General features: G+C 38.0%; 2 protein-coding genes and 1 non-coding gene across 3 annotated transcripts; 2 read left to right on the top strand and 1 right to left on the bottom strand.

Annotated features, from left to right (window-relative positions):
- Positions 1-14,540: 14,540 nt before the first annotated feature.
- On the top strand, positions 14,541-15,700 carry LOC119513129 (olfactory receptor 5V1-like). Its single transcript, XM_037808042.1, has 2 exons — positions 14,541-14,664; positions 14,757-15,700. Exons 1-2 carry the CDS (start codon positions 14,541-14,543, stop codon positions 15,698-15,700), a joined length of 1,068 nt encoding a protein of 355 aa, XP_037663970.1.
- A 13,617-nt stretch (positions 15,701-29,317) lies between these two features.
- Positions 29,318-35,749, top strand: LOC119513123 (olfactory receptor 5V1-like). Its single transcript, XM_037808030.1, has 2 exons — positions 29,318-29,333; positions 34,788-35,749. Exons 1-2 carry the CDS (start codon positions 29,318-29,320, stop codon positions 35,747-35,749), a joined length of 978 nt encoding a protein of 325 aa, XP_037663958.1.
- An 8,231-nt stretch (positions 35,750-43,980) lies between these two features.
- Positions 43,981-44,087, bottom strand: LOC119528243. Its single transcript, XR_005215564.1, has one exon. It is a non-coding gene; the product is annotated as a U6 spliceosomal RNA (small nuclear RNA).
- Positions 44,088-72,089: the final 28,002 nt, after the last annotated feature.

The raw sequence follows: 72,089 nt of genomic DNA, 5'->3' as shown, positions 1-72,089 counted from the left end.
TCCACAACACTCCCTGTAAATTTGGGGGATGGCAAAAGTCCCATCTTAGGCTACTTCTCTTCTCACTTTATCTAGCTCCCTTGGTTGATTTCATGTACACCCATGGCTTCAAAATGACCTTCACAACAATGAATCCCAAACCCTTATCTGCAGTACTACCCTGTCTCCTGAAGACAAATCCTGTATTTTTAACTGCCTATTGGGCATTTCCACGAGGATGTCCCGCAAGCACATAAAATTCAACATTAATCCACTATCTCCTCTACTTAAACCTGCTACATCTCATTTATTTCCCATTTTAATTAGTGACCACATCATCCATCCACCCTGACTAGACAGATTCAATGCCTTCACCATGCTCTCACCTCCCATGGACTTCAAAGTGCTCCACATATGACCCTTCTCGGAGAACTATTGCTACAGTGATTTCCTCCAAGCCCCCAAAACCCTACATCTTCAGTTATAGACCATCTCATTGTGATCTCGTTCTGGCTCTCACACTATTCTCTTGGACAAATCATAGGTGTAGCATGTAGACTATAAGGACCTCTGGGGTTGGGTTTCACACTTATATGACCCCTTTGAAATTACATGTAAGAATGTCGGTATGTATATATGAGCATTCTCTGTATGTATAGATTTTTTATTAGTTTCTTAAAGTCTCCAGTTGTCTCAAACACAGGCTATTTCCTTCCTAATGTTCCCTGCTTCCAGCCTGCCTTCACCTAGAATAAAGCCATGGTTGATACTTTGTAGTCAGTCCTGCCCATTCTCACACAAAAGCCAGGCTTCAAGGCAGACATCTGGCACCCTGCTTGCCTAAGAAGGGGGTGAAAGGATATTGACTGAGATTCCTGTTGCATGACTACTCAGTTACTTTTATCCCCAAGCACCTTGTTTAGAGGGCATGTTTGACACTTTCTCCCACATCCCACTCCTGTGCCCCAGAGGTAACTGCTTCCCTGCTGCATCTCCTGGAGTAGTAATGAGGTCCTGCTTGAACTGAAAATCACCTGGCTCATCTTCTACAGCTTGGTAGCAACCGGACAGATTTGCTCCACCAGCTCCCTGCAAACTAGCAGGAACCTCCAGGGACAGGAGATGCTGCTGCAGGTGAGGGGGCTGCCAGCAGCACTCAGAACAGAGCAGCAAATCAGCTCCTAGAAGAGAAGTTCACTAGTGTCCCAGAGACCTCAGGGTCCTTTTTCCTTCAGCCATCAGGGCAACCCACGTCCCCATAAGCTTGCTTGCTCTTGAGTGTACAGAGCCAAAATTCCATTTTACTTTGGGTATCTGCAACCAATGCTTCCTTGGAGGCCAAGTTGCCATCCACTATGGGACAGTGTTATCATATGTGGTTCCCCTTCCAACAATAACACACACACACACACACACACACGCATCCATTGAAAGCTTGGCTTTTCCCTTGTGATCCAGAACACACGTGCCCACCAATTAGTTTTCCTTCTACAAATAAAGCATTTAAGGGGAGTAAGTAGATACGATTTGTAAAAGGTAATAAGGTGCTGAGCTATAAGTGCTGTAGAAAGGGAATAGAAAAATGGAACAAGAAATACTTAGTCCTAATACCCTAAAAAATATTTAAGTCTGTATCTGACCATTCCTGTGATGAAAATTTATGATTCATATTCAGTAAGATGCACAGATTTTAAGAGTAAAGGTCAATGGATATTTCAATACATATATTAACTATCAAAATCAAGATATAGAATATTTGCATCATCTCAGAAAATTCCTTCATAATCCATTCAGGTCAATGTCACTCACTCAGAAGTAACCATTATTTTCACTTGATTACCATAGATTTATTTTGCATATTTTTGAAATTAATTTCAGTGGAAACATGCAGTATAATATATTCTTTAATGTTTGAATTCTTTCATTTAACAAAATGTTTTTAGATTCATTAATGTGGTTATATGTATCAGTACTTTCCATTTTTAATAACTGTGTAGCTCCCCACAATTTTTAATCCATTTTCTGTTGATAAGCACATTATTTGAGCTATTATGAATAAATCTGTTTTGAACATTTTCATGCAAGTCTTTTGTGAACATGTGCATTTATTTTTCTTAAGTATATGCCTAGGAGTGGAATTGCTGGGTCATAAAATAAATATGTGTAACTTTACTAGAAACAGCCCTATCATTTCAAAAGTGATTGTGTAGACTTTGAGTTTAAGCTTAGAGATTTAAAGAGCTAGAAAGTGTGTTTCTCTCATCATTACAACAAAAAAAGTTGGACATAATGCAAGTTAATGACTTTTTATTAACCCTTCAGAGAATTGAAGTCTTAACACAAACATGTAAACATAAACCTAGGGAGACAGCACACAAGAGGACCCACACATTTTTTACTTGGGGCAAAACCCAGCAGATGCCAACATATGGTGATAAGAAGACTCAGCTAAGATTTTCAGATGAATGGCTAAAGCCTACTTGTGGGCTACCGTGAGAGTTGAAGCCTCAGGGGACATAGACATAACAGGGTTTGCACCGTCTTGATTTTCCTCCATGAGCCCCATCAGATGGTTACAGGGAAGACCAGGAAACATTATGAGAAAGCTTCTCTAATGGTGCTGCCTGAAGGAAAGAGGACAACGGCCACTGCTAAAACTCCTCCCAGACCCATTTTCTGTAATTATCCTAAATATTAAATGCTGTGATCTGCAAGGGTAAGAACAAAAGAAAAAAAAACTGTCTTGTTGGGGAACTGTGGAAACGCACTGCAGCTGGGCAAGAGAATGGGCAAAAAATTTGTTCTTCCCCTCAGGGAGAGGCACAAATACAAGCCAGTCCCAACACTACAGTTGCAGGAGGGGACAGGATCATTTGTGAAAGCCACTTGCCCAAGTCCCAGGTTCACAATATCTAAGGGTGAGGTTTAACCAGAATATCAGAGAACTCCCTTCCCCAGTACTCCACTAGCCCACTAACAATCATTGAGTAAAAGTAACAGTGTAAGACAGCTGGGATATCTTCAACAGACACATTATCTCTGGACAACAGTGCAAAGGGAAAACCCAGGGTCAAGCAGGGAACAGAAATTGGGTAAACTATCCCATACCCTAAACGCAAAGTATTACCAGAGAAAGCTGAAGTCTCTGGGTACACTGGGGTGACCACACCAACAAAAAAATGTCCAACTCAGCCCAACTCCTGATTAGATTAACACAAACACTGACACTATAAGTCTAACAAAAGGAAAGGCATGTTTATCCCCAAGCCAAAAGTAATTATACCTCAGTATCTATTGTTCTATAGAATATGTCCAGCTTTCAACAAAAAGTTATGTAGCATACTAAATGGTAAGGAAAATACAGTCTGTCAACATAAAAAAGGAATGAAGTTCTGATACATGCTACAACCTAGATGAAACTTGAAAGCATTATGTTGAATGAAATAAGACAGACTCAAAAGGACAAATATTGTATGATTCCACTAATATGAAATATCTAGAATAAGCAAATTTATAGAGTTAGAAAGTAATGTAGAGTTTACCAGGGGCCTATGGAAGGAGATAACGGGGAGGTATTGCTTAATAAGTACGTAGTTTCTGTTTGGGGTCAAGAAAAAGTGTAGGTGATATATGATGGTTAGGGTAACACAACATTGTGAATGTAAGTAATACTTCTGAAGTGTACACTTAAAAATGACTAAAGTGGGGAATTTTGTGCTATGTATGTATTAGCACAAGAAATAAAAAGGAAAAATCTGAAGAGGCAAAACAAACATCAGAATGAGAGTCAGAGATGACAGGGATGTTAGAACTGTCATACACTATCATACACTATCACTGTAACTGTGAGAACAAGTAGTCAGAAAATCAGTAAGGATATGGATGAACTTAACAACAATCAACTAACTTAATTTAATTAACATTTATAGACCGCACCACCCAACAAGACCAACACACACACTCTACTCAAGTGCACATAGAACCTTCACTAAGACAGACCACACTCTGAACTATAAAACAAACATTAACAATTTAAAATGATAAATAACATACAAAGAGTATTCTTTGACTGTAATGGACTAGAACAAAAATCGATGAAATTCAAAACAAGAAAACAATAGAGAAAAAAATGAAAGTAAAAGCTGGTTCTTTGAAAAAATAAATAAAATTGATAAACTTCTTAACAGACAGACCAAAATAAAAGGAAAGAAGGTATCAGGAATAAAATAGGGACATCAGTACCGAAGACACAGATTGTAAAAAGATAAATAGGGGAGGCGGGGCAAGATGGCAGACTGGTGAGCTGTATGTTTTAGTTACTCCTCCAGGAAAGTAGGTAAAAAGCCAGGAACTGCGTGGACTGGACACCACAGAGCAATCTGTCTTTGGGCATACTTCATACAACACTCATGAAAACGTGGAACTGCTGAGATCAGCGAAATCTGTAAGTTTTTGCGGCCAGGGGACCCGCGCCCCTCCCTGCCAGGCTCAGTCCCGGGGGAGGAGGGGCTGTCAGCTCCAGGAAGGAGAAGGGAGAATTGCAGTGGCTGCTCTTACCGGAAACTCATTCTACTGATTCAAACTCCAACCATAGATAGACTGAGGCCAGACACCAGAGACTCTGAGAGCAGCCAGCCCAGCAGAGAGGAGACAGGCATAGAAAAAAAACAACACGAAAAACTCCAAAATAAAAGCAGAGGATTTTTGGAGTTCTGGTGAACACAGAAAGGGGAAGGGCGGAGATCAGGCCTTGAGGCGCATATGCAAATCCCGAAGAAAAGCTGATCTCTCTGCCCTGGGCACTTTTCCTTAATGGCCCTGGTTGCTTTGTCTATTAGCATTTCAATAACCCATTAGATCTCTGAGGAGGGCCGTTTTTTTTTTTTTTTTTTTTTTTTAAATCCTTTTTGCTTTTTCTAAAACAATTACTCTAAGAAGCTCAATACAGAAAGCTTCAAAGAATTGAAATTTGGGCACGTCAAGTCAAGAGCAGAACTAAGAGAGCTCTGAGACAAAAGGCAATAATCCAGTGGCTGAGAAAATTCACTAAACAACACAACTTCCCAAGAAAAGGGTGGTGTCCGCTCACAGCCACCATCCTGGTGGACAGGAAACACTCCTGCCCATCGCCAGCCCCATAGCCCAGAGCTGCCCCAGACAACCCAGTGTGACGGAAGTGCTTCAAATAACAGGCACACACCACAAAACTGGGCGTGGACATTAGCCTTCCCTGCAACCTCAGCTGAATGTCCCAGAGCTGGGAAGGGGGAGCAGTGTGAATTAACAGAGCCCCATTCAGCCATCATTTGAGCAGACTGGGAGCCTCCCAACACAGCCCAGCAGCCCAGAACTGCCCTGGGGGGACGGCACTCACCTGCGACATAGCACAGTCATCCCTCAACAGAGGACCCGGGGTGCACAGCCTGGAAGAGGGGCCCACTTGCAAGTCTCAGGAGCCATACGCCAATACCAAAGACTTGTGGGTCAGTGGCAGAGACAAACTGTGGCAGGACTGAACTGAAGGATTAGACTATTGCAGTAGCTTTAAAACTCTAGGATCATCAGGGAGATTTGATTGTTAGGGCCACCCCCCCTCCCCGACTGCCCAGAAACACGCCCCACATACAGGGCAGGCAACACCAACTACACACGCAAGCTTGGGACACCAATTGGGCCCCACAAGACTCACTCCCCCACTCACCAAAAAGGCTAAGCAGGGGAGATCTGGCTTGTGGAGAACAGGTGGCTCGTGGACGCCACCTGCTGGTTAGTTAGAGAAAGTGTACTCCACGAAGCTGTAGATCTGATAAATTAGAGATAAGGACTTCAACTGGTCTACAAACCCTAAAAGAACCCTATCAAGGTCAGCAAATGCCACGAGGCCAAAAACAACAGAAAATTATAAAGCATATGAAAAAACCAGACGATATGGATAACCCAAGCCCAAGCACCCAAATCAAAAGACCAGAAGAGACACACCTAGAGCAGCTACTCAAAGAACTAAAGATGAACAATGAGACCCTAGTACGGGATATGAAGGAAATCAAGAAGACCCTAGAAGAGCATAAAGAAGACATTGCAAGACTAAATAAAAAAATGGATGATCTTATGGAAATTAAAGAAACTGTTGACCAAATTAAAAAGATTCTGGACACTCATAGTACAAGACTAGAGGAAGTTGAACAACGAATCAGTGACCTGGAAGATGACAGAATGGAAAATGAAAACATAAAAGAAAGAATGGGGAAAAAAATTGAAAAACTCGAAATGGACCTCAGGGATATGATAGATAATATGAAACGTCCGAATATAAGACTCATTGGTGTCCCAGAAGGGGAAGAAAAGGGTAAAGGTCTAGGAAGAGTATTCAAAGAAATTGTTGGGGAAAACTTCCCAAATCTTCTAAACAACATAAATACACAAATCATAAATGCTCAGCGAACTCCAAATAGAATAAATCCAAAAAAAACCCACTCCGAGACATATACTGATCACACTGTCAAACATAGAAGAGAAGGAGCAAGTTCTGAAAGCAGCAAGAGAAAAGCAATTCACCACATACAAAGGAAACAGCATAAGACTAAGTAGTGACTACTCAGCAGCCACCATGGAGGCGAGAAGGCAGTGGCACGATATATTTAAAATTCTGAGTGAGAGGAATTTCCAGCCAAGAATACTTTATCCAGCAAAGCTCTCCTTCAAATTTGAGGGAGAGCTTAAATTTTTCACAGACAAAGAAATGCTGAGAGAATTTGCTAACAAGAGACCTGCCCTACTGGAGATACTAAAGGGAGCCCTACAGACAGAGAAACAAAGACAGGACAGAGAGACTTGGAGAAAGGTTCAGTACTAAAGAGATTCGGTATGGGTACAATAAAGGATATTAATAGAGAGAGGGAAAAATATGGCAAACATAATCCAAAGGATAAGATGGCCGATTCAAGAAATGCCTTCACGGTTTTAACGTTGAATGTAAATGGATTAAACTCCCCAATTAAAAGATATAGATTCGCAGAATGGATCAAAAAAAATGAACCATCAATATGTTGCATACAAGAGACTCATCTTAGACACAGGGACACAAAGAAACTGAAAGTGAAAGGATGGAAAAAAATATTTCATGCAAGCTACAGCCAAAAGAAAGCAGGTGTAGCAATATTAATCTCAGATAAAATAGACTTCAAATGCAGGGATGTTTTGAGAGACAAAGAAGGCCACTACATACTAATAAAAGGGGCAATTCAGCAAGAAGAAATAACAATCGTAAATGTCTATGCACCCAATCAAGGTGCCACAAAATACATGAGAGAAACTTTGGCAAAACTAAAGGAAGCAATTGATGTTTCCACAATAATTGTGGGAGACTTCAACACATCACTCTCTCCTATAGATAGATCAACCAGACAGAAGACCAATAAGGAAATTGAAAACCTAAACAATCTGATAAATGAATTAGATTTAACAGACATCTACAGGACATTACATCCCAAATCAACAGGATACACATACTTTTCTAGTGCTCACGGAACTTTCTCCAGAATAGATCATATGCTGGGACATAAAACAAGCCTCAATAAATTTAAAAAGATTGAAATTATTCAAAGCACATTCTCTGACCACAATGGAATACAATTAGAAGTCAATAACCATCAGAGACTTAGAAAATTCACAAATACCTGGAGGTTAAACAACACACTCCTAAACAATCAGTGGGTTAAAGAAGAAATAGCAAGAGAAATTGCTAAATATATAGAGACGAATGAAAATGAGAACACAACATACCAAAACCTATGGGATGCAGCAAAAGCAGTGCTAAGGGGGAAATTTATAGCACTAAACGCATATATTAAAAAGGAAGAAAGAGCCAAAATCAAAGAACTAATGGATCAACTGAAGAAGCTAGAAAATGAACAGCAAACCAATCCTAAACCAAGTACAAGAAAAGAAATAACAAGGATTAAAGCAGAAATAAATGACATAGAGAACAAAAAAACAATAGAAAGGATAAATATCACCAAAAGTTGGTTCTTTGAGAAGATCAACAAGATTGACAAGCCCCTAGCTAGACTGACAAAATCAAAAAGAGAGAAGACCCATATAAACAAAATAATGAATGAAAAAGGTGACATAACTGCAGATCCTGAAGAAATTAAAAAAATTATAAGAGGATATTATGAACAACTGTATGGCAACAAACTGGATAATGTAGAAGAAATGGACAATTTCCTGGAAACATATGAACAACCTAGACTGACCAGAGAAGAAATAGAAGACCTCAACCAACCCATCACAAGCAAAGAGATCCAATCAGTCATCAAAAATCTTCCCACAAATAAATGCCCAGGGCCAGATGGCTTCACAGGGGAATTCTACCAAACTTTCCAGAAAGAACTGACACCAATCTTACTCAAACTCTTTCAAAACATTGAAAAAAATGGAACACTACCTAACTCATTTTATGAAGCTAACATCAATCTAATACCAAAACCAGGCAAAGATGCTACAAAAAAGGAAAACTACCGGCCAATCTCCCTAATGAATATAGATGCAAAAATCCTCAACAAAATACTTGCAAATCGAATCCAAAGACACATTAAAAAATCATACACCATGACCAAGTGGGGTTCATTCCAGGCATGCAAGGATGGTTCAACATAAGAAAAACAATCAATGTATTACAACACATTAAAAACTCGAAAGGGAAAAATCAATTGATCATCTCAATAGATGCTGAAAAAGCATTTGACAAAATCCAACATCCGTTTTTGATAAAAACACTTCAAAAGGTAGGAATTGAAGGAAACTTCCTCAACATGATAAAGAGCATATATGAAAAACCCACAGCCAGCATAGTACTCAATGGTGAGAGACTGAAAGCCTTCCCTCTAAGATCAGGAACAAGACAAGGATGCCCGCTGTCACCACTGTTATTCAACATTGTGCTGGAAGTGCTAGCCAGGGCAATCCGGCAAGACAAAGAAATAAAAGGCATCCAAATTGGAAAAGAAGAAGTAAAACTGTCATTGTTTGCAGATGATATGATCTTATATCTAGAAAACCCTGAGAAATCAACGATACACCTACTAGAGCTAATAAACAAATTTAGCAAAGTAGCGGGATACAAGATTAATGCACATAAGTCAGTAATGTTTCTATATGCTAGAAATGAACAAACTGAAGAGACACTCAAGAAAAAGATACCATTTTCAATAGCAACTAAAAAAATCAAGTACCTAGGAATAAACTTAACCAAAGATGTAAAAGACCTATACAAAGAAAACTACATAACTCTACTAAAAGAAATAGAAGGGGACCTTAAAAGATGGAAAAATATTCCATGTTCATGGATAGGAAGGCTAAATGTCATTAAGATGTCAATTCTACCCAAACTCATCTACAGATTCAATGCAATCCCAATCAAAATTCCAACAACCTACTTTGCAGACTTGGAAAAGCTAGTTATCAAATTTATTTGGAAAGGGAAGATGCCTCGAATTGCTAAAGACACTTTAAAAAAGAAAAACGAAGTGGGAGGACTTACACTCCCTGACTTTGAAGCTTATTATAAAGCCACAGTTGCCAAAACAGCATGGTACTGGCACAAAGATAGACATATAGATCAATGGAATCGAATTGAGAATTCAGAGATAGACCCTCAGATCTATGGCCGACTGATCTTTGATAAGGCCCCCAAAGTCACCGAACTGAGCCATAATGGTCTTTTCAACAAATGGGGCTGGGAGAGTTGGATATCCATATCCAAAAGAATGAAAGAGGACCCCTACCTCACCCCCTACACAAAAATTAACTCAAAATGGACCAAAGATCTCAATATAAAAGAAAGTACCATTAAACTCCTAGAAGATAATGTAGGAAAACATCTTCAAGACCTTGTATTAGGAGGCCACTTCCTAGACTTTACACCCAAAGCACAAGCAACAAAAGAGAAAATAGATAAATGGGAACTCCTCAAGCTTAGAAGTTTCTGCACCTCAAAGGAATTTCTCAAAAAGGTAAAGAGGCAGCCAACTCAATGGGAAAAAATTTTTGGAAACCATGTATCTGACAAAAGACTGATATCTTGCATATACAAAGAAATCCTACAACTCAATGACAATAGTACAGACAGCCCAATTATAAAATGGGCAAAAGATATGAAAGACAGTTCTCTGAAGAGGAAATACAAATGGCCAAGAAACACATGAAAAAATGTTCAGCTTCACTAGCTATTAGAGAGATGCAAATTAAGACCACAATGAGATACCATCTAACACCGGTTAGAATGGCTGCCATTAAACAAACAGGAAACTACAAATGCTGGAGGGGATGTGGAGAAATTGGAACTCTTATTCATTGTTGGTGGGACTGTATAATGGTTCAGCCACTCTGGAAGTCAGTCTGGCAGTTCCTTAGAAAACTAGAGATAGAGCTACCATTCGATCCAGCGATTGCACTTCTCGGGATATACCCGGAAGATCGGAAAGCAGTGACACGAACAGATATCTGCACGCCAATGTTCATAGCAGCATTATTCACAATTGCCAAGAGATGGAAACAACCCAAATGTCCATCAAGAGATGAGTGGATAAATAAAATGTGGTATATACACACGATGGAATACTACGCGGCAGTAAGAAGGAACGATCTGGTGAAACATATGACAACATGGATGAACCTTGAAGACAGAATGCTGAGCGAAATAAGCCAGGCACAAAAAGAGAAATATTATATGCTACCACTAATGTGAACTTTGAAAAATGTAAAACAAATGGTTTATAATGTAGAATGTAGGGGAACTAGCAGTAGAGAGCAATTAAGGAAGGGGGAACAATAATCCAAGAAGAACAGATAAGCTATTTAACGTTCTGGGGATGCCCAGAAATGACTATGGTCTGTTAATTTCTGATGGATGTAGTAGGAACAAGTTCACTGAAATGTTGCTATAGTATGTAACTTTCTTGGGGTAAAGTAAGAACATGTTGGAAGTTAAGCAGTTATCTTAGGTTAGTTGTCTTTTTCTTACTCCCTTGCTATGGTCTCTTTGAAATGTTCTTTTATTGTATGTTTGTTTTCTTTTTAACTTTTTTTTTCATACAGTTGATTTGAAAAAAGAAGGGAAAGTTAAAAAAAAAAAAAAAAATAAAAAACACAAAAAAGTAAAAAAAAAAAAAAAAAAAAAACGATGTAGTGCCCCCTTGAGGAGCCTGTGGAGAATGCAGGGGTATTCGCCTACCCCACCTCCATGGTTGCTAACATGACCACAGACATAGGGGACTGGTGGTTTGATGGGTTGAGCCCTCTACCATAAGTTTTACCCTTGGGAAGACGGTTGCTGCAAAGGAGAGGCTAGGCCTCCCTGTATTTGTGCCTAAGAGTCTCCTCCTGAATGCCTCTTTGTTGCTCAGATGTGGCCCTCTCTCTCTGGCTAAGCCAACTTGAAAGGTGAAATCACTGCCCTCCCCCCTACGTGGGATCAGACACCCAGGGAAGTGAATCTCCCTGGCAACGTGGAATATGACTCCCGGGGAGGAATGTAGACCCGGCATCGTGGGATGGAGAACATCTTCTTGACCAAAAGGGGGATGTGAAAGGAAATGAAATAAGCTTCAGTGGCAGAGAGATTCCAAAACGAGCCGAGAGATCACTCTGGTGGGCACTCTTACGCACACTTTAGACAACCTTTTTTAGGTTCTAAAGAATTGGGGTAGCTGGTGGTGGATACCTGAAACTATTAAACTACAACCCAGAACCCATGAATCTCGAAGACAGTTGTATAAAAATGTAGCTTATGAGGGGTGACAGTGGGATTGGGAATGCCATAAGGACCAAACTCCACTTTGTCTAGTTTATGGATCGATGTGTAGAAAAGTAGGGGAAGCAAACAAACATACAAAGGTACCTAGTGTTCTTTTTTACTTCAATTGCTCTTTTTCACTCTAATTATTATTCTTGTTATTTTTGTGTGTGTGCTAATGAAGGTGTCAGGGATTGATTTAGGTGATGAATGTACAACTATGTAATGGTACTGTAAACAATCGAAAGTACAATTTGTTTTGTATGACTGCGTGGTATGTGAATATATCTCAATAAAATGATGATTAAAAAAAAAATGTCAAAAAAAAAAAAAAAAAAAAGATAAATAGGGAATCCTATAAACAATTCTATACTCAAAAATTTGACACCACAGATGAAATATACACTTTCTTGAAAGAAGCAGGGTACCAAAACTCACTCAAGAAGAAATAGATAGCCTGAAAAATTCTGTGAATATTAGAGAAATTGAATTTTCAGTTTAAAACCTTCCAGAAAAGAAAAGTCCTAGCCCATATGGTTTCATAGTTGAATTCAACAAGACATGTAAGGAAGAAATATTCCAGTTCTATATAGTCTCTTCCAGGAAATAGAAAAGGAGAGAAACTTGCCAACTCATTTTATAAAACCAGAATTATCCTGATGCCTAATTAGACAAAGACATTACAAGAAAATAAAACTATAGACCAATATCATCCTTCATGAACATATATGCAAAAATTCTCAACAAACTACTAGCAAATTGTATCCAGCAATATATAAAGATGATAACATATCGTAACCAATTGAGAATGATCCCAGGAATGCAAGTCTGATTCTACATTCAAAAATCAACCAATACGTTTTTTTTTTTAAATATATGATCCTGTACACTGAGGAAAAACTTACATTCAGAATAAGTTATTATAAATAATCATTTTTCTTTAAAGCATGCATTATCTTTTAAATCACCAAGTGTTACAAAATTGTCAAATAAGAAGCAACTAGTGATTTTGGCTTTTAAATCATGTAAAAAAATAGAGTTTGCGAGTTTTTATTCATCATGGGGCCATTTCCTGCACAAGTTTTTTTTTTTTTCCATAGTGTAAAATATAATAGTGGTTTGTGATTTTACCCTGGGAAGAAAAGAAATGAGTTATTATAATCATCCAACACCTGATCCAAGGCTTTCTCAGTTTCAATTCTCCATTTCCATGTACACCTGTGTTTGTTCTTCTCTCACTCTGCCAGTTTCCCCTGTAATATCTTCCAAAGGATAACAAATATGCCAAGAAGGAGTGAGGGTCTTTCTAGTTTAGCATTCCTTAATTCACTTTAACTATGGAGACTGTAGGCATCTTGTACATGTTTTCAAGTAAAAGTACACCTTTAAAACTCCCACACTAAAAATTTCTCTTCCAACATGAGGTTTTAAGAGCCTATTTTATTCAAGATCAGTATTACTCCAAGTTTGTCCCAGTCACAAGAGTTGCTCCATAAAAAAGGATTCCTTGAGAAATGTTTCTTTGGAAAACGATGTCAGTTACGGCCCTCTTGTAAAGATTGACAATGCATTCTGGCAAATTAAAGGACTTGAAAAGTCCTTCATTAAAGGTAATGGTGTTGCTTTGTTTAAAAAAAGTCAGCCAATATAATTTACTGTATTGACAGATTAAATAAAAAATATATATGTTATCCTGAGAGATGCAGAAAAAACCATTCAACAAAATTCACCCCATTCATGATAAAAAGTACAGTAGGAATAGAAGGGGATTTTCTTACCATAATAAGGTGCATTGAGAACTTATAATGTACCATGCATACTACTGATATTATCTCATGTTACTTCGTCCAGCTGCTGTAAAATAGGCACTACTAATACCAGAATATAATGAGCAAACTGAGAAGGAGAGACATTCGATTGCTTATCCTGGGTCTTGTTAAGTACTGGAATAGAATTTGATCCACATCTGCCTGGCTCAATGATCAATTCTCTCTAGTATATCATCTCATTGCCAAGATTGAAAGAAAGACAGAAATTGCATTTTTCAAAAATGGCTCATTACTAGAAAGGATAGCTTAATAAAAAGTAGATGAATGTACCAATTCTTTTTTCAGGAGCATGTAATGTTCGACTGAGAAAAAATCATGGTTTAATAAAATTTACCTTGTTGAGGAAACATGCCTAGGTATATTTGATTGGTAAAACTTTCCCCTATCTTATAAACCCTGCGAAGAAAAATGTTCCTCTGAGAAAAATGAAATTAATATACTTAAAACTTTCTCTAAGAAATAATCAGAAATGGTCACATATATTTGTGTATGGAAGTGTTCCTTCTAGTGTATATAATAGTAAAAGGCCTGGAAACAATCAAAATTTCAGTCCAAGGAAGGTGAGAGATTAAATTCATTTTGTATGATGGAATGCAATGCATCCTTGGGAAATTGTGTTCTCAATATTTTAAAGGTAAAAATAAAGATTAAAATTAATGTGTTTTAAAAAGACTAGAATGGAATACGCTAAAAGCTAGCATTGATTCTGTGTGTTGTTTAATTTTTTTTCTTTCTGAATTTTCTTAATTTTTGCAATGAAAATTTATTACTCAGAGAAAATAGGATGGTTTTTAAAAGAATTTGATGCAGTGATATACAATATTAGGAGGGAGATGTTGCAAAGCCAGAAGTTAGAAATTAGAGCACTCTAACACAGGGGTTAGCAGTTTTTAGCAAGTTTTATCCAAGTCTCCATTTATTCCCACCCACCACTGGCCATGCAGATCCACGCAGGGGCTCCTGAGCCTGATCTCTCTAGGTCTACTGTGGGAGAATTCGTGGTCTCCCTGAAGGCAGCCCTGCACACCTCCCCTCCACTGCCCAGGATGCTCTATGTCCAATGTAATTTGACATGGCCCCGCAAGTTCACAAACCCATTTGAGGTATCCTCCATACAATCTCATTATGGTTACCTTTTTCTTATTGTTTTGTAGCTGTGACGGCCTTTGAAATGGACAATCAAACAGATGTCACTGAATTCATCTTCTTGGGATTTTCCAACCACCCCAAACTACAGGGGCTGTTTTTCCTGATCTTCCTGGTCATTTACCTGACAACCCTCCTGGGGAACATCCTCATAATAACGGCCACCAGGGTCAGCCCTGCCCTTCACACTCCAATGTATTATTTCCTCAGCAACCTGAGCTTCCTGGACATCTGCTACACATCCACCACCGTCCCAGTCGTGCTGGTAAACTTCTTCCGAGAGAGGAAGACCATCTCATACGAGGGCTGCCTCTCCCAGATCTTCTTCCTTGTGACCTGTGCTGGCACTGAATGTCTATTATTGGCTGCTATGGCTTATGACCGCTATGTAGCCATTTGCCACCCTCTTCAATATCCAGTCCTCATGAGTGTGAAGGTCTGTGTGTGTTTGGTGACTGGGTCCTGGCTGTGTGGGCTGGTCAATTCCACAACACACACAGTGCTGACAGTCACCCTCACCCTGTGTGGGCCCAACCAGATCAGCCACTTCCTCTGTGACATCCCACTGCTCCTGAAGCTCTCCTGCTCAGACACCTCTGTCAATGAGTCTGTGCTCCATGTGGCCAGTGCCACCATTGGCCTGAGTCCCTGCCTGTTTACTGCAATGTCCTACATACTCATCATCTCCACCATCCTTAGGATTTCCTCTGCTCAAGGCAGGAGCAAAGCCTTCTCTACCTGTGCCTCCCACCTCACTGTGGTGGTCGTCTTCTATGGAATGGCCAACTTCAACTATGACCGGCCCAGTGAAGGTTACTCACTGGACATGGACATTCTGGTCTCTGTGCTCTTCTGTGTTATGACCCCCATGTTGAACCCCATCATCTACAGTCTGAGAAACAAGGAGGTCAAGGGAGCCCTGAGCAAGTTGGTTGCTGACCAGAGGTTCTAGAGTGAAATCGGTGATTAGCTCAGTGTTTTTCATTCTGGGGTATTATTCTTACTCAGACAAAAATAGGATTATTCAGACTATAATTGTCATAGTGCTCTCACAGTATGGCTTCCCAAGACAGTCTTTCCACCAGGACAAACAGCTACACCTGTACTAAGCATCGCATCTTTTGTGTTCTCTCCAATCCACTGACATCGTAGAACAACTTTATCACCCCCAAAAGAAACACTGAACCCATTAGCAGTAATTCCTCATTCCTCCAAAACCAATAGTCATAGACTATCACTAACCTACTTTCTGTATCCATGAATTTCCTTATCAGGAAGTTGCATGTAAATGGAAATATACAATATGTGACCTTTTGTTTCTGGCTTCTTTCACTTAGCATAGGCTTTCAAGGTTTATCCATGTCATAGCATGTATCAGTACTTCATTATTTGTAAGCCTTAATAATTGCCTATTGTATGGCTATACCATATTTTATTTACCTTTCATCACTCAATAGATATTTGGGATTTTTCATTTTTTGGCTACATGAACAATGCTGCTATGAATATTCACATACAAGTTTTTGGTGGACATACGTTTTCATTTCTCTTGGATATATCTCCAGGGGAAGAATGGTGGGATTACATGGTAACTCTAAATTTACGCTTTTGAAGAACTGACACATTTTCCAAAGAAGCTCCCTCATTTTGTATTCTCACCAGCACCATATAAGGGTTCCAATTGCTCTAAATCCTCACTGACATTTTTTTTATCTGTCTTTTTTATTATGACCATCCTACAAGGTGAGAAGTAATAACTCAATGTAATTTTCTCTTTGCATTTTCCTGATGGATAATGATTCTTAAGTCTTTTTTGTTTGTTTGTTTGTGTTTTCTTTTTTCTCTCTCTCTCTAAAGTATTTAAATAAGCACCATTCTTGTGCTTCTTCACAAATACCCAAGGGCTAATGGGATTTTTGAGATTTTCAGATGTAACGCTTCACACTCTCTGTCCTAAGTTTCAGTACACTAAAATACTGCAAGTTATTCAAAGTGACAGCCTTCTCCCCACACTGAAGGCACCACAGTGTCCTACAAAGTTGCTTGCTCTGCTGTTTTCCCCTTTAGAGGTCCACAGCCTACACTGTGATCATCAGGTTACAAACAACAGCAGAACTAGGAACCAGTGGGTGTCAAGACCCAAGAGAGGCTGGGGGAAAGAAAGGAAACACCAGGTCCAGATGAGCAGCCCTAACTAGAACTGGCTTAGTGCTAAGAGAGCACGTGTGCCATCAGTTGTGTGGCTCCAGAAACAGCCTGCAGCGTGAGGGGTCCAGATCATAGGTCTGCATCCGTGAGCCCCACACCAAATGCAGCAAACTCCCATGATGAATGGAATCCAACCAAACAAGGTCCTAAGGGGAAGGGGGTGAAGCCAGTCTCACAGGCTTCAGCCAACCACAAATCCTAATAGAAATCCTGTCCTGAAAGTCACCCAGAAATGTCCCAACAGAGATAGGACACTGATCTCCTCCTTGTATGCTGGGAGCACGTATTTGCTGCAACTTTAATGAATACAAGAGAAAGTTAATTGCTCTTAATTCCTAGAGTACCCATTGAAACTGTTCTCTGTGAGTTGTGTTTGCACGCTGAGGAGTCCCAGAACACCTACTTAGAGAGAGATCATATGAATACTCCCAAAAGGTCAGTCCAGAGTAATGTATAAATAGTCAGACTAGAAAAATGAATTCCTGGAGAGACTGAAGAAGGATTTTTGACTCTTGCATTAGGCAATGATTAAGCTCTAAGCATCTCCTGGAATGACAGGTGCCCCTCATGATCCATGGCAGACAACAGCCTATAATACCAAAGAGTATACATTCCAGTGTGGGAAGCAGAAGTAAGCCCCACCACCAAAGCCAGGTATCCAAGGCTTTCAGCAACAGTCAGTGGTAAGTAGTTTGTTTATTTACCATCATAACGAAGAAAAACTCTGCCTAGCAAGACAATATGCCTAGCTCATAAGGGGAATATTATAATCTATTGTACATATTTTCATTACCTTTTCATGAAATTCATTTATGGTCATAGATTTAATACATTTTTGTGTATGTATTAAGTTTTATAATAGTACTCATGGAACCAGAGTAGAATGAATTTTAGGGATTATCTATGCCAAATCCAAAAGCGACCTGAATTCCTTAAATGAAATAAAGAGTGGAAAATTTGTTCATGGTAAATAATATATGGTGCAAAGGATTAGCTCTCAATTTCTGACATGCAAGACCGAAACCAATAATATTGGGTGAGAAAGAACAAGCTCACATATCCTATATGATCACATATGGGATTATATGTATGACAGTGTATGTCATTATAGTATGACAGTGGGGGCACCGAAAATATTAGTTAAAATAAATGCAATTAAATTTGAATAACATATATTTGGGAACTCTTATTCACTTAGCTAGGGGCTGTCATCTGTGGGTGCATTGCATTGATATACGCAAGCAATTTTGTATCGGTAATAAGTTCATGAAGCTTCCTGAAGGATTACTTCCCCCACAACCTCTTTTAAAGAAATTTTCTAGATTTAGGTTTTTCTAAATGTCATAATTCTTGCTCATTTGCCTAGGGAGATGATTTGTTGATTGGGAAAGAAAAAAGACAGAGTTCTGCTCTCTGGTTAGCAATTGAATATATGCTGCTCTAGCAGACAGGAGAACACGAAGACTACTGAAGACCAAGGGGGCATGGCAGCACATTTTTGTCCCCAGGGGTTGTTATTTTCCTCAGGTTGGGGAGATGTTTGTATGGGAACTGCTGACAAGAAATGTTCTCTCAAGTTCAGAGATGCCCCTTCTCAATCTCTTCATCTGTGGGCCTGACGATGATGTTGGATTTTTAGTTTTCCCTGTTCCACTGTCTTCAATCCAGATTACCAGTGAACATATTTTGTGCCCTGGCTTTGGCTATCCATTCAGCTTCAGTAGACAGAGACATCAGATTCCATCGGGAGTTTCAGGCTCCATGATGGCACAGCCATAGAACTGAGGGACCCTCTCTCTCAAGGAGAGGTCATCAGAGGTAGCTCTTCCCCACATGACGTGCACATTCACAAGAGGGGACTCAGATTTTGTCTGTGTCTCCATGCTGGACATGGCGTAGTCTGGAGAGGGGGTGCACTTTCCTCTGAGACCCCTACAGAGTCACCCTCTTCTCAAACCTCTGATTAAAATAACTGCTGAACGAAATGTTGATCTATGTAATGCTGCTATGAATACTCATGTACACGTGTCTGGCAGAGATATATTTTCAGTTCTCTTGAGTGTATCTCTAGGAGTGGACAGAGGCAGGGATAAAGACCGCATGATCTCACCCTGGGGCTGAAAAAGGGGAGGTATAATTGGTGGAAAAGTGAAAAAAATAAAATAAAATAAAATAAGGCTATCATTTGATTATGCTTACAAGCACAATTCTAAGAAATAGGTTTGACTGAAGTTACCATTAACTTTTCCTTTTGGTGCTGATTTGCCTGAAATTTTAGGAAATTCAAAATATGTAGATATTTTCTCTATTTGGTCCTCTTTTTTTGTTCATATCTTATTTCATGAAAAATTGTTTGCAAGACATTGAAGTAGAAAGATCATAGCTTCAAAGTCAGATGGATCTGCATTAAATTTCAAGCTCTGGTGTTAGTATATTAAAAGTTTAAGCATCAGTTTCCTCACTTACAACCTGAATAAAATGCCTTCTATGTTAGTTTCTTATAAATATATGAGATTAGTTTGTGGGTGTACAGGACAGAGTACAGGACCTCATACATCATAAGTACTATATAAACAGTAGCAATTACTCTATTTGATATTGTTTTTAATGAAATTCTTAGTTGGATAAGACTATGCACAGATGGAAAGGAAGCTGGGATCCTTTGTTAAGCTGGCTTATTTTATTTGGTCAATCCCATATGCATGTAAACAAAGGACCTGAGGGACACACATCAAACTGTCAACAGCGGTGAGGGGCAGAATGTGGTAGGCAGGTGAAGTTATTCCATTTTCATTTGATATATTTGTGTAAATTTTTTCAGTGAGCAGGTGTTATTTTTGAAATTAAAAACTCCATAAGCTTTTCATTTTAAAAAATCTAATAACTGAGCTCCCTGTACAATTCTTGCAATTTCCTGGTGACTCTGCATATCAAAATAAAAATTGAAAATCTGGAAATAAGATGAATAACAAATAATATATATATATACAAATATATGTAGATATGCATATGATGTAATATTGGAGCCAAGGAGGCTTTCACTCATGTGGAATGTTCACCATCCCAGAGGATATTCATAACTGCTAGAAGAGGGTTTCCTTCGGGTAGATAGACACTAAGCAGACATTGAACTATTGTTTCTGATCTAGTCATTTGAAGCATGGTGTTCTTCTGGTCTTAATAATACCATGCTTTCATGTGTGTAACAATTTCAGTAGAACAATGGAATATCAGGATTGAAAGGAATTGTAACAATCAACACAATTGATCTATACTTGGGACGTGAATCATTTCTTTTTGGAGATGTAGCAAGCTCCCCTTCGCCTATGCATATCCAGTGAAGGGAAATCATTATTCTTTCTGTAATATAAAATGTAGGCTTCTGTAGTCTCAAATCAGTTAGTAAAACAAGAAGTTGTAAGACAAAACAAAACAAAACAAACAAAAAACAATAAAGGAAAGTAGATAGCAGTCCAATTAAGCTCAAGGGTGAGGGGATTTCAATTCAACATGAATTTGACACACTGCCTAATGGAATTACCAAGAAGTACTTGGAATGAAGCAGGCAAGCACACTTGTGAGAAGGTATGACCATTCATTCATTAGTAGGGGAGGGAGAATTGCTCAGTGATCAAGACTGAGGCTCTGAATTCAGACCACCTGAATAATCTCATGAAGTTTCAGTTTTCTCATCTACAAAACAGAGTAAATATCTGTACTTATGCTCTCAAGTTATTCTGGGAATTAATGAAGTAGTCCATGAAGAATACCTGGCACGTAGGATGAGTTCAACAAGTATCACGTTGGAGGCATAACGCTGGTATTAGCAATATGTACAAGAGGATTGGAAAACACAGTGTCCACTTTGAGGAGGCCTTGACTGGCTGAACAGAGTTTGGTAGAAATGTTTCCAAAGCCCAGCAGGTCAGAACAGCAAGGTCATATTATCATCACCGCCATAGACTGTTTGAGATGGAAGAGACCTCAGAAGTCAACCAGTCTGAGCCTTTGATTTGGAGATAATGAAACAGAAGCCTAAATTATTCTCAAACAGAAGCAAATCTCTGTGTCTACCCTCTTCATCTTTTAAAGGAATGTGTGAATTGGGACAAATGTGAGAAGGATAAAACTGGATCTGATCGAGAAGAAAAGAGCAGGGCACCAACTGCCAGATCTTTCTCCCCTGTTTTCTGGATCTCAAATGCCCATTTCCACAATCTCTGTTTAAATCCTTGTGTGTCCACCCTAATGTCAAGTCTTGAAAGAAACCTTTTGATGCTACTACTGTCATAGATATTCTTTGTGGCATATATTTTTTTCCTCTGGAACAATCATGCTTAAAATACAGGATTCCCATATACCATCCTATCATTAACACCTTGCATTGGTGTGGAACATTTGTTACAATTGATAGAATGCTTTTATAATTGTACTATTAACTATGGTCCATGAATTAACTTAGGGTTCATTATGTAGAGCAACTCCATGGACTTTATTTTTTAATTTTTTATTTTTTACCATATATACACTCTAACATTTCCCCTTTTAATCACATTCAGATATGTATTTCAGTGCTGTTATGTTCACAGTGATATGTTACCATAACCACCACCCTGTTGCATGTATCAGTACTTCATTCCTTTTTATGGCTGAATAATATTCCATTGTATGTGTACATCACATTTCCATCATTCCAAATAAGAATGCTGTACATTTTAACCATTAAATTTCCATTCCCTTTCTGTACCCTGTTCCCTGGTAAACTATATTCTATATTCTGACTCTATGAGTTGCTTATTCTAATTGTTTGAAATAATTGAGATCATACCGTATTTGTCCTTTTGTGTCTGGCTTAATTCACTCAACTTGATGTCTTCAAGTTTCATCCATGTTGTTGCATGTATCAGGACTTCATTCCTTTTTATGGCTGAATAATATTCCATTGTATGTGTACATCACATTTTCTTTATCCACCCATCACTTGATGGATATTTGGGTTGCTTCCACCTTTTGGCAATTGTGAATAATGCTCCTGTGAACATCAGTGTGCAAATAATCTGTTCAAATCCCTGATTTCAAGTATTTTGGGTATATACTGAGTTGTGGGATTTCCAGGTCATATAGTAGTTCTATACTTAGTTTTCTGTGGACCACCAAACTGTCTTCTACTGTGGCTGCAACATTTTACATTCCCACCAGCAATGAATGAGTGTCCATATGTCTCTTCATCCTCTCCAACATTTGTTATTTTCCTTTTATTAATAGCAGCCATTCTAATAGACCTGAAATAGTATCTCATTGAGCTTTCGATTTGCATTTTCTTGATGGCTAATAATGTTGACCATTGTTTCATGCCCTTTCTGGCCATTTGTGTACTCTTTGGAGAGATGTAAATGGAACCTTATCAAAATGATGGCACTTCTTTATTCATCAAATAGTTATTGAATGCCCAGTATGCTAGGCCCTGGGCTAGTTTCAAGACGTAGAAGTGAAAGTCCCAGACCCTGAACTCAAGGAGCTCATGTTCAAGATGGAATGAGGAGGTTCTGAAGAAGTAATGAGTGTCCTCTTCCTACAGGTGTTGAAGCAGAGCTTATGCAACCAAAGATAAGTTGAAAGGAAATAATAATAATTTAAAAAGTAAACAAATGGTTACAAAACTTTCTACCTCATGCTGTAGTTTATCTTCCCTACTTGACTGTAAGCTCTTTGAAGTCACAGGTCTTACTCCCCTTCAATTTTTTCATAATGCCAAATTTACAGTCTTATTAGATCCTACGGAGGAACTAAACTGGTGTGAATTGAAAACCGGCCACTACGAAAAAAAGATTGTTAGAAGATGCTAAAAAGTAAAAGAGAATTTCATAGCTTGAAGAAATTTATAGTCAGAAAGCTCTTACATGGTAGAAGAGGTGGTAAATTGTCTTCCCTTTCCTCTTTATAAAAGGAGAAGCACAAATGAGATATAAAAGGTTGAAAGAATCTGAGGTGGGATGTAAAATTTTTCTTGGTAAATTTGTTAAGAAAGGACTTACACCCAACTCTCTAGGGATAAGTGCAACTTTGCTGTTAGGTGGAAATGGCCTAGATTCTCACCACTAAAGGACAGTCTCTAGATCTGCAGAATTGGCATCACCTGAGAGCTTGTTGGAAATCCATGTGAATCACATGTAAGTTAAAGTTTGGGAAGCACTGGCCTATAGGATGACTGAATATTCCATCTGGACCTAGGTGGCCATATTATAGGGAAGTTTACAAATAGAAATGTAGGGTGAGCTGGAAATAGTTCATATATTCCATAGCCATAAATTAACTTTGTCACCGACACCTCAAATCATTTAAACTTTCTTTGAGATAGATTCTTCTATGTACTGGTTAGTATGTGAATGTCTGTGTGTGTGTGTTTTAAGCAGATCAGCAATTTACTGGGCAACATGAAAATTAAATTTCAAAATTGTAATCATTGCTTTATGTTATTGAAATCACATGTGAATAGATGTTTCCCTTATGAGCTGTAAGGGGTTTCACAGTGATACCACTTACCCTGGTTTAGCTTATCCTCATTTTGTTTCTTTTGAGGAAACAAACCGCTTAAGGTTAGTCAACAAAACATTTCATTTGTCACCAAAGCAAGTAATTTCTTTCTCTTTTAAGTCCTCTAGGCCTATTTTCCACAGTTAATGTAGAAATTTTTAAAAGTGTATATGTTTAACTTCGGTACAAACTTTCTATTGAAATTTAAACACTTTGAGGTCCTCAAGGCCCTGAGATTGGGAATTTTAATGAAAGCTGTGCTTGCCTATTATCATATGCTTTGAATAATTAGAATGATAGATAAGAATGTGTGGGCTTTGAATGCATAAAGCACTTTACAAATATATCATTATCTGGCAGCAAATTACCATCATTAATGACGATTGTATTTTTTAATCTCTGTACCTCACTTTTTTCATCTGCAAATGGGGGTAATAGTTTTTCTAATAGGTTGTTGTATGCAGTAAATGAGTTAATACCTGTATGAGATATTAACCTAATACAGGTAGTGCTTAGCACATAATAGGCATTTGATAAGTGTTAGCCATTATTATCTACTCATTACTGAATTAGGAAAATCCAGCTTGAATTCAGGTATGTAAAAATGTAGCATCTTTTCAAAGTAACTCTGTGGGTTTTGTTTTGAGTTTTCACTGTGTGGTTTATACTGAACTCAATTTAATATCTAAACTAAAACATAAGCACTTTTAAACTAAATTCAACAAGTTTTTTTCAAGCTAGACATTCTCATGTATAGAAACAGCCCAAGAAAACTCACTCTTGAACTCTTTTTCCTATGAAATCTATTCCCACCTAATTGTAGAGAAAAATTATTATTATTATTATATGATGGAGGGTTTAAAACTGAGGTTCCCTATTCATATGCAATATCATGTAAATTCCAAGGGGGCAAGTGTCCATTGTGTTACAGAAACTGTAATGCATAAGTGTGCTTATTAAAAATGGATTTTGATGATGATGATAAAAATAATGAAGATAATTAAAAATAGTTGCCCTATGCTGACAGCATGAGGATGAAGGTTAAGTAATATGGATTGGACATCACTCTTCATCATACCTCCCATGCCCCTGGCCCACAAGAACTTAGACTGGCCAGTCCAACCAAGGAATACATTTTTATTACATTTCTGATTCCACTGCATATGCATATTATGTGCCCTCAATATGTTAGTCAAGTCATTAGAAGACATATTTCAAGATCCTTAAATAAGCAGTGTATGGGACTTCAAAAGTCATATTTTTTCAGTCCCTGAACATTTAAAATTCATTTTACAATTTGATTATCCACAGAATGTAAATCAGTTACTAGAGTAAACTCTTCACGGAATCACCTTCCTCAGTGGATGTCACTTCTTTCTATGAATACACCTACGTATCTACCTCTAAAAGAGGTATACCTTTTTGATATCATAATAAAAAAGGTATACCTTTTTGATATCATAAGAGAAAATATGTGTCACTGATTTTTAATAAATTGAAGTTCATCCATGCAATCAAGAGAGAAAACAAACACTAAAACACACACATTACATAGGGACTTGCCAAGATGACATGCAGATTTCCAGCTGAATTCCAATGTTAACTTACTGTAAATCAATGTAGATAAGACTTAGATGTAGCAATGTCTGCAGTTAATTTAGAAAGGGTGGTAAGTATCTTGGAATCCTTGCTATTTACATCTTCCACCACACTCCCTGTAAATTTGGGGGATGGCAAAGGTCCCATCTTAAGCTACTTCTCTTCTCATTTTATCTATCTCCTTTGTTGATGTCATGTACACCCATGGCTTCAAAATGACCTTCACAACAATGAATCCCAAAACCTTATGTGCAGTACTAGCCTGTCTCCTGAAGACAAATCCTATATTTTTAACTGCATATGGAGCATTTCCATGCGGATGTCCCGCAGGCACATAAAATTCAACATTAATCTAATCCACTATTTCCTCTACTCAAACCTGCTACATCTCATTTATTTCCTGTTTTAACTAGTGACCACATCATCCATCCACCCTGACTAGACAGATTCAATTCCTTCACCATGTCCTCATCTCCCACGGACTTCAGAGTGCCCAAATATGCCTCTCCTCGGAGAACTATTGCTTCAGCGATTTTCTCCAAGCTCCCAAAACCCTACATCTTCAGTTATAGACCATCTCATTGTGATCTTTTTCTGGCTCTCACACTATTCTCTTGGACAAATCATAGGTGTTTGACCTAAAGCATATGGACTATAAGGGCCTCTGGGGCTGGGTTTCACACTTACATGACCCCTTTGAAAATACATGTACAAAATAGGTGTACTTTACTCCTGCATAGGTGTATGAACCTTCTCTGTATGTATAGATTTTTTATCAGTTTCTTAAAGTCTCCAGTTGTCTCAAACCCAGGCTATGTCCCTCCCGATGTTTTCTGCTTCCAGTCTGCCTTCACCTAGAATAAAGTCTGTGGTTGATACTTTGCAGCCAGTCCTGCCCATTCGCACACAAAGCCTGGCTTCAAGGCAGACGTATGGCTCCCTGCTTGTCCAAGGAGGGGGTGGAGGGGGTGAGAGGATATTGACTGAGATTCCTGTTGCATGACTACTCAGTTATTTTTATCCCCAATCACTTTGTTCAGCCGGCACGCTTGACACTTTCTCCCACATCCCACTCCCGTGCCCCAAGGGTAAATGATTCCCTGCTGCATCTCCTGGAGTAGTAATGAGGTCCTGCTTGAACCTGGCTCCTCAAATTAATCTTCTAGAGCTTGGCAGCAACCAGACAGATTTGCTCCACCAGATTCTTGCAAACTAGCAGGAAGCTCCAGGGATAGGAGATGCTGCTGCAAGTGAGGGGGCTGCCAGCAGCATCGAGAGCAGAGCAGCAAATCAGCTTCTGGAAGAGAAGTTCACTAGTGTTCCAGAGACCTCAGGGTCTTTTCTCCTGCAGCCATTAGGGCAAACCCAGTCCCCATGAGCTTGCTTGCTCATCCCTGTATAGAGCGAAACGTTCCCTTTTACTTGGGATATGTGCAACCAATGCCTTGGAGGCCAACTTGCCATCCCTCTGCCTATGGGACAGTGCTTTCACACATAGTTCCCCTACCCACAATAACACACACACACACACACACACACACATACACACACATGAATTTATTGTAAGCTTGGCTTTTCCCCTGTGACCCAGTACACATGTGCCCACCAATTAGTTTTACTCCTACAAATAAAGCATTTAAGGAGAGTGAGTAGATATGATTTGTAAAAGGTAATAAGGTACTGAGCTGTAAGTGCTGTAGAAAAGAAATAGACACAAAAATGGAACAAGAAATACTTAGTCTTACTACCCTAAAAAATATTTAAGTCTCTCTCTGACCATTCCTGTGATGAAAATTTATGATTCGTGTTCAGTAAGATGAACAAATTTTGAGTGTAAATGTCAATGAATGTTTACATACATATATTAACTATCAAAATCAAGATATAGAATATTTTCATCATCCCAAAAAATTACTTCATGATCCTTTCAGGTCAATCTCACTCCCTTAGAAGTAACCACTATTTTCACTTGATTACCATAGATTCCTTTTGCCTGTTTTTGAAATTAATTTAAGTGGAAACATGCAGTATAATATATTCTTTAATGTTTGAATTCTTTCATTTAACAAAATGCTTTTAGATTCATTAATGTGGTTATATGTATCAGTAATTTCCATTTTTAATAACTGTGTAGTTATCCACTGTATGAATGTATCACAATTTTTATCCATTCCCTGTTGCTGGGCACATTATTTGAGCTATTATGAATAAATCTGTTTTGAACATTTTCATGCAAGTCTTTCGTGAACATGTGCATTTATTTTTCTTAAGTATATGCCTAGGAGTGGAATTGCTGGGTCATATAATAAATATGTTTAACTTTACTAGAAACAGCCCTATCATTTCAAAAGTGATTGTGTAGACTTTGAGTTTCAGCTTAGAGATTTAAAGAGCTGGAAAGTGTGTTTCTCTCATCATTACAACAAAAAAGTTGGACATAATGCAAGTTAATGACTTTTTATTAACCCATCAGAGAATTGAAGTCTTAACACAAACATGTAAACATAAACCTGGGGAGACAGCACACAAGAGGACCCACACATTTTTCACTTGGGGCAAAACCCAGCAGATGCCAACCTATGGTGATAAGAAGACTCAGCTAAAACTTTCAAATGAATGGCTAAAGCCTACTCGTGGGCTACCGTGAGAGTTGAAGCCTCAGGGGACATAGACATGACAGGGATTGCACTGTCTTGATTTTCCTCTGTGAACCCCATCAGACGGTTACAGGGAAGACCAGGACACATTATGAGAAAGCTTCTCTAATGGTGCTGCCTGAAGGAAAGAGGACAACGGCCACTGCTAAAACTCCTCCCAGACCCATTTTCTGTAATTATCCTACAGAATAAATGCTGTGATCTGCAGGGGTAAGAGCAAAAAAAAAAGGACAGAAAACCTGTCATGTTAGGGAACTGTGGAAACCCACTGCAGCTGGGCAAGAGAATGGGCAAAAATATGTTCTTCCCATCAGGAAGAGGAACAAATACAAGCCAGTCCCAACACTACAGTTGCAGGAGGGGACAGGATCATTTGTGAAAGCCACTCGCCGAAGTCCCAGGTTCACAATATCTAAGGCTGAGGTTTAACTAGAATATCAGAGAACTCCCTTCCCCAGTACCCCACTAGCCCACTAATAATCATTGAGTAAAAGTAACTGTGGCAGACAGCTGGGATATCTTCAACAAACACATTATCTCTGGAGAACAGTGCAAAGGGAAGACTCAAAGTCAAGCAGGGAACAGAAATGTGGGTACTAGCCCATACCCTAAAGACAAGGTATTACCAGAGAAAGTTGAAGCCTATGGTACATTGGGGTGACCACACCAACAAAAAATGTCCAACTCAGCCCAACTCCTGATTAGATTAACACAAACAGCAACACTATAAGTCTAGCAAAAGGAAAGGCATGTTTATCCCCAAGCCAAAAGTAATTATACCTCAGTATCTATTGTTCTATAGAATATGACCAATTTTCAACAAAAGTTATAAAGCATGCAAAATAGTAAGGAAAATACAGTCTGTCAACATAAAAAAAGGAATGAAGTTCTGATATATGCTACAACCTAGATGAAACTTGAAAGCATTATGTTGAATGAAATAAGACAGACTCAAAAGGACAAATATTAAATGATCCCACTAATATGAAATATCTAGAATAAGCAAATTTATAGAGTTAGAAAGTAAACTAGAGGTTACCAGGGGCCTATGGAAGGAGATGATGGGGAGATATTGCTTAATAGGTACAGAGTTTCTGTTTGGGGTCAAGAAAAAGTCGAGGTGATGGATGATGGTTGGGGTAACACACCATTGTGAATGTAAGTAATCCTTCTGAAGTATACACTTAAAAATGACTAAAGTGGGGAATTTTGTGCTATGTATATATTAGCACAAGAAATGAAAAGGAAAAGTCTGAAGAGACAAAACAAACATCAGAATGAGAGTCAGAGATGACAGGGATGTTAAAACTATCATACAGGGAATTGTCTTCTGTGTGGTTAACTGAGTATTTTTTGCTTCCATCTTATCTCCTTTATAGACTTATTATTTGTATCTTCCTGTAAATTTTGTTGTTGCCACCATAGGGATAACAAAATAAATTTTGCTTAATGAGACTGCTTTTATATAATATTATACCACTTTACATATAGTGAATTTATGTGGGAATTTAAAGGGAATTTAAAATAACTATGATTAATAAGTTACAGGCTTTAAAAGAAAAGTAGACAACATGCAAGATCAAACAGGTAATTTCAGGAGAGATGGAAACCTTAAGGAAGGATCAAATGGAAATGCTGGAAATAGAAAACACAGTAAAAAAGATGAAAAGAGTAGAAGTTAAGGTGGCAGCATAGAGAGATGTGGAATTTAGTTAGTCCCCTGGAGCAGCTAATGGACAATCAAGAACAACTAGTAAATAATCTGGAATAACTACTCCGGGACAACCATGACTGTCCACACATCATACACCAGCCTGGATTGGGTGGAATGTTGAGGTCGCAGCATAAAATCTTTATGTAAAAACTGCAGAACCGCAATGGGAGCCCTCTTCCCCTACGGCAGGCTGAGCTGCAAAACCTCACTGTAGGAGAAAGCAGCATTCTCAGAGCCAGCAATAGCTCAGCCCAGCTCAAACTGGGGTTTTAATTAACATATGTGGACTACTGAATACAAGCTACAAACATAGACAAACCCCTAACAAGCAGAAAAGACCCTGAGGTCACTCCCAGTGTAGAGGAAGTGGGGCTGATGGAAAAAAAATTAATTAAAAATAAAAGAAGGAAAAATACAGACACTTTTAGAGACTGACCTTAGAGAGCCAGAAAACACCTGTGCCCTGGGAAAGGGAGCCCAAAAGACTGAGTGCAGTATCTGACTGACAGGTAAAACTGGGGAGCCATGGACTGGCTCTGAAAAGGGGCTTTCTTTCCCTTTTTCTTTCTCTCAACCTGAGTGGCTAAGTGGAGAGAGCCACAGCCATTTTCAGTTCACAACACTCTGAACCACATAGGGGTGGAGTTGACAGAGTCAGAGAGAGACAAAGGAGCTATTCAAATGCAGAAGAGAACTCCCTAGGGGGTGTTTCTTCTCTGAGAAGAGGGAGGTGGGGTCCAGCTCAAGGCCCTCCCTCCACTCAGAATTCAGACCCCAAAACCTAAAACAACCTAAACTAAGAATTAAAGGAGCCACAGCTGTTTATACCAGTTGGGAGTGACAGGCTGACAAGTGTCACCTGCTGGGCAGGTTAGGGAAGGCACAGTGGCTAGAGACCTCACAGGAAAGTCCAATAATCTCCTAAGACACACCCTTAGGGAAACTTGATTCTAAATATATCTGTACTCTGAGACCTGAACCCAGTCTGATCAGGGAAAATTCGATTGGGTAATTAAGGAAACCAGATGTCTAGACAACAGAAAACTACTAATTACATTAGGGAAAATGAAGATACAGCCCAGTCAAAGGAACAAACTTACACCTCAATTAAGATACAATTGAGATATTGTTTCACATTAATGAAACAATCAATTAAAGATTTTCAAAGAAATATGCTAAATTAAATAAAAAACAAAATCAATGAATTCAGGAAATATATGTAAAAAGAGATGAAGGATATAAAGAAAACACTGGGTGAACATAAGGTAGAAATCAAAAGTTTGAAAAAACTACTGGCAGAATCTATGGAAATGAAAGACACAACACAAGAGATGAAAAACACAATGGAGACATACAACAGCAGAGTTCAAGGGGCAGAAGAAAACACTCAGGCACTGAAGAACAAAACACTTGAAATCCTACATACAGAAGAATAGATAGGAAAAAGAATGGAAAAATATGAGCAACGTCTCAGGGAATTACAGACAACATGAAACTCATGAATGTACATGTCATTTGTATCCCAGAAGGAGAAAGAAGGGAAAAGGGGCAGAAGCAATAGTAAAGGAAATAATCAATGAAAATTTCCCATCTCTTATGAAAAACATAAAATTAGAGATCCAAGAAGTTTAGCGTACCCCAAACAGAATAGATTTGAATAGACCTATGCCAAGACACTTAATAATCAGATTATCAAACTTCAAAGACAAAGAGAGTATCCTGAAAGTAGCAAGAGAAAAGTGATCCATCACATACAAAGGAAGCTTGATAAGCCTATGTGTGGATTTCTCAGTAGGAACAATGGAGACAAGAAGGAAGTGGTGTGATACATTTAAGATACTGAAAGAGAAAAACCACCAACCAAGAATCCTATATCCAGCAAAACTGTCCTTCAATTTTGAGGGAAAGTTTAAAATATTCTCTGACAAACAGACAATGAGAGTGTTTGTGAACAAGATACCTGCTCTACAGGAAATACTAAAGGGAGTGCTACAGACAGATAGGAAAAGACAGGAGTGAAAGGTATGGAACACAATTTTGGATGATGGTAGCACAACAAGGTTAGTACATTGAACAAAGATGACTGTGAATATGGTTGAAAGAGGAAGTTTAGGAGCATGTGGGACATCAGAAGGAAAGACAAAAGATAAAGACTGGGACTGTATAACTCAGTGAAACCTAGAGTGTTCAACAATTGTGATAAAATGTACAAATATGTTTTTACATGAGGAAGAACAAATTTATGTAAACCTTGCAAGGTATTAAAAACGGGGTGGTATTGGGGAAAAATACAATGAATGCAAACTAGAGACTATGGTTAACAGAAACATTTTATTATGCTTCCTTTAATGTAACACAGGCAATATACCAAAGCTAAATGCCTATAAGAGGGGGATATAAGGGAGGGGTATGGGACTCCTGGCATGTGATGTTGTCTGACTCTCTTATTGTACTTTAGTTTAATTCCATTTTTCATTTTGTTGATTTTTAGCTGTCAGTTTTTTTCATTCTTTTTATTTTTATTTTGTCTCTCTACTTTCTATGACTCTTCCTCCTTCTTTGAAGAAGATGGTGGTGGTAAATGCATAAATACATGATTATACATGGAACCATTGATTGTTTACTTGGGACAGAATGTATAGTCAGTGAACAAAACCGTCTTTAAAAAATGGGTTGAGGAAGAAACCTTGAGGGCACTATATTGAATGAAATAAGACAGACATATAAGGACAAATATTGCAGGGTCTCACTGATAGGAACTAGTTATAATATGCAAACTCATAGACATGAAATATAAGTTACCAGGTTATAGAACGAGGCTAAAGAATGGGGAGCGGTTGCTTATTATGAACAGAATATTTAACTAGGTTGAACTTAAGTGTTTGGAAATGGACAAACGTGACGACAGCAGGTTATTGTGAGAATAACTAATGGTGCTGAATGGTGTGTGAATGTGCTGGAAAGGGGAAGATTAGAGTCACATATGTCACCAGAAGGAAAGTTGATGGTTAAAAGATGGGAATGTATAAAACAGTGAATCTTGTGGTGGACAATGTCCATGATTAACTATACAAATGTTAGAAATCTCTTTCATGAACTAGAACAAATGTATGACACTATAACTAATAATAGAGGGGTATAGGGAAATACAAACCTATTGCAAACTATGTACTACAGTTAGTAGTATTTTAACATTCTTTCATCAACAGTAACAAATGTACTATACTAATACTATGAGTCAATAATGAAGGGGCTGTGGTTAGGGGTATGGAAGGATTTGAGTTTTCTTTTTTGTTTTTATTTCTTTTCTGTAATAATGGATGCACAGCTGTATGATGGTACTGTAGGCAATTGATAGTGCATTTTGGATGATTGTACAGTATGTGTGACTGGCTTGTGAAATTTTATTAATCATGGGGCCATTTCCTGCACACAGATTTTTTTTTTCTTTTGCCATAGTGTAAAATAATCATAGTGGTTTGTGATTTTACCCTGGGATGAAAAGAAATGAGTCATTATAATCATTGAACACCTGATCCAAGGCTTTCTCAGTTTTGATTCTCCATTTCCATCCACACCAACTTCTCCCACTCTGTCAGTTTCCCCCTGTAATATCTTCCAAAGGATAACAAATATGCCAAGAAGGAGTAGTCTTTCTAGTTTAGCATTTCTTAATTCACTTTAACTATGGAGACTGTAGGCATCTTGTACATGTTTTGAAGTAAAAGTCTAACTTTAAAACCCCCGCCCTAGTAAGTTTCTCTCCCATCATGAGGTTTTAAGAGCCTGTTTTATTCAGGATCAGTATTACCAAAAGTTTGTTCTTTGGAACCCCAGTCACAAGAGTTGCTCCATAAAAAGGGTTCCTTGGGAAATGCTTCTTTGGGAGATAATGTCAATTATAGCCCTCTTGTAAAGATTGACAATGCATTCTGGCATATTAAAGGACTTGAAAAGTCCTTCATTAAGGGAAATGGTGTTTGCTTTGTTTAAAAAAATCAATCAATATAATTTACTGTATTGACAAATTAATAAGAGAATACATATATTATCTTGATGCAGAAAAAACATTCAACAAAATTCAATATCCATTCATGATAAAAGTACAGTAGGGGTAGAAGGGGATTTTCATACCAAAATAAGGTGCATTGAGCACCTATAATATACCATGCATATTACTTATATTATCTTATGTTACTTTTTCCAGCTACTGTAAAATAGGCACTACTAATATCAGAATATAATGAGCAAATTGAGAGGCAGAGAGATCAGCTTGCTTACCCCTAGTCTAGTAAATGTTAGAATAGAATTTGAATCCACATCTACCTGGCTCAGTGATCCACTCTTTCTATGATATCATCTCACTGTCAAGATTGAAAGAAAAACAGAAATTGCATTTTTCAAAAATGGTTCATTATTAGATAGTATAGCTTAATCAAAAGTAGGTGGATGTACCAGTTATTTTTTTCAGGAACATGTAATGTTTGAGAAAAAAATCATGGTTTAATAAAATTTACCTTGATGAGAAAACATGCTTAGGTACGTGTGATTGGTAAAATTTTCTCCTACCTTATAAACCCTGAAAAGAAAAATGTTCCTCTGAGAAAAGTAAAATTAATATATTTCAAACTTTATCTGAAGAAATAATCAGCATGGTCACATATATATATGCATGGAAGTATTCATAACAGTAAAAGGAATGGAAACAATCTAAATTTCAGTCAAAGGAAGGGGAGAGCTTAAATTCATTTTGTATGATGGAATAAAATGCATCCTTCGGAAATTGCATTCTCAATATTTTAAAGGTAAAAGTAAAGATTAAAATTAACGTGTATTTTAAAAAGACTAGAATGGAATACACTAAAAGGTAGCATTGATTCTGTGGGTGGTTTAATTCTTTTATTTTCCTTTCTGAATTTTCTTAACTTTTTGCAATGAAAATTAATTACCCAGAAAAAATAAGGTTTTTAAAAGAATTTGATGCAGTGATATAATATATTAGTAGGCAGATGTTGAAAAGCCAGTTAAAAATGAGCTCACTCTAACACAGGGGTTAGCAGGTTTTAGCAAGTTTTATCCAAGTCTCCATTTATTCCCACCCACAACTGGCCATGCAAATCCATGCAGGAGCTCCTGAGCCTGAGCTCTCTAGGTCTGCTGAGTGAGAATTCGAGGTCTCCCTGAAGGCACCCCTGCACACCTCCCCTCCACTGCCCAGGCTGCTCTATGTCCAATGTAATTTGACATGGCCCCGCAAGTTCACAAACCCATTTGAGGTATCCTCCATACAATCTCATTGTGGTTGCTTTTTTCGCTTTGTTTTGTAGCTGTGACAGTCTTTGAAATGAACAATCAAACAGATGTCACTGAATTCATCTTCTTGGGATTTTCCAACCACCCCAAACTACAGGGGCTGTTTTTCCTGATCTTCCTGGTCATTTACCTGACAACCCTCCTGGGGAACATCCTCATAATAATGGCCGCCAGGGTCAGCCTTGCCCTTCACACTCCAATGTATTATTTCCTCAGCAACCTGAGCTTCCTGGACATCTGCTACACATCCACCACCGTCCCAGTCATGCTGGTAAACTTCTTCCGAGAGAGGAAGACCATCTCATACGAGGGCTGCCTCTCCCAGATCTTCTTCCTTGTTACCTGTGCTAGCACTGAATGTCTATTATTGGCTGCTATGGCTTATGACCGCTATGTAGCCATTTGCCACCCTCTTCAATATCCAGTCCTCATGAGTGTGAAGGTCTGTGTGTGTTTGGTGACTGGGTCCTGGCTGTGTGGGCTGGTCAATTCCATGACACACACAGTGCTGACAGTCACCCTCACCCTGTGTGGGCCCAACCAGATCAGCCACTTTCTCTGTGACATCCCACTGCTCCTGAAGCTCTCCTGCTCAGACACCTCTGTCAATGAGTCTGTGCTCCACGCGGCCAGTGCCACCATTGGCCTGAGTCCCTGCCTGTTTACCGCAGTGTCCTACATACTCATCATCTCCACCATCCTTAGGATTTCCTCTGCTCAGGGCAGGAGCAAAGCCTTCTCTACCTGTGCCTCCCACCTCACTGTGGTGGTCGTCTTCTATGGAATGGCCAACTTCAACTATGACCGGCCCAGTGAAGGTTACTCACTGGACATGGACATCCTGGTCTCTGTGCTCTTCTGTGTTATGACCCCCATGTTGAACCCCATCATCTACAGTCTGAGAAACAAGGAGGTCAAGGGAGCCCTGAGGAAGTTAGTTGAAGGGTATATGTTCACTGGCAATTTTAAAGCCTAAATCCATGGTCTTCCAAATTTCCAAGTTACATATAACAGATCATTTTAGGGACTCTATTTCCAAATCATCAATTCTTATATAGCAGTTACTAATACTGATGTTCCCCCAAATTCCTTTCTCCTCTTCCCTTTCTCAAATGTCCTTTTCCCACTTTGCAAAATAAAGGAGTACTTGGTATTTTTTGTTAGTTCTCAGCATCATCTCTATCCTTCTAAAGTCTTCCTGCATCACAGGGGCCAAAAGCCTGGAAACCTTATTTCCCAGACTCCCTGGCAAGCAGGGGTCCATTTTAGGTTTTGGCAGTAAGAATCATATAACAGAGATTAGGAAAAAAAATGAATACAGAAGTATTGTTTTCTTTTAGATATGGTAATGGTGGCAGCAGTAGCAGACTAGCTCTGCACTCACACTCCATTGGAGGCAGCAGCTGATATTTTCTATCTCCTGTAGCGGTTGGGCCTGCAAAGTAGGGCCTGCAAAGTAGGGTTGTAGAAACACGATGAGTGTGGCTCCATAGGGAGAGTAGAGGCTTCCCTATAGAGGGTAATATGTGCTCTTTTTTCTCCTTCTTCCAACCCCTCCAACCATTTTATAACTATCTGTGTTAAATTCCTCTAGGTTTAAATATCTGCAGTAGTTTCTGATATCCTCTGTGTGCACTAACTAATACAGTATTTTATATCAGGAGTGGTTTTGGGACACAGAATCTCAAAAATGGAAATCTGGTGTTGGATATCTGACCTGATGGAGTTTGAATGTGGTGGTGAAATCATAGCCAACAGAGAATGGGAATCGATAGCTTATGGCATGTAATAACAAAACGGATGCTTAAAATTATCAGCAGTCATTGTCTGGAATAAAATGTCTATTGAAAGCCAAACTTTGGAATAAAAAGTTACTGCTGCAATAAACCTTTATGGTGGGAACAAAGACTACAAATTCTTTTACTGACTATTCTCACTGACTGTACTGGAAAAGCTTATAGGAAGAAAAATTCCTCACTCAAGGCAAGGTCAGACAACAAGAAAAATCTTTTTTATCTTGAAACCAATAAAACTGAATATCAGAACAAGTATTTGGTTCTCTGGATTGTGGAATTATAACTTGTGGATAAACCATTTCTCCAGATCTCTTATATGCCAGTTAGGGCACTGATTGGAGAATGAGGGGGTCCCTGATAATTAGAATGGGGAAATGTTGGTGAATTCAGACAATGATGAGAACCTCAATCTCTTAAACCCCCCGTAACCTCCTTTGCCAACAGAAGCAGCCTCCATTCCCCTCCCTTCATTGAAGACCCTGAAATGACCCCACCTGTGGCAACTGTCTTACATGCAATGCTAATTCTCCTTAAGATTCTCACCCACCATCCCTCATTGACTCGAGGGTCTCAACTGTAGTCCAATTCCAGAATGTTCCAGGGGAACAGCACAAAGTGTAACTCAGAAGGTTATTATATTCATATCAAATTTTTTGTCAAGATTTTACTCTGTTTTTAATGACAGCAAAAGCCTTGAGAATATATATTGGAACAGATTCTTAGGGTGTTAGACAAGAGAGGACAGAGCATATTGGTGGATAATTTTGAATGTATTCATATGGGAACACTTAGCAGAAATTTTGGGTTCAATCTGTTACGTTAAGCAGCTGGGAATGGCCCTAAATGTTTATTTGGTTGGATAACTGAAACCTAGATTCAATAGTGGCCTACATCCAATAAAGAACAGATGATGAATATCCCTGATATACTGTAGAGGGTGGGATCCAAAACTTTGGAGAAATAAGAATTTTGGAATGGGTTGATCGCATATCACCTCTTACCCTACTCCCACAAAGTACTCCAGGAGGAACCAGGGCACATTTCCTTCACCAAAACCTCTTGCAAAAAGAATTGATAAAGGGAACACCAGCAACCTTGTAAAGCTTGCCATGGCTTCCTCTGCAGCCTGGGAATAACCCTAGGAGAGGAAATCATCGAAATGGACTCCCTGATTCCAATTAGGATGCTGCATGGTAGAAGTCTGCAGTGGTAGTTGTCATGTTGTTAACCAGTGATCAGAATATTTTAATCTGCAGAGATCTTTGACAGTGGCTAAATGACCAGTGTCTCTACATCTGAAATAACTAAAATATTGTCTGTTCTATATAATATGAAAAACTCTAAGTCTGGTGACTAGGGGCCTGATTTGAATCCTTACAATGGAGAGTCACTCTCACTCAATTCTCAGACCTTTGGAACCAAGAGATCCAGGCTCAAAATAGTCCTGAAAGCACAAAACACTCGCATGAGCAAGTGCCTTAGGCTTCTACTCTCCTTACTCTATGGCACTGGCACCTTCCTCCACCCAAATCAATGGCGTCATGGGAAGTTTTGCATGACCAATTTAACCAAAGAAGAAAAATTTCGAACCTCGTTTACAAATAGTTCCACAGGGCACTCTGGCACCCACCAGTGTGGACTGATGCAGCATTAGAGCCTCACTCAGGAGTAGCCATGAAGGACAATGGGGAAAGGCAGTCTACCCAGTGGGCAGAACTTTGATTAGTATATCTGGTTGTCTCTCCTGCCTGGAAGGACAGATGGGCAGAAATATGCATTGACACCAGTTCATGGGGAGTAGATAATGATTTAGCTTGATGTGAGAGATTTGGAAAGAATGAGATTTGAATATTGCTAATAATGTCTGGGTAAGAGATGGGTAACTAAATCTATCAGAATTGGGACAGATCCTGAAGACATTTATATGCTATGGGAATGCCCATAAAAGAGCAATTATACAGAAGGATCTCAATAATCATATGGAAAAGATGATATGCTCAATAGATGTCATTCATCCTCTTTCCCAACCCACCCAAGTGCTTGCTCAGTAGACTCCTGTATGAAGTAGTCATAATGACAAGGATAGATACAAGGCATGGAATCAACAACATTTGATTCCCATAAACCTATGAATTAAGGTGCTGAAAGTAAGAAAATCTTTGCCCTCTCTATGATGGAAGTGCTCTAATATAATCAATCTGCCACTGGTGGAAATAGTATATCAGGAACTCTGAGTTGGTTTCTACTGTTGCCAAGTTAGGCACTCAATAATGGTGTTAGATAAAGCTTGATGAAGGGAAGCCAATGTTGTTGAGCAGTACACCAATAATGGGGGAAGGAAGAACTAAGTATGGAATCCAGAGGGTCCTCTTCAGTGCCACTTAGGATTCCCATGACCAACAGTATAAGTTATTGCAGTAACCCGGTAAAGGACCACATAAAGGAAGGACCCTAATACTCAGACTCCTTAGGATTGAAGGTTTGTGTTACTTCTGTTGCTGAGGCAATAACAGAAAGCAAAGAGAATGCAGAATGGGTAGCAAAAGAAGGAAGCTGTGAATAGCAACTACGACCAATATGAGGACAACAGCAGCCATCCATACTTACTTCCTTTTTCCTTCTGCATGTGCATATTCTAACTAGGCTCCCCTCCCCCCATTCTTTTTTTTCTAATTCTTTATAAAGAGTACTGGTGGATGGTTAATTTATTGATTTAGCCATCAGTTGCAGGCTATGTAAATGAAATTGTGACTAAACTAGAAAAAAAAATATCACCCTGAGAAGTATATAAGGACTGGTGAGTCTTTGGGAGTCTGCACTTTGGAAGGAGAGTGAGGGTGTCTTTGTGTAAAGAACAGTTGCTTCATTGTAGGCAGAGGCATTGTATTATTGTTGTTGTTTAGAAGTTTAAACTGGGTTTTAAGGATGTATGTGGCTGCTGATTAACCAAAGGGGTAAACTATGCCAGATACTTTGTGTTGGTAGTCAGCATCATTCTCGCCATTCTATGCCGTCTCTAAATCACAGGGGCTAGAAATTTGAAAACTGCATTTTCCAATACTGTAATGCTATCTGGGTGCTATCTGGGTTACTTTCACCAAGTAGGAGACATAAATGACAGAAAGAAAGTAAAAATATTGTTCTACTCTCTTCTGGCCTCCATTGTTTATGACAAGAACTCAGTGTAAATTCAATTGTTATTCCCCTAACTATAATGTGTCATTATTTCCCAGATGCTTTCAAGATTTTCTCTTTATCTTTGGTTTTCAGCAGCTTGATGATTAAAGCCTAGAATGGCTTTAATTTTATTTATCTTGCTTGAGATTCCCTGAAATTCTGGAATATATATATTAAATTCTTGAAAATATATATATATATATGTTTTTCACCTAATTGGGGAAATTTAGGGTCATTATTTTTAAAAAAAAATGCCTCATATTCTCTCTTTCCTCATCTTCTAAAAACTCTGCTTACACATATCTTAGACCTTTTGATATTGTCCCGTAAATCCCTGGGGCTCTGGGTTTTTGTTTTGTTTTGTTTTTTCCATTATTTTTCCTATACATTCTTCAGATCATTTCAAGTTCACCAACTCTACTCTGTCATTTCTCTTCTTTTAAGCCCTTCCAGTCATTTCTTCAAAAATGTTGTATTTTTTAATTCTTGGATTTCTATTTGCTTCTTTTTAATATACTTTCTATTTTTCTGTGAAATTTTTTTCTCTTTTCATTCATGATGAGCATAGTTTCCTTTACCACCGAGCATAATTATTAAGATTTGCTAAAACACTTGTCTGCTAAGAACAACATCTGGTCATCTTGTAGTTAGTTTTTCTGGAACATTTTCCTGTTTCTTCATATATTGCATAACTTGGGATTATATCTTGGACACTGTGAATATTATGTTGTAGAGACTGTAGGTTTTGTTATAGACCTCTGAGGAATGTCGATTTTTTGCTGTTTTTGTTTTAGCAGAAAATTAACTTGATTGGGCTTAAACTGAAAACTCTATCCCTTGTCAGTAGCCTCAATCTCAGTTAAATTATTTTGTCCTTAGCCAAACTGCATGGAGTCTGGCCCACATGGAACAGAGTTTACACACAGAATTTAAAGATCACCCTTTCAGGTTCTTTTCTTTCCAGGATTCCTCCATCACTTTCCAGTGGCTGTGGTTTTATAATTCTCAAAAATTATAACATTAAAATAGGAACAGAACTGATGCTGAATCCTATTTCATTGTAACACTTAGTCATCCACAAAGACAACTATCTAAGAGATACAACTTCAGTGACATTTTACTTTTATGTTTTTTAGGTATCTATCTGAATAATTTATAGATTTATCTTTTTTCAATTGTTCACTAATAATAATTATAAAAATTACTCAATACAGAAGAAAATTTTTAAAACTTAAGAGACATGGAAAACTAAACTTTCAATTTATATGAATTTTTTGTTTCAGAGACATATTATAGGGTGATCATAAAAGACTTTCAAAGCATAAAATTATATCACACAGGATACAATTCTGAGAAGCAGCTGGAATGGAATTATAATTCCAAGGAGAAATAAGAACAATGTAAAATTCTGACTGTCAAAGACAACCTGCTCATGTAATTTTTTTTTTTACATGATTCTAGTCTCTGATCTAAATTCTAAGAGCACTTTTATTGAGGCACAATTTATATATAGTAAATACATGTATATTAAGTATACAACTCAATACATTTTGACAAATTGTTTAACAGGGTAACTATCGTGCAATCGAGAGAACACTCCCACTAACTTCACCACTCCTCCCCGTCAAGGCAACCACTATTCTTATTTCATCACCACAGGTTGATTTTGCCTGTTCCTGAATTTTATACATAAGGAATCATAAAATTCACACCCTTTTGTGTCTGGCATCTTTCACTTAAAATTATGTTTGAAAGATTTATCCATGTAGTTTTGTGTACCAGTAGTTCATCCTTTTTTATTCAATGAATATATTCTGGCTGTTTATTCATTCTTGAATTGATGAATATTTGTGTTTTTTCTATATTAGGGCTATTATGAATAAAGCAGACATAACCATTCTTACACAAATCTTCTGCAAACATATGCATTCATAAGACTTGGATATATTCCTATATCCAAGTTAAACTGCTAGATCATAAGTAAAGTAAATGTTAACTTTCTTAGAAACTGTCCAAGAGTTTTCTAAAATGGTTACGTGTTGTTAAATGCTACACTCCCACCAGCAATATAAGCGAATTACCAGTTGTCCAATATCCCTCAAACACTCACTTATCTTTTTAATTTTAGCTACTTTTGTGGTAATTCCTTGCAGTTTTAATTTGGATTTTTCTGATTACTAATACTTTTGATCACCATTTCCTGTGCTTGTAGGGCATTCAGATGTCTTCTTTTATGAAATTCCTATTCAAGTCTTTTGCCCCTTTTTAAGTGTGTTAATTGTCTTTTATGATTGGTTAATAGGAATTCTTTATATATTCTAATTGAGTTCAGATTGTCACATATATAGATTGCAAATGATGAGCAGATGTTTTATATGATTATTTATGAAATCCAATTTATCATTTCTTTCTAAGAAATCTTTGCATAAAGCAAGATTGTGAAAATATTCTTCTAATTTTTTTTATGGAAGCTTTATAGTTTTACTATTCATAATTATATTTGTGACCCCATTACAAATTAGATTTTGTGTATGTTGTAATGTAGAGGGCAAAGTCAATATTTTCTCACACAGATATCCAATTTGCCAGAACTATTTTCTGAAATGACATTTCTTTTCCCATTGATAACATCAGTGCCATTGTAAAAAAAATTAATTTACCATATGTCTGCAGGTCTATTTTGGGACTCTATTCTGTCCCATTAATCTATTTGGCCTCGGGTTGTGGCACTACTACTTAATTTAATAACTATAGCCTTATTGTAAGATCTCCAACCATACTATTTTTTTCCAAGATTGTCTTAGTTTTTCTAGCAACTCTCCACTGGATTCAAGAAGCTCAGCAAATCTCAAGAAGAATCAATCCAGAAATATTTTCAAATAACAAGCTTTTGACTTCATTGATTCTGCTTTTGACTTTAAATGTTACTTTTCTACTTCTTTCTTTGGTTTAATGTGATCTTCTTTTACCATCTTCTGCAAATGGAAGTTTAGTTCTTTGCTTTTAAAATTCCTTTTCTAAAATAGATATTTGAAACTATAAATTTCCTTCTAAAAATGTTTTAACTACAATGCCTTACTCCTGCAATTTTGATATGTTGTGTTTTCATTAACATTTGTGTATCATTCTGCCCAAAATATTTTAATTATCTATTGTGATGTCTTATTTGATCCATGAGGTTTTTTGAAGTATGCTGTTTAGTTTCCTCATATTTTGTTTCGTGATTTTCTGTTTATCTTTTTAATTTTCATTTCTAGTTTAACTCCACTGTGGTCAGAGACATACTTTGTATTATTTCAATCATTTTAAATTTGCCAAGACTTATTTTAGGGCCCAGTATGTGGTCTATTTCAGCAGAAATCAATGAAATAGAAAACATGCACAACAAAGAAAATGAATGGTACCTGAAGTTTTGCCTTTGAAATATTTTTAAATTCAGTTTTATTGAAATATGTTCACATACCATACAATCATCCATGGTGTACAATCAACTGTTCATGGTACCATCATATAGTTGTGCATTCACCACACCAATCTATTTTTGAACATTTTCCTTGTACCAGAAAGTATAAAAATAAAAATAAAAAATAAAAGTAAAAAAAAACACCCAAATCATCCCCCCCATCCCACACTATTTTTCATTTAGTTTTTGTCCCCATTTTTCTACTCATCCATCCATACACTGGATAAAGGGAGTGTGCTCCACAAGGTTTTCACAATCACACTGTCACCGCTTGTAAGCTACATAGTTACACAATCGTCTTCAAGAGTCAAGGCTACTGGGTTGCAGTTTGATAGTTTCAGGTATTTACTTCTAGCTATTCCAATACATTAAAACCTAAGAAGGGTTATCTGTATAGTGTGTACGAATGCCCACCCAAGTGACCTTGACTCCGTTTAAAATCTCTCAGCCACTGAAACCTTATCTTGCTTCATTTTGCATCCTCCTCTTGGTCAAGACGATGTTTTCATTCCCACAATGCTGGGTCCAGATTCATCCTCTGGAGTCATATCCTGCATTGCCAGGGGGGTTTACACCCCTGGGAGTCAGGACCCACATAGTGGGAAGGGCAGTGAGCTCATCCTCCGAGCTGGACTAGCTAGAGAGAGAAGGCCACATCTGAGCAACAAAGAGGTACTCAGGGAGACTCTTAGGCACAATTGCAAGCAGGTTTAGCCTCTCCTTTGCCGTAATGAGCTCCATAAGTGCTAGCCCCAAGATAGAGGGCTTGGCAAAAATATGGAACACTTCACGAATTTGCATACCATCCTTGCACAGGGGCCATGCTAAACTTTTCTGTATTGTTCCAATTTTAGTATATGTGCCACCGAAGCAAGCACCGTTGAAAATATTTTTGCACTCATTCTTCTTGGGGTTTGTTGAACTTCTTGGATCCAATGGAAAGTTTGAAGAGTTCTATGTGCACTCAAAATGAGTGTTTATTCTGTAATTGTTGAGTATAGTCTTATATATCAACTAGATGAGTTTAGTTAATTGCATTGTTCAAATCTCTAAAATTGTGGATTTCTCTATTTCTCCTTTCAGATCTGATTTTTGCTTCTTGTAGTTAGAAACTATGTTATTAGGTGTATAAATATATTTTTAGAGATAGTGCCAAATTTATTTTAAAAGAGTTAAATTTTTAGAGGACTTGTTAATTAATATAAAGTTTTTTAATTGTTTTTTTAAACTTTTATTCTAGTAACAAATATACAACTTAAAGTTTCCCCTTTTAACCACATTCAAATATATAATTCAGTGCTGTTATTTACATTCTCAATGTTGTGCCACCATCATTTTTAGTAGAACCTATATTATTTGAAGTGAATTTTTAAAGCTCTATTGAGATATTACTCACATACCATAAAATTAATATAGTACATTTGTGCCAGTTTGGATAGATTATGTCCCCCAAGAAAAAGCCATGATCTTTGATCCAGTCTTGTGGGATATTGGGATTAGGTTGTTTCCATGGAGATGTGACACACCCAACTGTGCATGATAACTTTGAGTAGACTATTTCCATAGAGGTGTGGCCCCACCCATTCAGCATGAGTATTGATTAGTTTACTGGAGCCCCATAAGAGCTCAGACAAAAGGAGCTGAGACAGACATTTTGGAGACAGCCATTGAAAGCAGAGTTTTGCTTATGCTTTGGAGATACTAGCCCAGAGTTTGCCCAAGAAGCTAAGCCCAGAGACAGTTTGGAGAATGCCATTTTGAAACTGCAACCTGGGAGCAAGCAAATGCCAGCCACATGCCTAATGAGCTAACAGAGGTTTTCCGTACACCAATGGCCTTTCTTCAGTGAACATATACTCATGCTTTTGCCTTGGTTTGGACACTTCTATGACTGCAGAACTGTAAATTTGTAACAAAATAAAACACCTTTATAAAAGCCAATCCATTTCTGGTATTTTGCATAATGGCAGCATTAGCAAACCGGAACAACATTTAAAGAGCACAATTCAATGATTTTTAGTAAATTTACAGAGCTGTGCAATCATCACAACAATTCAATTTTATCAATATTTCCATTGCTCCCCAAAATTCCTTATTCCCAATTGTACTCAATTCTCATTCCCACTGCCAGCCAGGCAATCATTAATGCACTGTCTGTGTCTATGGATTTGCCTATTTTGGATAGTTCATATAAATAGAACCATACAATATGTAGCTTTTTGTGTCTGGCTTCTTTCACATAGCATAATATTTTCAAGGTTCATCCAAGTTATAGCATATGTCATTACTTCATTAATTGTTCCATTACATGAATATACCATATTTTACTTATCCATTCATTAGTTAGTGGACATTTGGGTTGTTTCCACTTTGAAGCTAGTATGGATAGTGCTTCTATGAACATTCATAAACAAGTTTTCACATGGACACGTTTTCATTTCTTTGGGGAATATGCCTAGGAGTGGAAATTCTGGGTCACATTCTTTTGAAGATTTGCCGGGCTGTTTTCCAAAGAAGCTGTACCACTTTACATTCCCACCAACCGTGCATGAAGGTTCCAGTTTCTCCACATCTTTTCCAACATTTGCTATTATCTGTCTTTTTATTATAGCTACCCTAGTGGGTGTGAAGTGGTACCACATTGTGGTTTTGTTCTGCTTTTCTGAGATGGCTAAGGATGTTGTCTTAATCTCCCACCTGCTAAAACAAATACCATAAAATGGGTTGGCTTAACAATAGGAATTTATTGGTTCATGGTGTCAGGGGCTAGAAGGCTTGCTTTCTCCCAGGGGCATTATCTTCATGCTGGTCAGCAAACTTTGGGGTTCCCTGGTTTTTCTATCACATGGCAATGCTCATGGCAGTTTCTTCTTTCTCTTCCAAGTTTCATTGACCTATAGCTTCTGGCTGCTCACCATGGCTTCTACTTCTGTGTCCAATATCTTTTGCTTATAAGACGTCATAAGGCCCACCCTCATTCAGTTTGGGCACACCTTGAATAATAGCATATTCAAAAGTCTTATTTATAAATGGGTTCACACTCACAGAACCAGGGGTTGGGACCTGAACAAGGCTTCTGTGGGGAACATGATTCAATCCTCAACAGATATTGAGCATTTTTTCATGTGCTTACTATCATTTGTATATCTTTTTTGCAGAAATGTCTGCTCAGATTCTTTGCCCACTTTGAAAATATGATTATTCATCTTCTCATTTTTGAGTTGTATGAGTTCTGTATCTGGTCTAAATATAAGTCCCTTATCAGAAGTGTAATTTGCAAATATTTTCTTCCATTCTGTGTATTGTCTTTTCACTTTCTTGATGGGATCCTTTGAAGCACAAAAATTTTTAAATTTTATAAAGTCCCATTTATTTTTTCTTTTGTCATGTGCGCTATTGGTGCCACATTAAGAAACCATTGCCTAACTCAAGGATATGAAAATTGACTCCTGTGTTTTTTCTAAGATTCTTGTAGTTTTAACTCTTATAGCTAGGTCTATGGTCCATTTGGAGTTACTTTTTGTGTTTGGGGTGAGGAAGGGGTCCAACTTCATTCTTTTGTATGTGAATATTCTGTTGTCTCAACAACATTTGTAGAAAAGACTATTCTTTATCCATTGAATATCAAAAGTCAATTGACCAAAAAATGTATGGGTTTATTTCTGAAATCTTAATTCTATTCCATTTCATTATCTATATGTCTGTCCTTATGCAAGTACCACACTCTTCTTTATGGTAACTTTTTTGTAAGTTTGGAAATCAGAAAGTGTGAGTCTTTCAACTTTGTTCTTTGTCAAGATTGTCTTGGCTATTTTGTTTCCTTTGTCTTTCCATATGAAATTTAGTATCAGCCTGTCAATTTCTGGGGGGAAACAGTTACCTACGATTTTAGTAGGGCTTGCATTGACTCTCCAGAGTATTTGGGGGGATTATTACCATCTTAGAAATATTAAGTTTTCTAATCCATGAGCCTGGAATACCTTTCTGTTTATTTACATCTTTAATTTCTTTCAGCAATGTTTTGTAGTTTTCAGAGTACAAGTCTTGTACTTTTGTTAAATGTATTCCTAAGAGTTTTTTTCTTTTTAATGCTATCATGAATAGAATTGTTTACTTAATTTCATTTTGAATTATTTATTGCTAGGGTATAGAAGTTCAACTTATTTTTGTAATTTGATTTTGTACCTCGGGATCATTCAGGATATGTTTATAAGTTTTAATAGTTTTTTTAGTGAATTTCTTAGGTTTTTCTTTATACAAGATTATGGCATCAGCAACTAGAGATGGTTTTACTTTTTCCTTTCCAATTTGGATGCCTTTTTTTTTCTTGTTTAATTGCCCTCATCAGACCCTCTAGCATAATGTTGGCTCCATGTAGTTTTAGGTCAATGATGGAGTGTATCACTATTATCATATTTAGAATCCATTGAGTATATTTTAAAAGAATGTTTAAAATAATATTTCTATTTAAAAGTCAAATATTTAAAATACATGAGAAATTTTGTACTTTGCAATGACTGACACTTATGATGAAAATTTTTAGACATCAACTTAAAAATGTGTATGTAGGTAAATATGTGGGGTTTTTTCCAAACTATTTTTTTGGGTGGGGTGAACAGTGAACTTTGAAATTTACAGGTTTAGATGTGTGCTCCTTATTCTGTTGACTAATTCCTATTTCTAAAATAATGTGGAATTTACATAGAGGTATCATTTTTATAAATTTCCACTCTTTTTTTTTTTACCTGCTTCCCATCATGTAAATATCAGTTACATGCCTGGTTTGTTTTGTTTTGTTTTTTACCTCTCCTATTCTGCTATGTATCTTAATACTATCACACTTTTGCATAATAATTTATTTATGTGCCTCTCTCCTCATTAGTGTTTAAGACCCTTGAGGATATGAATCTTGCCAAGCTATCACTGTTATTCTAGTTTTCAACCATAGGGCCTAAGCACATATCAGTTGCTCAATAAATGTCTGTGAAATAAATTAATGAATTGCTATTATATTGAAATGTGAAATTTCACTTTCATTGTTACCCAAAACAAATTCTCCAATCCACCACCCAAAAGGATTAAACATCTATTTATTTTTAAGTCTAGCAAGGGTATTAGCAGTTGGAATAGTCATCACAGAAATAATTTCTGGAGTTCCTCTTCTCTCTCCATCATTGATAGAGATGCTTAGAATTCCTGTCTCCTCATTCTCCTGCTGGAATCCTTGCCTGTCTTTATGCATTTACAGGTAATTCCAAGTCTTTACCTCTTCTCCTTCCACTGGACATTTTCACCAGTCTGCCAGGGAGGCCTTCTGCCTGCCAAGTCTCAATATGGTAATGCCTGAGAGGATGTTCCCACTGCCACTAAAAGGGCTACAGAGGAGGGAAATGGGCTCCTGGCATCCAAGTGGGACTTAAGAAAGATGAGAAGAAATGAGGGGTTCTATATAATGCATGTAATGCATGGGCACTTGGATTCTGCAGCCAGTAATCAAATTTTGGGTTAGGATCGGCTGTTTTATGAATTAAGAAGCTTTTGTGGAGTGACCTGAGAACATAATTGTATTATTTCTATTGCAAAATGTATTCCAAAAATTATACAAGTATCTTATAAATGCTGTTTTGTCAATAAAGCCACATTTGAGCTTGGAACTGCCTATAACACATGATTTTTTGAACAACTCATGATTCAATTTGACATTTATTACGATGCATGGGAATATGTCAAATAACTGCCTTGGCACTTTTATTTGGCCAGATAGGTAAAAGGGATGGTTCTTCACAAAATGTACTGATAATTATATGATTTAATAAAGGAGACTTTTTTCATGTCCACACATTTTAAAACAAAAAGCTAGCTGGGCTACAAAAGTTGAATCTCACTACAATACTTCTATTTTTTTATGCCTGTCGCCTTTGCCCAAATTTCATACAATGTACATGTCTCCATTATGACATCTCTAAGGTCTTCTAATAAGTACCATTAGATCTCCCAATAAGTGCTCCTCAGTAATCAGAAATAAATTATTAATGGTGTCTTTGTGTTTGACATCTAAATCTGACATTGTCAGATGTTTTAGTCTAGTTTTAGTGTAGTGAAATAATTCAAGATTGCAAAATTATCCAAGTTCAAGTCTAACTGCCTTGTCTCTGTCCTGGAGGCATAACTTTGCCCTGAAGAACAGCTCATTCTCTCTTTTTCTTTTCTCATATTCCAGAGACAATTGATGTTAGTGCTGGGTCATGGGCAATAGGGGGCAGAATATCACAGGAACCATAAATGACAGGAAGTTCTGGGAAAGACAGAAGACCCAGAATTTGGGAAATTTCAACCAGGGCATGGGTTGGTACTGAGAAAGAGAGTGTATTGTTGCAATCTTAGTTCTAAATGCTAAAGCACATGTCCATCTATGTTGGTGAGTCAAAAGGAAAAGATAAGGCATGATATGTGGTACAAGACCAAATTCTATATCCAGAGACTCCAGCACTAATGGAGGAAAAAGTCCATGTGTGGAGTCTAAGGAGATGTGCTATGGTTAATGTCCAGAAACTTAGAGCAGAAAAACACACTGTCAGTTCAACAAATGCAAGAGAGAGGGCTGTTTGTGTGTATGGCCATTGGGAGAGCATGGAGGGCACTCAGATTGGTTATTAGAGACAGATAAGGAGCAGAATCCAGAAAAGCAGGATATAGCAACTTGAGATTTAGAACCACACAGCAGTATAATCAACATTATGTCTGTGAGCTTCTTGAGACTTGGAATTGTGTCTTCCCATCTTTATTACTCCAGTACCTAAAATGGGACTGACCTAAAGCAGGTGCTCAGTGCATGCTGTGGAATGAATGAATAAATGAATGTTCCTAATAGGATAGAGGTTTTTTGTCCCCAGGCCTCATTGAATGGGTAAGAGCTGTTAGGTGGACACTTCTCCAGAGAGAGGCAGGGCCCTGCAGATAACTAAGAATGGAGACCATAGCCCAGGGAGTGGACTGACTTTGGCCAGTGAAGAGTCCTCATTGTTCTAACCATGTTCTAACCAATGTCCAGCCATGTAGTTGTTAAGAAAAGTGCAATAAAGAAGCAAGTTTGCATAAATTAGGAAGAGTCAAGAAATGGTGACAAGTCAGGTGGCCAGACTAAAGCTATAGTAGTGTGCTTTAACAAGCAACTGTTCAAAGAGCTTCTGCTTTGAAATTTAAGGAGAGTGGTCTATATTCACCCTCTGCTTTCTTAGAGTACAAAAGAGAACTCCAGAGATGCTGAGATGGAAAGCTGGATCGCATTGGTTGTTAGTAGGACAAAAACTCAAGAAAAATTCCTATGTTACTTGCAAATGCAAGGCTTTCTCAGAGTATTCCTGATTTTAGAAATAACATATCAGAGGATGATTTGAAACCAGTGTCAGAAACACTCTGGCCCCACAGGCTGTCTATGGCTCCTCCAGAGTGATAGATTTGAATCACTCTGAAGAAACATGAAAATTTCAAACTCTTCATAATAACTTATTTATCCTGTATAAACACCTAAGTATGACAATTAAAACTCAAGGGAACATAAGAGCCATCTCAACAGATGAGGCAGACAGTCTCTGCTTGAGTATTTCCAGTGATGGGAAGCTCATTACTCTCTAAAAGCCGTAAAATGCTTGCTCAGATTAAATTAGTGAAAAGAAAAATTGAAAGGCAAAAAAAAACAAAAAACAAATTTAAAAGCCAAATATCTATACCAATATGTACTTGCTTCAATTACATGAGGATGAGGAGATTATTACAATTCAGTAAGAATTTAATGACCTCTGCGGTTAGACTAAGCACACAATGGATTCACTGGGAACACTTCTGGATTTACAAATAAACAAAAGAAGCTGTCAACAGGCACCGGAACATACATTAATATGGGAAGAAGTTTAACCCACTAAGGTTAGTCAACAAATATTTCATATTTGAGCAAAGAGAATTATTTATTTCTCACTCTTAGCCACTGGGCTTGCTGGATTTCCACCATTTACATTTAGTCTTAATGATTGTTTATTTTAAACTTCAATATCAGGTTTCTACTGAATCATAAATACTTTAAGATCCTTGAGGCTCTGAGGTTTGGAATTTTAAATGAAAGCTGTGTCTCCCTATTAAAGAATATGTGCTTTGAATATTTCAAAGTACTTTTAAAACATATCATTTTATAATTAGATAATATAAAGCATTGTTATCAATAGTTGTTATAACTACTCAATGCCTCTATGCATCAAATTCCTCACCTATAAAATGAGGATAATTTACTCATCTATTTATAAATATACTCTTCTATAATATGTGGATATTTTATGTGCTACCTCATAAGGTAGTGTCCCTTGTAAGGATTAAAGAGCTAATATGTGTAAAACAATTAGAACAAATCCTGTCACCTGGAAGTGCTCAATAAGTGTTAAACTATCATTAATACTATCTAATATGTGCATACTTAACTCAATTTGGAATTTCCTTTGACCTCAACTATGTGAAAATGTGTATTTTCAAATTAATAGCCTGAGTTTTACTTGTTTGTAGGTTTGTTGATTTATAATGAACTCAGCCTATTATAACACAGTCATGGCAAGTCATGGTGGAGAACACTTAACATAGTATTGACACCATGAACCCCGCAGTCTGAAGAGCTAGGTTTGTGTCCCAACTCTGACACTTATTAGCTAAGTGAACTTGGGCTCTTTATTTAACCTTTACGTGTCAGTTTTCTCATCCTTAAAATAAAGGTCATAGCATCTATCTCCTAATGTTATTGTGAAGATTAAATGAATTAATATATGTAAAACATTTGCAGCAGTAAGCTCTATATAAGAGGTTATTACAAGTATTGCTATGTTGACTCATTTTTCAGGTCTAACTTCAAGTAAGTAAAAGTCATCTTTCAAGGCTTTTAAAATAAGCAGTGTGACCAATTCCAAAATAACAATCTACTATGGCCTCTGAAAATTTAAGTCCTTTTTGTCAGTTTGGTTATTCAAGAACTAAACAAGTATCTCTCAAAGTAATTTCTGTAAATAGTGTCTTTCCATAAGGGACTTCTTTTCTCTCTAGAAAGACAGATCAAGTTGGGATATTTTGTTTTCTATATCATGAAATAAAGTAATATACCTCTTACTAAGGTTAGAGGAAACTGAGGTTCATCTACAGAGATGATACAGACTTCAAACTTGTAATGAGCACACACAGATTTCTAATCCATTTCAGATGTAGATTTATTGAAAAATCAATGCCAATAAGACTTGAGGATTTTAGTCCTGCAGCCACTCTAGATATTAAAGTGAGCATCTTGGAGCCCGTCTCAGGTCCTTCATACACAAATACTCCTCCATTTCCCTCTCAAATATGTGAGGACCCTATCCTCAGCCTATCTCTCTTCTTATTCTGCCTTACTCTCCCTTATGCATTTCATGCACAGCCATGGCTTCAACTTCCACCTTCATGCCAATGACTCCTAAACCATTACCCTCAGTGTTTCTCTTAAGCACTAGCTTAAGAGAAATTTAAGCTAGAAATTTCATGATTCTGAAATTTCCTCTTAAAATTATGTGTGAAATGCCATCCATATAGTTAAGTTCACTCTTTTTTTAGTCATTAGATTTCATCAGGCCACCAGAGCAGTTCACTATTTTCAGTTTCGGACTGTTCACTTCCTCATGAATGTCCCACAGCATCCCAAATTTCCAAAATAAATTCATTTTTTTCATTGCAAACTCTATTCTCTTTCAATAATTCCCTGCGTCAGTTAATAACATCCCCTTACTCCATGTCCAAATTGCCTCAACCAATCCACCCACCCTCCAGGTGCCCTAAAAAGGGCTGTCAATCTGTGAGCTATTGCTTCAGGGACACTCTCTGAGCTCTAAAGCCTCTATCTTCGTGTTACAGACCATTCCCTTCAAATCTGGTTCAATGCTTACCCACTCTCTAGGTCTAAATGAGAGATTTTGAACCTCAGGGTCCACAGGTCACTATGAACACTCAATGGGTTTCATGATTCTGAAATTTCCTCTTAAAATTATGTGTGAAATGCCATCCATATAGTTGAGTTCACTTTTTTTAGTCATTAGATTTCATCAGGCCATCAGAGCAGTTCACAACCCAATAAAGGTCGACAATCACAGGAAATTTCCCTCCAGATGTTATCAGCTTCCCAGTCTCTGCTCACCCAGGACATGGCCATTGGTCCCCTTGCAGATGTTCCACAGCTAGCCCCTACCCACTCCCACAACCAAGCCTGGTTTCTGTGAAAACACCTTGGATCCCTGCTGGTCCAGAAAGAATAAAAAGACATTCTCTAAGACTCTTGTTGTAGGAGAGCTTGGTTGCTGTGGCCCCAAAGACCTTGTCCAGAAAGGTAAGCCCAACACAGTTTTCATAGCCAAGCCTTGCACTCCAAAGGCAGTTGATACTCTGCCACCTCACCTGGTGTCCCAGAAACAAACCAACAAAGCCTGACAGCAGCCAACTGGCATTGTCCCACCAGTCTCTGCAACCTGGCAGGAATCTCCAGGGATAAAGATGCAGCTGCTGGTGAGTTGTCCTCAGAAATAATAAGAACCCAAGTACCCTCCTTCCTTCAGCAGTAATGCAGCCTTTGAAGCTGTTCAACAGTCTCCAGAGACCTTTAGGACCTTTATCCTACAGTCCCGCATGCAGTGAATCCCACTGAGTCTGGTTGTCTTTGACTTCTGGTATCTATCATTCAAGACCTGACCATAACCTAAAGGATATATGGCATTCATATAACCTTTGGTCTCATCCCCTTGCCTATGGAGAAGTGTTCTCAGACATGGAGGCTGAAGAATACCCCCACATAAACATATCACCACCACAAGCACAAACACACACTCATATATACATACACATGCTCATATAAAATACTGGGAGTATTTCCTATACCTGCTACAACATCGATAAACCTCAAAAACATGCTAAGTGAAAGAAGTATTATTTGAAATCCATCTATGGTTCATGAACCAGTGACCCATCAAACAGGTGCACTGCTCCAAAAAAAAATCATTGACTCCTGCTTTTGAAGGAGATTTATGCCTTTACACATACCCACAAATGGAGAGCCAACTGATGTTCACAAAGAAAAATAATGAAGAGCAAAATTCTTCCAGGAATTCTTGACCACAACGAAGTAATCAAGTGGGACCATTACCAGCTACCCTGAGCTCCAGCCTCTAGAGCCTTCTTTGTGGTATCACTCTTCATAAAATTAGATGTCTGGGATAGCTTTAACCTCACCTTCTTCCAGGGAGTGGAAGACAAACTTCCAGATATGCCTTGATCTGTGTGAGTTCACCACTACGTCCTCTGGACTCTATAATATCCCAACCGACTTCCTTACATGATGAACAGCATTTTGAGTGACCTCAGAGTCAGATCTACTTGTAAAACATGTTAATATAATCCCCTATGCTGATACCCTACAGGCTCTTGGGCAACACTCGCTGTGGTGAAGCATGGGAATGGAGAAAGGGCAAAATAATTGAAACCAGGGAGGAGGCTATTGCCAGTAGGTGAGAAATTGTATTATCATAGCTTATGATAATATTTTCAAATGCCAACTGGACATGATCCACTTGGCTATCTGGTAGGCATCTCAAACTGAATAGGTTCAAAGTCTAACTCTTGATTACCTCCCCAGACTTACTACTTCAACAGTCTTCCAAATATCAGTAAATGGAACCTCCAGGTCTCAAAAACAGCTTTATTGAGATATAATTAATATACCATAAATTCATCCATTTAAAGATTGCAATTAAATAAGCTTTAGTATAGTCACAGAGTTGTGAAACCATCACCACAATAAATTTTGCAACATTTCCATCCTCCCCAAGAGAAACTCTGTACCCATTGTAGTCACTTCCCTTTTCTGCCAAACTCCTACTGCCCCAGGACTAAGCAACTACTAATCTACTTTATGTCTCTATAGATTTGCCAATTCTGTATATTTCATATAAATGGAATTATATAACACACGGCCTTTTGTATCTGGCTTCTTTCACTTAGCATGTTTTTGAGGTTTATCGATGTTGTAGCAGGTATAGGTTACTTCGTTCCATTTTATTATCAAATAATATTCCACTGTATGGATATATCACATTTTATATATCCACTGATCAGCTGGAGGACATTTAAATTTTTTTCTACTTTTTGGCTATTAACAATAATGCTGCCATGAATATTCCTGCACATATTTCTGTGTGGACATATGTTTTCATTTCTCTAGGGTATATATCTAGGAGTAGAATTGATGAGTCATGTGATAACTCCATGTTTAACTCTTTGAAGAACTACCAGATTGCTTTCCAAAACTGCTGTACCACTTTACTTTCCCACCAGCAATGTACATGCTTGAAATCACTTGTTAATATCTGTCTTTTTATATAGCCATCCTGTTTGGTATAAAGTGGTATCTCCTGGTTTTGTTTTGCATTTCTCTGATGATGAAGGATGTTGAACAGTTTTTCATGTGCTTATTGGTCATTTGTATATCTTTTTTTGAGAAATGTCTACTCAGACCCTTTGCCCATTTTTAAAATAGGGTTGTCTTTTTATTGTTAAATTGTAGGCATTCTTTATATATCCTAAATACAAGTCCTTTATCAGATATGTAATTTACAAATATTTTCTCCCATTCTCTAGGTTGTCATTTCACTTTCTTGATGGTGTCCTCTGAAATGGAAAGTTTTACATTTTATGAAGGCTAATTGTCTCTCTCCTACTAGATACAGCCAGAGAGCAACCCAGAACACCAGTTCCAGTGATGCATCAGCTGGACAAGATCTGCTAAATCCACAGGGACCATGCACTTGGTGAAACCAGGAGTCTGCATTCTGAAATGAGTGAGTGAACCTGCTGAATGTCTGGCAGCCATGCTGCAGTGTGGGGAAACCATGGGCTGGTGTTTGGAGACAGACTAGTTCTTTAAAAAAAAAAAAACAAAAGCAGCTGCAGACATGGCAGCGAGAACCACACAGTGAAGCGTGATGGGAATGGGCTGTGCGAACACCTCATTATCTGGCGTGGAAGATAGCCTTTCATGGACCCACTGCTAATTGTCTCTGAGCGAGGAGGGCAGGAGGGAGCCAAAAGAAAGAAAAAACCATGCTCCTTGCAGCCATCTTCCTGGCAGGCTGGGAACGCTCTTGCTCAATGCCAGAGCCACGGACAAGAGCCACATCAGGGGACCCAGTGTGATGGGAAGTGTTTCCCGCAACACTGTACAAATGCCACAATATCGGGCGTGGACAGTGGCCTTTTGCATGCCCACAGCTGGTTGTCCTGGAACTGGGAAGGTGGAGCTGTGCAAAAAGGGGGAGTTAACATGCCCCATTCAGCCACCTTTACAGCAGACTGGGAATGCCTCTGCATGGCCTGGCAGCCCAGGGCTTCCCTTGAGGGACAGCGCACACTTGTGATGTAGCACAGCCTTCCCTCAGCAGAGGCCCTGGAAGGGCATGGCTGGGAAGAGGGACCCACTTGGAAATCCCAGGGACCATATGCCAATACCAAGGACTTGTGGGTCAGCAGCAGAGACTATCTGTAACGAGACTAAAATAAAGGTTTAGACTTGCAACAGCCTTAAATCTCCAGGAACACCTGGGAGGTTTGATTATTAAAGCTGCCCTGCCTCCCTAACTGCTCAGACACATGCCCCACTTTCAGGGCGGACAGCACCAACAACACACCAAAACTTGGGGCACCAATTGGACCCCACAAGAACCAGACCCCCACACACCACAAAGACAAAGTTGGGGAGAACTGACTTGAGGGGAAAAGGTGACTCACGGATGCCATCTGCTGGTTAGTTAGAGAAAGTGTGCGCTACCAAGCTATAGATCTGACAAATTAGAGATTGGGGTTTGAATAATCCATCATATCCTAAAAGAACACTATCAAGTAAAGCAAATGCCAAGAGGCCAAAAAGAACAGAAAATTTAAAGCATATGATAAAACCAAAAGATATGGATAACCCAAACCCAAACACCCAAATCAAAAGATCAGAGGAGACACAGTACTTAGAGGAATTAATCAAAGAACTAAAGCCAAACGAGAGCATGGCACAGGATATAAAGGACATGAAGAAGACCTTAAAAGAGCGTTGTGGGTTGGAGGCGGGGAAAGATGGCAGACTGGTGAGCTGTATGTTTTAGTTACTCCTCCAGGAAAGTAGGTAAAAAGCCAGGAACTGCGTGGACTGGACACCACAGAGCAATCTGTCTTTGGGCATACTTCATACAACACTCATGAAAACGTGGAACTGCTGAGATCAGCGAAATCTGTAAGTTTTTGCGGCCAGGGGACCCGCGCCCCTCCCTGCCAGGCTCAGTCCCGGGGGAGGAGGGGCTGTCAGCTCCAGGAAGGAGAAGGGAGAATTGCAGTGGCTGCTCTTATCGGAAACTCATTCTACTGATTCAAACTCCAACCATAGATAGACTGAGACCAGACACCAGAGACTCTGAGAGCAGCCAGCCCAGCAGAGAGGAGACAGGCATAGAAAAAAAACAACACGAAAAACTCCAAAATAAAAGCAGAGGATTTTTGGAGTTCTGGTGAACACAGAAAGGGGAAGGGCGGAGATCAGGCCTTGAGGCGCATATGCAAATCCCGAAGCAAGGCTGATCTCTCTGCCCTGTGCACCTTTCCTTAATGGCCCTGGTTGCTTTGTCTATTAGCATTTCAATAACCCATTAGATCTCTGAGGAGGGCCGTTTTTTTTTTGTTTTTTTTTTTTTTTTTAAATCCTTTTTGCTTTTTCTAAAACAATTACTCTAAGAAGCTCAATACAGAAAGCTTCAAAGAATTGCAATTTGGGCACGTCAAGTCAAGAGCAGAACTAAGAGAGCTCTGAGACAAAAGGCAATAATCCAGTGGCTGAGAAAATTCACTAAACAACACAACTTCCCAAGAAAAGGGGGGTGTCCGCTCACAGCCACCATCCTGGTGGACAGGAAACACTCCTGCCCATCGCCAGCCCCATAGCCCAGAGCTGCCCCAGACAACCCAGTGTGACGGAAGTGCTTCAAATAACAGGCACACACCACAAAACAGGGCATGGACATTACCCTTCCCTGCAACCTCAGCTGAATGTCCCAGAGCTGGGAAGGGGGAGCAGTGTGAATTAACAGAGCCCCATTCAGCCATCATTTGAGCAGACTGGGAGCCTCCCAACACAGCCCAGCAGCCCAGAACTGCCCTGGGGGGACGGCACTCACCTGTGACATAGCACAGTCATCCCTCAACAGAGGACCCGGGGTGCACAGCCTGGAAGAGGGGTCCACTTGCAAGTCTCAGGAGCCATACGCCAATACCAAAGACTTGTGGGTCAGTGGCAGAGACAAACTGTGGCAGGACTGAACTGAAGGATTAGACTATTGAAGTAGCTTTAAAACTCTAGGATCATCAGGGAGATTTGATTGTTAGGGCCCCCCCCCTCCCCGACTGCCCAGAAACACGCCCCACATACAGGGCAGGCAACACCAACTACACACGCAAGCTTGGTACACCAATTGGGCCCCACAAGACTCACTCCCCCACTCACCAAAAAGGCTAAGCAGGGGAGATCTGGCTTGTGGAGAACAGGTGGCTCGTGGACGCCACCTGCTGGTTAGTTAGAGAAAGTGTACTCCACGAAGCTGTAGATCTGATAAATTAGAGATAAGGACTTCAACTGGTCTACAAACCCTAAAAGAACCCTATCAAGTTCAGCAAATGCCACGAGGCCAAAAACAACAGAAAATTATAAAGCATATGAAAAAACCAAACGATATGGATAACCCAAGCCCAAGCACCCAAATCAAAAGACCAGAAGAGACACACCTAGAGCAGCTACTCAAAGAACTAAAGATGAACAATGAGACCATAGTACGGGATATGAAGGAAATCAAGAAGACCCTAGAAGAGCATAAAGAAGACATTGCAAGACTAAATAAAAAAATGGATGATCTTATGGAAATTAAAGAAACTGTTGACCAAATTAAAAAGATTCTGGACACTCATAGTACAAGACTAGAGGAAGTTGAACAACGAATCAGTGACCTGGAAGATGACAGAATGGAAAATGAAAGCATAAAAGAAAGAATGGGGAAAAAAATTGAAAAACTCGAAATGGACCTCAGGGATATGATAGATAATATGAAACGTCCGAATATAAGACTCATTGGTGTCCCAGAAGGGGAAGAAAAGGGTAAAGGTCTAGGAAGAGTATTCAAAGAAATTGTTGGGGAAAACTTCCCAAATCTTCTAAACAACATAAATACACAAATCATAAATGCTCAGCGAACTCCAAATAGAATAAATCCAAAAAAACCCACTCCAAGACATATACTGATCACACTGTCAAACATAGAAGAGAAGGAGCAAGTTCTGAAAGCAGCAAGAGAAAAGCAATTCACCACATACAAAGGAAACAGCATAAGACTAAGTAGTGACTACTCAGCAGCCACCATGGAGGCGAGAAGGCAGTGGCACGATATATTTAAAATTCTGAGTGAGAAAAATTTCCAGCCAAGAATACTTTATCCAGCAAAGCTCTCCTTCAAATTTGAGGGAGAGCTTAAATTTTTCACAGACAAAGAAATGCTGAGAGAATTTGCTAACAAGAGACCTGCCCTACTGGAGATACTAAAGGGAGCCCTACAGACAGAGAAACAAAGACAGGACAGAGAGACTTGGAGAAAGGTTCAGTACTAAAGAGATTCGGTATGGGTACAATAAAGGATATTAATAGAGAGAGGGAAAAATATGGCAAACATAATCCAAAGGATAAGATGGCCGATTCAAGAAATGCCTTCACGGTTTTAACGTTGAATGTAAATGGATTAAACTCCCCAATTAAAAGATATAGATTCGCAGAATGGATCAAAAAAAATGAACCATCAATATGTTGCATACAAGAGACTCATCTTAGACACAGGGACACAAAGAAACTGAAAGTGAAAGGATGGAAAAAAATATTTCATGCAAGCTACAGCCAAAAGAAAGCAGGTGTAGCAATATTAATCTCAGATAAAATAGACTTCAAATGCAGGGATGTTTTGAGAGACAAAGAAGGCCACTACATACTAATAAAAGGGGCAATTCAGCAAGAAGAAATAACAATCGTAAATGTCTATGCACCCAATCAAGGTGCCACAAAATACATGAGAGAAACATTGGCAAAACTAAAGGAAGCAATTGATGTTTCCACAATAATTGTGGGAGACTTCAACACATCACTCTCTCCTATAGATAGATCAACCAGACAGAAGACCAATAAGGAAATTGAAAACCTAAACAATCTGATAAATGAATTAGATTTAACAGACATCTACAGGACATTACATCCCAAATCACCAGGATACACATACTTTTCTAGTGCTCACGGAACTTTCTCCAGAATAGATCATATGCTGGGACATAAAACAAGCCTCAATAAATTTAAAAAGATTGAAATTATTCAAAGCACATTCTCTGACCACAATGGAATACAATTAGAAGTCAATAACCATCAGAGACTTAGAAAATTCACAAATACCTGGAGGTTAAACAACACACTCCTAAACAATCAGTGGGTTAAAGAAGAAATAGCAAGAGAAATTGCTAAATATATAGAGACGAATGAAAATGAGAACACAACATACCAAAACCTATGGGATGCAGCAAAAGCAGTGCTAAGGGGGAAATTTATAGCACTAAACGCATATATTAAAAAGGAAGAAAGAGCCAAAATCAAAGAACTAATGGATCAACTGAAGAAGCTAGAAAATGAACAGCAAACCAATCCTAAACCAAGTAGAAGAAAAGAAATAACAAGGATTAAAGCAGAAATAAATGACATAGAGAACAAAAAAACAATAGAGAGGATAAATATCACCAAAAGTTGGTTCTTTGAGAAGATCAACAAGATTGACAAGCCCCTAGCTAGACTGACAAAATCAAAAAGAGAGAAGACCCATATAAACAAAATAATGAATGAAAAAGGTGACATAACTGCAGATCCTGAAGAAATTAAAAAAATTATAAGAGGATATTATGAACAACTGTATGGCAACAAACTGGATAATGTAGAAGAAATGGACAATTTCCTGGAAACATATGAACAACCTAGACTGACCAGAGAAGAAATAGAAGACCTCAACCAACCCATCACAAGCAAAGAGATCCAATCAGTCATCAAAAATCTTCCCACAAATAAATGCCCAGGGCCAGATGGCTTCACAGGGGAATTCTACCAAACTTTCCAGAAAGAACTGACACCAATCTTACTCAAACTCTTTCAAAACATTGAAAAAAATGGAACACTACCTAACTCATTTTATGAAGCTAACATCAATCTAATACCAAAACCAGGCAAAGATGCTACAAAAAAGGAAAACTACCGGCCAATCTCCCTAATGAATATAGATGCAAAAATCCTCAACAAAATACTTGCAAATCGAATCCAAAGACACATTAAAAAAATCATACACCATGACCAAGTGGGGTTCATTCCAGGCATGCAAGGATGGTTCAACATCAGAAAAACAATCAATGTATTACAACACATTAAAAACTCGAAAGGGAAAAATCAATTGATCATCTCAATAGATGCTGAAAAAGCATTTGACAAAATCCAACATCCCTTTTTGATAAAAACACTTCAAAAGGTAGGAATTGAAGGAAACTTCCTCAACATGATAAAGAGCATATATGAAAAACCCACAGCCAGCATAGTACTCAATGGTGAGAGACTGAAAGCCTTCCCTCTAAGATCAGGAACAAGACAAGGATGCCCGCTGTCACCACTGTTATTCAACATTGTGCTGGAAGTGCTAGCCAGGGCAATCCGGCAAGACAAAGAAATAAAAGGCATCCAAATTGGAAAAGAAGAAGTAAAACTGTCATTGTTTGCAGATGATATGATCTTATATCTAGAAAACCCTGAGAAATCAACGATACACCTACTAGAGCTAATAAACAAATTTAGCAAAGTAGCGGGATACAAGATTAATGCACATAAGTCAGTAATGTTTCTATATGCTAGAAATGAACAAACTGAAGAGACACTCAAGAAAAAGATACCATTTTCAATAGCAACTAAAAAAATCAAGTACCTAGGAATCAACTTAACCAAAGATGTAAAAGACCTATACAAAGAAAACTACATAACTCTACTAAAAGAAATAGAAGGGGACCTTAAAAGATGGAAAAATATTCCATGTTCATGGATAGGAAGGCTAAATGTCATTAAGATGTCAATTCTACCCAAACTCATCTACAGATTCAATGCAATCCCAATCAAAATTCCAACAACCTACTTTGCAGACTTGGAAAAGCTAGTTATCAAATTTATTTGGAAAGGGAAGATGCCTCGAATTGCTAAAGACACTCTAAAAAAGAAAAACGAAGTGGGAGGACTTACACACCCTGACTTTGAAGCTTATTATAAAGCCACAGTTGCCAAAACAGCATGGTACTGGCACAAAGATAGACATATAGATCAATGGAATCGAATTGAGAATTCAGAGATAGACCCTCAGATCTATGGCCGACTGATCTTTGATAAGGCCCCCAAAGCCACCGAACTGAGCCATAATGGTCTTTTCAACAAATGGGGCTGGGAGAGTTGGATATCCATATCCAAAAGAATGAAAGAGGACCCCTACCTCACCCCCTACACAAAAATTAACTCAAAATGGACCAAAGATCTCAATATAAAAGAAAGTACCATAAAACTCCTAGAAGATAATGTAGGAAAACATCTTCAAGACCTTGTATTAGGAGGCCACTTCCTAGACTTTACACCCAAAGCACAAGCAACAAAAGAGAAAATAGATAAATCGGAACTCCTCAAGCTTAGAAGTTTCTGCACCTCAAAGGAATTTCTCAAAAAGGTAAAGAGGCAGCCAACTCAATGGGAAAAAATTTTTGGAAACCATGTATCTGACAAAAGACTGATATCTTGCATATACAAAGAAATCCTACAACTCAATGACAATAGTACAGACAGCCCAATTATAAAATGGGCAAAAGATATGAAAAGACAGTTCTCTGAAGAGGAAATACAAATGGCCAAGAAACACATGAAAAAATGTTCAGCTTCACTAGCTATTAGAGAGATGCAAATTAAGACCACAATGAGATACCATCTAACACCGGTTAGAATGGCTGCCATTAAACAAACAGGAAACTACAAATGCTGGAGGGGATGTGGAGAAATTGGAACTCTTATTCATTGTTGGTGGGACTGTATAATGGTTCAGCCACTCTGGAAGTCAGTCTGGCAGTTCCTTAGAAAACTAGATATAGAGCTACCATTCGATCCAGCGATTGCACTTCTCGGTATATACCCGGAAGATCGGAAAGCAGTGACACGAACAGATATCTGCACGCCAATGTTCATAGCAGCATTATTCACAATTGCCAAGAGATGGAAACAACCCAAATGTCCTTCAACAGATGAGTGGATAAATAAAATGTGGTATATACACACGATGGAATACTACGCGGCAGTAAGAAGGAACGATCTGGTGAAACATATGACAACATGGATGAACCTTGAAGACATAATGCTGAGCGAAATAAGCCAGGCACAAAAAGAGAAATATTATATGCTACCACTAATGTGAACTTTGAAAAATGTAAAACAAATTGTTTATAATGTAGAATGTAGGGGAACTAGCAGTAGAGAGCAATTAAGGAAGGGGGAACAATAATCCAAGAAGAACAGATAAGCTATTTAACGTTCTGGGGATGCCCAGAAATGACTATGGTCTGTTAATTTCTGATGGATGTAGTAGGAACAAGTTCACTGAAATGTTGCTATATTATGTAACTTTCTTGGGGTAAAGTAGGAACATGTTGGAAGTTAAGCAGTTATCTTAGGTTAGTTGTCTTTTTCTTACTCCCTTGCTATGGTCTCTTTGAAATGTTCTTTTATTGTATGTTTGTTTTCTTTTTAACTTTTTTTTTCATACAGTTGATTTGAAAAAAGAAGGGAAAGTTAAAAAAAAAAAAAAAGAAAGAAAAAAGACAAACAAGGAAAAAAAAAAAAAAGATGTAGTGCCCCCTTGAGGAGCCTGTGGAGAATGCAGGGGTATTCGCCTACCCCACCTCCATGGTGGCTAACATGACCACAGACATAGGGGACTGGTGGTTTGATGGGTTGAGCCCTCTACCATAAGTTTTACCCTTGGGAAGACGGTTGCTGCAAAGGAGAGGCTAGGCCTCCCTGTATTTGTGCCTAAGAGTCTCCTCCTGAATGCCTCTTTGTTGCTCAGATGTGGCCCTCTCTCTCTGGCTAAGCCAACTTGAAAGGTGAAATCACTGCCCTCCCCCCTACGTGGGATCAGACACCCAGGGAAGTGAATCTCCCTGGCAACGTGGAATATGACTCCCGGGGAGGAATGTAGACCCGGCATCGTGGGATGGAGAACATCTTCTTGACCAAAAGGGGGATGTGAAAGGAAATGAGATAAGCTTCAGTGGCAGAGAGATTCCAAAACGAGCCGAGAGATCACTCTGGTGGGCACTCTTACGCACACTTTAGACAACCTTTTTTAGGTTCTAAAGAATTGGGGTAGCTGGTGGTGGATACCTGAAACTATTAAACTACAACCCAGAACCCATGAATCTCGAAGACAGTTGTATAAAAATGTAGCTTATGAGGGGTGACAGTGGGATTGGGAATGCCATAAGGACCAAACTCCACTTTGTCTAGTTTATGGATGGATGTGTAGAAAAGTAGGGGATGCAAACAAACAGACAAAGGTACCTAGTGTTCTTTTTTACTTCAATTGCTCTTTTTCACTCTAATTATTATTCTTGTTATTTTTGTGTGTGTGCTAATGAAGGTGTCAGGGATTGATTTAGGTGATGAATGTACAACTATGTAATGGTACTGTAAACAATCGAAAGTACAATTTGTTTTGTATGACTGCGTGGTATGTGAATATATCTCAATAAAATGATGATTAAAAAAAAAAAAAAAAAAAAAAGCATTGTGCCGGTTTGAATGTATTGTGTCCCCCAAATGCCATTATCTCTGTGGTCTTGTGGGACAGACTTTTTGGTGATGGTTGGATTTGCTTGGAATGTGCCCCTCTCAGCTGTGGGAGATGATTCTGATGAGATGTTCCCATGGAGGCATGGCCCCGCCCATTCAGGATGGGCCTTGATCGGTGGAGCTATATAAATGAGCTGACTCAAAGAGAGGGAACGGAGTGCAGCTGGGAGTGATGTTTTGAAGAGGAGCAAGCTTGCTAGAGAGGAACATCCTGGGAGAAAGCCGTTTAGAGGCCGGAGCTTTGGAGCAGATGCCAGCTGCCTTCCTAGCTAACAGAGGTTTTCCGGACACCATTGGCCATCCTCTGGTGAAGGTACCCGATTGCTGGGGTGTTACCTTGGACGCTTTCTGGCCTTAAGACTGTAACTGTGTAGTGAAATAAACCCCTGTTTTATAAAAACCTATCCATCTCTGGTGTTTTGCATTCTGCAGCATTAGCAAACTAGAACAAGCGAAAAGAAGAAATTGCAAGAGTAAATTTAAAAATAGATGATCTTATGGAAATAAAAGAAACTATTGGCCAAATTTAAAAGATTCTGAATACTCATAGTGCAAGATTAGAGGAAGCTTAACAATGACTCAGTGACCTCGAGAACCACAGAATGGAAAATGAAAGAACAAAAGAAAGAATGGGGAAAAAATTGAAAAAGTTGAAAAGGATCTCAGGGATATGATAGATAAAATAAAGCATCCAAATGTAAGACTCATTGGTGTCCCAGAAGGGGAAGAGAAGGGTAAAGGTCTAGAAAGAGTATTCAAAGAAATTGTTGGGGAAAACTTCCCAAACCTTCTACACAATATAAATAGACAAAGCATAAATGCCCAGCGAACTCCAAATTGAATAAATCCAAGTAAACCCATTCCAAGACATATTCTGATCAGACTATCAAATACTGAAGAGAAGGAGTAAGTTCTGAAAGCAGCAAGAGAAAAGCAATTCACCACTTACAAAGGAAACAACCTAAGACTAAGTAGTGACTACTCAGCGGCCACCATGGAGGCGAGAAGGCAGTGGCATGACATATTTAAAATTCTGAGAGAGAAAAATTTCCAACCAAGAATACTTTATCCAGCAAAACTCTCCTTCAAATTTGAGGGAGAGCTTAAATTTTTCACAGACAAACAAATGCTGAGAGATTTTGCTAATAAAAGACCTGCCCTACTTCAGACACTAAAGGGAGCCCTACTGACAGAGAAACAAAGAAAGGAGAGAGAGATATAGAGAAATTTAACAGACGTATATAGAACATTAAATCCCAAATCACCAGGATACACATTCTTCTCTAGTGATCACAGAACTTTCTCCAGAATAGACCATAGGCTGGGAAATAAAACAAGCCTCAATAAATTTAAAAATTTTGAATTTATTCAAACCACATTCTCTGACCACAATGGAATACAAATAGAAGTTAATAACCATCAGAGACTTAGAAAATTCACAAATACCTGGAGGTTAAAAATGAGGGAGAGATGAAAACATTCCCAGGTAATCAAAAGCTGAGGGACTTCATCACCAGTAGATCAGTCCTATAAGAAATGCTAAAGGGAGTTGAGCAGGCTGAAGGGAAGGGACACTAAACAATTGACTGAAACCACATGAAGAAGTAAAGACTTCCAGTGAAGATCACATGGTAAATATAAACACCAATACTACTGTATTTTTGATTTCTAACTCCACTATTTACTTCCTTCAGGATCTAAAATACATAAAGTGTAATGATGAATCAATGGTTTCGGACTCAATGTAAAATATATAATTTTTGACAAGAACTACATAAAGGTGGGGAAATGGAGGAGTATAGGGACACAGTTGATGTGTCCTATTGAAGTTAAGTTGGTATCAAAGAAAACAAGATTTTATAGACTTAAGATGTTAAATTTAAGCCCCACAGTAAACACAAAGAATGTATCAGAGAATATGATCACAGAGATGAAAAGTAGAGTATGGTTACAGGAAGTGGGGGAAGGGGCAATGGGGAGTTAATAAGAAATGAGTGTAGGGTTTCTGTTTGGGATGAAGGGAAATTTCTAGTAATGGATGGTGGGAAGGTGATGGCATTGCAACATTGTGAATGTGATTAATCCCACTAAATGGAATGCTTGGGAGGGGTTGGAATGGGAAGATTTATGCTGTAGATATGTTTCCACAGTTGAAAAAAAAAGACAGTCTAAATAGATAATGACGATTAAATGCCATAGGTGATCCTGGATGAGATCTTAGAGGAGAAAAGGCTCAAAAGGACACAATTGGGACATAAGAAAAAAGTGAAATATAGAATGTAAGCTTTATATCAATGTTAAATTTCTTGAACTTCTTAACTACACTTAATGTGATGACATAAATTAATATTCTTGTTCATAGGAAATGTATATGTGAATTATATTATTTGTTCAAGGATGTGTGCAACTTGTTCTCATAGGTTCAGAAGACAGAGCAATAGATGATGGATGATAGATAGCGAGGGAGGGAGGGAAAGAAAGAAATGGTAAAGTGACAAAATATTAAAGTTGGTAGATCAGGGTATCAGTGGAGGGGGGTTGGGGTGTGCTGGAGTTCTGTGTATGGGGTTTGTATTATTTTTGCAACTGTTCCTGTAAGTTTAACTTATTTCAAAATTAAAAAAAAAAAAGGCTTTGGCTAGCACAAGATCACAAAGACTTACTTCTGTGTTTTCTTCTAAGAAATTTATAGTTCTTGTTCTTAAATTTAGGTCTATAATCCATTTTGAGTTAATTTTTGCATATGGTGTGAGGTAGGGAGCCATCTTCATTCTTTTGCATGTGAATATTCAGTTGTCCCAGAAGCCTCTGTTGAAAAGATTATTCTCTCCCTATTGAATTGTCTGGCAGCCTTGTCAAAAATGAATTAACTGTAAATTAAAGGATTTATTTCTGCATTTCCGATTCTATTCTATTGATTTATACATATATCCTTATGCAAGTACCACACTGTCTTGTTTACTGTAGTTTTTTTGAAAGTTTTGAAATCAGGAAGTGTGGGTCCTCCAACTTTGTTCTTTTCTCAAGATTCTGGATAATTTTCTTTCCCATATTAGTTTTAGGATCCACTTTTACATTGCACATAAAGGCTATTGGAATTTTTGTATGTATGGCACTGAACCTGTAAATCAACTTTGGGATTACTGCTGGCTTAACAATATTAAGTCTTCCAATTCATGAACATGGAATTTCTTTCTATTTATTTAGATCTTTAATTTCTTTCAACAGTGTTTTTTAGTTTTCCAAGTATCCATTTTGCACTTCTTTGTAAAATTTATTCCAAATATCTTTTCCTTCTGATTCTATTGTAACTGGAATTGTTTTCCTTTCATTTTTAGAATAAGTATTGCAAGTGTACAAAAATACAATTGACTTTTGTATATTGATCTTGTACCCTGAAACCTTGCTGAACATGCTTATTAGTCCTAATAATTTTTAGGGGATTCCTTAGGATTTCCTATATGCAAGATAATATCATCTGGAAATAGAGATGGTTTTATTTCTTACTTTCCAATATGGATGCCACTTATTTCATTTCCTTCTCTAATTGCTCTGGCTAGACCCTTGAGTATAATATTGAATAGAAATGATGAGAGCAGACTTCTTTGTCTTATTCCTAATCTTAGGTGAGGAAAATATTCAGAACTATTTTTAGATGGTAGTTGTGGTTTTTTCCTAGATGGCCTTTGTCAGATTGAGAAGTTGCTTTCTATTCCTGGTTTGTTGAGTGTTTTCATGATGAAGGGCTTTTTGGATTTTCTCACATGGTTTTCCTATGTCTATTGAGATGATCATATATTTTCTGTCCCTTATTCTCTTGATATGGTATATTACATTAGTTAATTTTTGGATGTTAAACAAACCTTGACTTCGTGGGATAAATCCCACTTGGTCATGGCATATAATCCTTTTTGTATGCTGCTGGATTAAGTTTGCTAATATTTTGTGAAGAATTTTTTCATCTATATTCATAAAATATATTAAGCTTTTGTTTTCTTTTTTGTGATGTCTGTCTGGTTTTGGTGTATTAGGGATAACAGGCTTCATAGAATGAGTTAGGAAGTGTTCCGTCTTCTATTTTTTGGAAGAGTGTGTGAAGAATTCATTTTAATTCTTCTTTATAAGTATGATAGAATTCACCAGTGAAGTCAGCTGGGCCTGGTCTCATCTTTGTGGGAATTTTTAAAACACTAATTTAATCTCCTTACTTATTATAAATAAATACAGATTTTCTATTTCTTCTTGAGTCAGTTTTGGTGTTTTCATCTTTCTGTAATGGTCTATTTCATCTGTTATCAAATACACTTGTTCACATTATTCCTTTATAAATTCTATTTATTTCTTTAAGATCAGTAGTGATGTCCCATCTTTCCTTCCGGATTTTAGTATTTTCAGTCTTCTCTTTTTTTATTTTTTTTTCCTTTGGTCAGTTTAGTCAAACAGTTATCAATTTTGTTGATTTTTTTCACAGAACCAACTTTTGGTTTGGTTAACTTTTATTTTTCTATTCCTATTTAATTAACTTCCACCCTAATCTTCATTATTTCTTTCCTTCTGCTTTCTTTAGGTTTAGTTTGTTCTTCTTTATACAGTGTCTTTAGATAGCAGGTTAGGTTATTGATTTGAGATGTTCTTTTTTAATAAAGGCATTTACACATACAAATTTCCCTTTAAGTACTGTTTTCCTTCATCTCATATATTTTGCTACATTGTGTCTTCATTTTCATTTATCAGAAAGTATTTTCTGATCACTCTTGTGATTTCTTCTTTGACTCATCTGTTACTTAGGAATGTGCTGTTTAATTTACGAATTTCCAAAATTTCTGTTATTGATTTCTGAATTAATTATGTTGTGGTTGGAGAGCATACTTTGTATGATCTCAATTCTTGAAATTTATCAAGTCTTGTTTTATGGTCTAGAAATGGTCTATCCTGGAGAATGTTCCTTGGGCACTTGAGAAGAATGTGTATTCTGCTATTGTTGGGAGGAGTTTTCTATAGATGTCTATTAGGTCTAGTTAGTTTATAGCGTTGTTCAAGTATCCTATTTCCTTACTGATCTTTTGCCTAATTGTTCTACCCATTTTGAAAGTGGAGTATCAAAGTCTCCAGTTATTGTTGAATTGTCCATTTCTCACCTCAATTCTGCCAGTTTTATTTCAGTTATTTTGGGACTCTTCTGTTAGGTACAAATATGTTGGAGTCTCCATTTAAACAGTTATCAGGCCAAAAATATTAGAGCCGCCCTTGACTCTGCTCTCTCTATTACACTCCATATGCTATTGATCAGCAAATCCTGCCTTCTCTAATGTAAAAATATTTTTGGAATCAGACTATATCTCACCACCTTCACTGATAACACCTTAGTTCAAATCATTTGGATATACAAGTCTGTGATTCAGGGAGGGAGGAAAGGGCTGGAAATATAAATTTGGAAGTCATCAGCATATAAATATAAAGGCATGGGAATGGATGAGAATACATTGAATGTGAGTGTTGATAAAAGAAAAAAAAGAGCTCTAGGAAGTCCAACATTTAGAGGTTAAAAAGATGGGGAGGCAGGGATGAATCTGGACTCAGCATCGTGGGATTGAGAACATCTTCTTGATCAAAAGGGGGATGCAAAATGAAATGAAATAAAGTTTCAGTGGCTGAGAGATTTCAAATGGAGTCAAGAGGTCACTCTGGTGGACAAGTAAATACCTGAAACTATCAAACTCCAACCCAGTAGCCCGGACTCCTAAAGATGATTGTGTAACAATGTAGCTTACAAGGGGTGACAGTGTGTTTGTGAAAACCTTGTGAATCACACTCCCATTATCTAGTGTATGAATGGATGAGTAGAAAAACAGGGACAAAAACTAAATGAAAAATAATGTGGGATGAGGGGGATGATTTGGGTGTTCTTTTTTACTTTTATTTTTTATCCTTATTCTGATTCTTTCTGATGTAAGGAAAATGTTCAAAAAAAGATTGGGGTGATGAATGCACAACTATATGATGGTACTGTGAACAGTTGATTGTACACCATAGATGACTGCATGGCATGTGAATATATTTCAATTTAAACTGAATTTAATTTAAAACTGAATTTAATTTAAAAAAAAGATGGGGAGGATTTAACAAAAAGACAGAGAAGGATTGGCAAATATGGTAAGAGAACTAAGGCAGAATATTTTCCCAGAGACTAATGAGAAAAGTAATTATTTATGTCAATTAAATCAAGCAAGATAAGCACTAGGAAATGACAACTGGATTTATTTATAGGGAGGTCATTGGTGACTTGTAAAAGATGCACTGTAATGAAGTGACAGAAATTTTTTAAAAGCCTAATGGGCATTGGTTTGAAAGAGAATTAATGGAGATGATGTGGAAGCCATGAGTGTATATCACTCTTGAGGATTTTTGTTGGACATGGAATCAGAAAGACGGTTTCTTTCCTCATGTCCTTCCCCATGATGCCTTGGGAATTTCTCTAATATTTACTCACTATATCTTACAATCTTTAACTGTTAATGTGTCTGCCAGAGAGATAAATTCAGCTGAGCAAAGCTGAAAGTTCACTTTCATTCCCATAAGACTGTCATTACAAATTTACTCCCACAAGGCAGTGATCAGAGTGTCCACATGGAGAAACACCTAGCCCCACCTGAGGAGTTCAGAAGGACTTTCAAGGGAGTGCAATGTCAGAATTCAGTATTAAAGGGAGAGTAATAGTTTGCCAAGCAAAATGAAACAAAAGCAAAGGCATCCCAGGCCATGGGAGAGCCATGAGCCAAACCACAGAAGGGTGAAGGACCTGGTGTGCTTGAGAGAG

Source organism: Choloepus didactylus, chromosome 2 (genome assembly GCF_015220235.1).
Source record: "Choloepus didactylus isolate mChoDid1 chromosome 2, mChoDid1.pri, whole genome shotgun sequence".
Classification (NCBI taxonomy): domain Eukaryota; kingdom Metazoa; phylum Chordata; class Mammalia; order Pilosa; family Megalonychidae; genus Choloepus; species Choloepus didactylus.
This window is presented reverse-complemented; position numbering and strand designations above follow the sequence as displayed.

Coding starts and splice junctions, on each gene's coding strand:
- LOC119513129 (XM_037808042.1), top strand. CDS start 14,541: ATGCAGATCCACGCAGGGGCTCCTGAGCCTGATCTCTCTAGGTCTACT. Junction 14,665..14,756: donor CAGGATGCTCTATGTCCAAT/GTAATTTGACAT, acceptor ATTGTTTTGTAG/CTGTGACGGCCTTTGAAATG.